Source organism: Cibotium barometz, chromosome 14, assembly GCF_041138505.1.
Source record: "Cibotium barometz isolate CiBa-2024 chromosome 14, ASM4113850v1, whole genome shotgun sequence".
NCBI classification, from domain to species: Eukaryota; Viridiplantae; Streptophyta; class Polypodiopsida; order Cyatheales; family Cibotiaceae; genus Cibotium; species Cibotium barometz.
The window spans coordinates 16,066,199-16,137,097 of NC_141059.1; the positions used below are offsets into that span (position 1 = coordinate 16,066,199).

The 70,899-nt window shown below is 42.2% G+C and overlaps 1 protein-coding gene across 1 annotated transcript; it reads left to right on the forward strand.

Moving 5' to 3' along the window:
- The first annotated feature begins 37,786 nt into the window (after positions 1-37,786).
- On the forward strand, positions 37,787-41,737 carry LOC147631710 (uncharacterized). The gene is made up of 3 exons (XM_086808221.1): positions 37,787-38,875; positions 39,012-39,104; positions 39,753-41,737. The coding sequence occupies exons 1-3, from the start codon at positions 38,270-38,272 to the stop codon at positions 41,487-41,489; spliced, it is 2,436 nt and encodes an 811-aa protein (XP_086664347.1). The 5' UTR covers positions 37,787-38,269; the 3' UTR covers positions 41,490-41,737.
- Positions 41,738-70,899: the final 29,162 nt, after the last annotated feature.

Consider the following 70,899-nt stretch of genomic DNA (forward strand, 5'->3'; position numbering starts at 1 on the left):
CCACATGCTCTTGAAGAAAGAATCACCATAAATACTCTGTCATACCATTATGGGCGCTCGTCCAAGTTGTAGCTTTGGACACTATTGCTTCATATCATGAATGTATGACCCTTTGGTGTATCTACCGTGACTCCTTGATGTAAGATAATGGTGGTAGCTCTTGTTAATCCTAGAATTGGATTAACATTCCCCCCTTCCTGATATGGCGATCGCGTTGAAGACCTTTGTGTGGGGAGAATGAACAAACTTGTCGATGGCTTAAATGTTGAATGACATTCAATGGTCTTTGTTCCTCCAGAGGAAATAAGAAAAGCTAGTTAATGAATGTTAATTGTGTATTCGGAATTCCTAATGGGTTGGGGGGTTTTTGCGAATGATTGCATTTTTATATTTGTGTGAGCCCTTTTTTTCTTTTTTCTTTTTTTTTTGGCTCACTTTGTTTTTGGCAAATCATCGGCAAGGTTACATGTGATTTTTGTTAGTGGAGACACTAAGAGATGTTAATAATGGGAGAGAAGAGAGAGAAGGATCCGGAGGAACGTAGACTTAATCATCAGAATGAGATGGTGATTCTCAGTTCCTCATTTGATTCATTGAAGCGACATTCATCATTTGAAGTTATTGGCTTATGATGATGATGTCCCTTTGTGTGGTAGGATTCTTATCAAATGTTGTTGAGAGAATCTGATCCTATTATGGCTCACCCTAACCCTCCCTGGAACACATCGAAAAATAGAATACCTGGTGAACCGCAACTATCGTCATCGTGAGGATCTTTCCAATGGCCGAGCTCATAACCCTTGAGGTCTCCAAGCTCCACAACTCCTTGAGAAGCAATTCCACTACGTCTCCCACGAGCGTTGTCACACCGTCGCATTGCACTACGGGTCCTCGTCTCCCTTCTCTCACCTCACTTCACTCACACACACTCATTAGCATACATTAGGGAGAGAGATTAGCAAGGGGATTAGCAAGAGCAAGACTCTATTGCACAATGGGAGAGTATGTTGTATTATGAGAGAAATTCACTTATATACATGGCCATAAGTGTTCACACTCACTTAAACTTTGGCTAGCTGGGCACTTTAGGCTCATAAGAGGCCTAATTCTATTACAATGACTACTCTCATAATATATCCATGAAGTACATCACTTAGGACTTCATCCTAACTTGCTACCACATGCTCTTGAAGTGGGAATCGCCATAAATACTCTGTCACACCATTATGGGCGCCCGTCCAAGTTGTAGCTTTGGACACTATTGCGTCATATCATGAATGTATGACCCTTTGGTGTATCTACCGTGACTCTTTGATGTAAGATAATGGTGGTAGCTCTTGTTAATATCCTAGAATTGGATTAACATTCCCCCCTTCCTGATATGGCGATCGTGTTGAAGACCTTTTATGGGGAGAATGAACAAGCTTGTCGATGGCTTTGATGTTGAATGACATTCAGTGGTCTTTGTTCCTCGAGAGGAAATAAGAAAAGCTAGTTATTAATGAATGAAGAGGTTAGTTGTGTATTGGGAATTCCTAATGGGCTGGGGGGTTTTTTGCAAATGATTGCATTTTTATATTTGTGTGAGCCCTTTTTTTTCTTTCTTTCTTTCTTTCTTTTTGGCTCACTTTGTTTTTAGCAATCATCGACAAGGTTATATGTGATTTTTGTTAGTGGAGACACTAAAAGAGATGTTAATAATGGGAGAGAAGAGAGAGAAGGATCCGGAGGAACGTAGACTTAATCATCAAATTGAGATGGTGATTCTCAGTTCCTCATTTGATTCATTGAAGCGACATTCATCATTTGAAGTTATTGGCTTGTGATGATGTCCCTTTGTGTGGTAGGATTCTTATCAAATGTTTTTGAGAGGATCTGATCCTATTATGGCTCACCTTAACCCTCCTTGAAACACATCCAAAAAGAGATTACCTGGTGATGATGTCCCTTTGTGTGGTAGGATTCTTATCAAATGTTTTTGAGAGGATCTGATCCTATTATGGCTCACCCTAACCCTCCTTGAAACACTTTCAAAAAGAGATTACCTGGTGAACCGCAACTATCATGAGGATCTTTCCAATGGCCGAGCTCATAACCCTTGAGGTCTCCAAGCTCCACAACTCCTTGAGAAGCAATTCCACCGCGTCTCCCGCGAGCATTGTCACACCGTCGCATTGCACTATGGGTCCTCGTCCTTCCTCTCACCTCACTTCACTCACACACACTCATTAGCATACATTAGGGAGAGAGATTAGCAAGAGGATTAGCAAGAGCAAGATTCTATTGCACAATGGGAGAGTATGTTGTATTATGAGAGAAATTCGCTTATATACATGGCCATAAGTGTTCACACTCAAACTATGGCCAGCCGGGCACTTTAGGCTCATAAGAGGCCTAATTCTATTACAATGACTACTCTCATAATATATCCATGAAGTACATCACTTAGGACTTCATCCTAACTTGCCCACATGCTCTTGAGGCAGGAATCGCCATAAATACTCTGTCACACCATTATGGGTGCCCATCCAAGTTGTAGCTTTGGACACTATTGCTTTATATCATGAATGTATGACCCTTTGGTGTATCTACCGTGAATCCTTGATGTAAGATAATGGTGGTAGCTCTTGTTAATCCTAGAATTAGATTAACATTTTTCCCTTCTTGATGGCGATCGTGTCTGCGTGATTGCGTTGAAGACCTTTGAGTGCGGAGAATAAATAATCTTGTCGATGGCTTTGATGTTGGGATGACGTTCAATGGTATTTGTTCCTCCGGAGGAAATAAGAAAAGCTAATTAATGAATGAAAAGGTTAGTTGTGTATTGGGAATTCCTAATGGGGTGGGGGGTTTTTGCAAATGATTGCATTTTTATATTTGTGTAAGCCCTTTTCTTTCTTTCTTTCTTTCTTTTGGCTCACTTTTTTTTGGCAATCATCGGCAAGGTTACATGTGATTTTTGTTAGTGGGGACACTAAGAGATGTTAATAATGGGAGAGAAGAGAGAGAAGGATCCGGAGGAACGTAGACTTAATCATCAAAACAAGATGGTGATTCTCAGTTCCTCATTTGATTCATTGAAGTGACATTTATCATTTGAAGTTATTGGCTTGTGTGACAATGTCCCTTTGTATGGCAGGATTCTTATCAAATGTTGTTGAGTAGGATCTGATCATGTCTTCTTCTGCCCATGTGCTTTTTATGTTTTTATGCATATTTAAGTGCTCTTATGAAGCAAATTTTCATGAAGTACAAGAATTGAGTCATATAGACTCTTATTGAACTGCTCTGTGTGTTGAAGTAGCCACTTCTTAGTGAGGATTGAAAGAATTACGATGGCTTAAGAGGCTAATATAGAGACCTTCACTAGGGACTGAAAATCATTGAGTTATGAAGATTGTGGCATCATTTGGAGTGGTTTGTAATTTGAAGGTAAATTCCAGGCGCGATGGGTTGTACCATTGACCAGGCTGTCGCCCACCATGGCCCCCCCATCCAGAGATGTACCTGGAAGTTGTCGATGGTGAGGCTTTGGTGTAAATGTTCTCCAGTGCATGAGTATGGATATGTACTCAAAGAGCAGCTGCTACATTAATTTAGCCAAAAGAATAGTAAGCAATAAGCTTAACAAATATATAGTGACTATTGTGTGATATGGGTTAATCCGTGAGAGGAGGCTTAAATCATGAAAACTGTAGGTTCTTAAGACATGAGATGAAACTCCTTGAATTGTAATTATGTGAGATGGAATTGCGTGAATTTGCAAGTTTTGACCTCGAGGTTTTTTTTCTTAATGGGTCATCTAGGTCATGACTTGCACAAGCAACAGCTTCTTGTGCGCTCATTTCTCACTTCCAGAGGGGTGACAAGTGCATTGTTATTCTGTTCTTGACGTGCTCCTAAGTCTCTGTATTTCTTCTTGAATTTGTTTGCTGAAATGATGTCAAGGCAGTAGGAAAGACTGCTGACTGTTTGTTTGAACAGACAAGCTCTTGTGTTGGTGCGGAATGCACGAGAGTGATTGAGTGATTTGCTTGCTGTTTTTTGGGACTCCATTCTCGTCGAATTATAGGTGAAGTTGTTGGGGTTGAAGTCGGTGGTGAGGTTTTCTTCACATTGTTTGATTTTGGCAACCATATGATGGAATTACCATCATAGTATCCTTGTTGTTTAAGTACATGCACATGCACCCATCTTTGACGAACACTGTAATTTGGTCCAATATGCTTGGTGGTGTTGAGGCTTTCTTCTTTGCGCAACCTCAGGGGACTTTGTGATGCGTTTAGGGACCCAAACTTTGGTATTTCTTTGGTAGTACCCTTTGGTATTTCTTTGGTAGTACCCTTGTGCTTGCAGCATTGTTTTTGGTACCCACACTTGTTGCGTTGGTGGAGTTCTTTGAGGAACTCGCATCTTAGCTTTTTCAAGAGTACCCAATGCATACACTGGCACACTTGGCCCTCTGACAATTCTTAATGAGGGCTATTTGAAAACTTGTGAATCCTCATAGTCCTGTTTTATGTAGTTCATTATGTCTTTGTATAACTCAGGTTGAGCCATTAAAGGTGCAAGTGTTGATGTGATTCTAGATTTATCATGAGACAAGAGCATTCCTCCGAATGAGGTTTAGAGAGATTGTTTTAATCTTGTAAGGGAATTATCGAATTCCTCACATGCTTTCTCAAGCCTAAAGTTCGTACAGTCTGTTTCAAATGACTCTTCTGTGTAGAGAGTATGTCTTCCTCTTGAAAGGAAAAGCGGTACTCCTCTAGGTTTTGTATCTTGGTTGCTATTTTAGGATTGGCATTATGAGGTTCAATCATAACCGGTAACCCTATAAGACATTCAACCAAGCTAAGCATGCTCTCCTGAGCTTGCTTTTTATGTTTCGCATATGTCATGTGATCACTATTATCCCTTTGGGGTGGTTGGGTGGGTTCTAGTTTCTTGATTGGTCTATGTGGTGCACTGAGTGAAGAGTAAGAACATGTTTCATCCTCACTTAGTGATGTATTAGAACTTGTTTCAGTATCTGACTTTCCTTGGTTTATTAGTTTTTCATTATGTTTACCCATACGACGAGATCGAATTTTCTTTTGGGTTTTTGTATCCTATGTCGCACGTATGGGTGTTGTGGTTTGCATGGTGGTCTTTGAGGTGGCTGCTTTTGCATCATGTATAGCTCTTGACTCTTTCGTGTTTATGTCCCTTTTTGGGTTTATGTCCTCTACAGGCTCCTTTTCTCTATCTTTTAACTCGACCTTAAACAAAAGACATGTCTTTTGTTTTTCTTGGGTTTAGAAGGTTTTGTTTTCTCTTTTGGGTTCTATTAAAGCATGTTCTTCTACCCATGTTGAGGTATTGTCTTTTGTGTTCCTTTTTACTATTTCTCGTGCCTTGGCTTGTAAGCATGTAAGCACATTCAAGGGCACCGTGGACAATTGCCCGTTTTGTACACTTAAGATGTTAAGAGTTGTATTTTGTGAGACAAGTTGCATTGAAGCAACTCGTCTTGGGCAATCTTGGAACATGTGATCAATGCCACATCGTTCACACATTGGTCGCAAGGTGTCAGTGACTATGGGCATGGAAGTATTCCAAACTGTGCAGTCTGCCACCTTGTGAGGTCCACGACAATAAAAACATTGAAGTGTTTGATTAACTGCCTCCTGAGCAGTTTCTACCCTTTGGACTGTTTCTGTTTGGTGCACGGGAGGTTTTGAGTCCATTATGGATGAAGCGGGACACTTTTTAGTATCATGGTCAAAGGTTTTACAATATATGCAGTATAGAAGAATAGTTGCCTTGTATATGCGCAATGAGGATTGGGATGATCGTAGTGATTGCATTCAACACAAGGAATTTCGCTCCTCACTTTTAGAGGCATTAAGGATGTCTGGTTTTGAAGGTTTTCATCCTCTCTTAGAGATGTTGGTTGTAAGATTTTAAGAAAGGTTGCATAAAAATTCTGGGAATGTCAATTTCGAGATCGATCTTTCTTTTGTCATTGCTTCACTTGGTTTAGATGAACACCTCATAGCATGATCATCTTCTAGCATGTTGTCATGTAAACGTATTGCTTCTTTACAACATTGATCAAATGTTTCCGAATTGGATACAATGATCAAGTTGTGTAAGCTGTTATTCTTTAAGCCCATCATAAAACATCTCTTCAATTAAACATCGTTTAATTATTCCCATAACTCACAACGTGAGTCCAAGAGTTTTATTCGAAGGATAAAATTTTTAATGGATTCATTGGGTTGACGCTCAATTGAATAGAGTTCTGTTGCTACACTGCACCGATCACCTTGTCTGGAAAAGCCATGTATAAAGGCTGATTTCAAGGTTTTGAAGTTGGTCTTGATCGCTTAGCATCAATGCGATGAACCATCGACTAGCTTTTCCCTCTAAGCATAAGTTCAACGCATGTACCTTAGTGGGGCAGTTGGGATTTCCAAAGGCTTCACATCTCTGTTCAACGCATGTACCTTAGTGGGACAGTTGGGATTTCCAAAGGCTTCACATCTCTATTCAAACATTTGAATAAATTGAACAGGGTCTGTTGTTCCATCATATTTGCCCATAATTTTAGAAATTTGTATGGCCGAGGCCGTATGTGAGTGCTCTTGTTGGAAGAGACTCAGTGAGTCCGTGGGCCTCCCCCTTCCTAGACTAGTCAGTATGTCTAAGTTGTGGGCATCCAGGAAAGGGTTGGTACTTATTATAAGACTTGCAGGAATGTTAGGCAAGGGACCAAAGCCCGGTGGGATCGAAGTCATAGGGGGTGTAAAACCCGATGACATGCTTGTTATAGGCATGGCCAAAGGCATGGGGAGGTGAAATGGTGGCATAGATCTCAATGGCTCGAAGATGACAGCCATTGGGTTTAGTCCTTGTGTGATCCTTGGCACTCCCTCTATCATGGCCATAGATCTCAATGGCTCGAAGATGACAGCCATTGGGTTTAGTCCTTGTGTGATCCTTGGCACTCCCTCTATCATGGCCATGTCGGAGTGCCTAAATGCCCCTTAATGAGCAATTATAATTTTTTTATATTCTTATTTTTTTACTTTTTATACTTTCCCACAGCCCTTTACCTCAAGAGGCTTGGCGTACTCCTCGTTGGATCAAACGGGTGTCCGTTTACCCTAATTAGCTTAGGTGCTATACGCACGTGAACGACCTTAATTTTTTCGAAAAAAGAGTATGCTAGGAACTTCCCAGATGGAAGAGGAGGTCCTAAAACCTATTTTCCATCACTGTCTTAAGACAAAAAAAAAATCGAGAATTTTTTCCCTGTTTCGCAACACGTTTTTTAGGGTGTTTTCCAAAAGGAATTTTGAAAAACTCTATATGAGGGAGTTGTAGTATTTTTGGAGTACTATACTTTGTTTCCCTAAGTCGTCCGTGATTTTGTCGTTTAGACCCTCAAAAAGTAGCCCGAATATGGTTCGACATCGTTTTTACGCTATTTTTTACGATTTTTCGTGGTTTTTGGTTGTTTTTTTGCCTTGATTTTTGGCTCGAATTTTGAGGCTACTGGTCAGAGGCCAAAATGGTCGATTTTGACTTCGGATGAGCGAGTCCAAAGTCAAAGAGCGCGATGTCAGCTTTTCGATGAGCCCTAGAGCGCCTTCATCGGATATACGATTTAGGAAATACAGGTTTCCAAACAAGGGTATTGTTTTTTTCCAAAAAGAATAAATTTGGCCGCGTGAAACGGTTTTCACACAATGAACCGGACTTCATGAAAAAATAAATTTTGATTATATATATATATATATATATATATATATATATATATATATATATATTTGCCGTGTGAAACTAGTATTTCACGCCGTGAAACGGTTTTCACGTCGTGAACGCTTCACAGAAAATTAAATTTTTATTTTTTATTTTTTTATTTTTTTACCGCATGAAACTAGTGTTTCATGCCGTGAACCGGATGGACTTCATGAAAAATTAAATTTTAATTTTTTTAATTTTTTATTTTTTTGTCGCATGAAACTAGTGTTTCACGCCATGAAACGGTTTTCATGCAGCGAACCGAACCTCACGAAAAAATAAATTTTGATTTTTTTTTAAATTTTTTTACCGCGTGAAACTAGTGTTTCTAGCCATGAACCGAACTTCATGGAAAATTAAATTTTGAATTTTTTTTTTTTTTTTTATTTTTGACGCGTGAAACTAGTGTTTTAGCCATGAAATGGTTTTCACGCCGTGAACCGGACTTCACGAAAAATTAAATTTTGATTTTTTTTTGTCGCGTGAAACTAGTGTTTCACGTCGTGAACCGGACTTCACGGAAAATTAAATTTTGATTTTTTTTTGTCTGGTGGGAGATACGAATTTCCCTTTTTGGGGGGGAATATTTTTTGAATTTAAAATGAAAAGGATATAGGCATTTTCCCAAAAAAGGTAAGTGGAATAAAAAAAGTCAACCTTTTAAATGACACCCATTTACACCCTTCATAAATGACTCCCAAAATGGACAAACTAACAACTCATGAGCATCTTTTCATTGAATGCTCATTAGCCTTAATGAGTTATGTAAAAAAGTGATTAAGGATTAACCCAAAATTAATTCTTTCACTAATCTTTTTTTCTTTTATACTAATTAAGGACTCTAATTAACCACTAATCTCTCATTAATTCACACAATTGAGCACATTATTGGATAGAGCAAGGGAATGCTAATCTTTGTGCATCAAGAATTGTGTAAATTAATCTAAAACAGGGGATTAATTAGACTCTTAATTATGGTCTCCTCTTTTAAGGTAAAATTAAGCAAAGAGAGTCAAATTTCTCCAATTGATGAAAAATTTGATGTGATAATTGATGCATCTAGATGCTTTCAAAACACTCAAAAACCCCAATTTTAACTACTCATATGATCAATTAAGACCCCAATTAACACATTTTCTAAATTTTTAGCCTCTTGAACAAGATTAATCACCCTAAATGATAACAACCAGTCCATGAAGAGAAATTAGTCAAATTCAAGGGTTTTTATGGTTTCAAGAAATTTTTTGAAAGATTAAGCTACTCCTAATGCTTTCTAACACTCTAATCCAAACAATTTAACAAAAAACACACAATTAGACTAAAATTAATGATCTTAGTTCTATGTTTAAACTAAAAAGAACTAACATCTAAGAAATGCATTTTATTGCATTATTTGATGCATTGGATGCAAACTAAGCCTAATACCAACTATGTGCAAGCCCTAAGTACATGAAAAACCATAAAAACAACAAATTAATCTAAAAATTAAGCAAAAAAATATTTTTTTAAAAAAACAAAAAATAAAGCTATTCTACACCAAATCTCACACAAATCACCATCAAATCCACATCTTTTTCATGGGAAACCATTAATCAAGATAATGGGCAATGGGTTATGTATAGATTAGAGACAAAACGATGAAAAAAGCCAAGGGATGGCTCCCCGGCCAGCAGCGCCAAAAATGTTATAGGTAACCATAACCCTCCTTGAAACACATCTAAAAAGAGATTACCTACCTGGTGAACCGAATTGTCGTGAGGATCTTTCCAATGGCCGAGCTTGTAACCCTTGAGGTCTCCAATCTCCACAACTCCTTGAGAAGCAATTCCACCGCATCTCCCGCCGCCGCGAGCGTTGTCACACCGCCGCGTTGCACTACAGATCCTCGTCCCTCCTCTCACCTCACTTCACTCACACACACTCACTAGCATGCATTAGGGAGAGAGATTAGCAAGAGGATTAGCAAGAGCAAGACTCTATTGCACAATGCAAGAGTATGTTGTATTATGAGAGAAATTCACTTATATACATGGCCATAAGTGTTCACACTCACTTAAACTGTGGCTGGCCAGGCACTTTAGTCTCATAAGAGGCCTAATGCTATAACAATGACTACTCTCATAATATATCCATGAAGTATATCACTTAGGACTTCATCCTAACTTGCTACCACATGCTCTTGAGGAAGGAATCGCCACCATAAATACTCTGTCACACCATTATACGCTCCCGTCCAAGTTGTAGCTTTGGACACTATTGCTTCATATCATGAATGTATGACCCTTTGGTGTATCTACCGTGACTCCTTGATGTAAGATAATGGCGGTAGCTCTTGTTAATCCTAGAATTGGGATAACAACTGTCCTTCCATGGGGTGTGTCTTCCACGTATAGAGATCGATCTTCAGAATTTACAAATCGTTTTGTATATATACTTGGTCTAATGCCCAATCATGCAGCATAACTTTGGCTTCTCTCATGAAGGGTCTGCCCAAGATAATATCATATGAATCTGGTTGGCACGAAAAGTCCATTACAATAAATGCATGATGGTAACAAAATAAAAATACCTTAAGCTTAACATTTTTCAATAATCCCATTGGCCTTAAGGAAGTTCCATATGCCATCTTAACGATTAGGTCGACTCTTTCTAACTCCGATTTTTTCCAATTTTCCCAACATTGCTTAGTGACTCCTTAGTGATAATGCTCACACTCACACCCCCATCTAGGATAGCAAGTTCTTGGTACCCGTTATGGTGAATTGGAATTATGGCATTTGTGTCATCGCCCTCATAATAACTTCCCAACTAGCTGACATGTATTTGGATGAATCTAGGTGCTTCCCTTTCCTTAGGCACTAGGGTTTTCTCAATTAGAGGTGTCTGGATCTCCTTTGTAGTGCTCATTGGGTTCATTCTTCCTTCTACCCAATCCTTAACGTCTGCCCACAATGCTGACATGTTACATAGCAATGGTCCAAGTGGCTTTTTGACAACAAATGCATGATGGTAACAAAGCGAAAATACCTTAAGCTTAACATTTTTCAATAATCCCATTGGCCTTGAGGAGGTTCCATCTGACATCTTAACGATTAGGTCCACTCTTTCTAACTCCGGTTTTTCCCAATTTTCCCAGCATTGCTTGGTGATAATGCTCACACTCACACCCCCATCTAGGATAGCAAGTTCTTGGTACCCGTTATGGTGAATTGGAATTATGGCATTTGTGTCATCGCCCTCATAATAACTTTCCTTAGGCACTAGGGTTTTCTCAATTAGAGGTGTCTGGATCTCCTTTTTAGTGCTCATTGGGTTCATTCTTCCTTCTACCCAATCCTTAACGTCTGCCCACAATGCCGGCATGTTACATAACGATGGTCCAAGTGGCTTTTTGACAATTGTGGACAATATTGCTGAGAGGCTGTCTATATCTCTGGGTTCTCTGGCAAACGTGAAGTCTCCTTCCATGTATTTGTTTCATACTCAATCCTAGGGAATGAACGGGATGATAGTTCTTGATTTGCTTCTGCACAAACACATTTACCATCAGATCACTATTAGTCCCTTCCTCGGAATCTTCTGGAATTGGAGTTGGCACATCTAACTTCCTTTCTCTTAGCAACTCATTATGTGGATACAATGTATCCCTAGCCTTGTTAGCCCTCAATTTGGCTTTGTGGTTGCGTTGACACTCCTCTCCAAGGGCCTTGGCTTCTTTGAGCTTTCTTATTTCCTCTCCAAGGGCCTTGGCTTCGTGGTTGCGTTGACACTCCTCTCCAAGGGCCTTGGCTTCTTTGAGCTTTCTTATTTCCTCCTCCACATTCGGATATTCTCCAACACCCTTGGGGGTCATTGGCCTCTGTTTTGGTTCTCTGTGCCTACTCATCTAGTCTCTGTTTTGGTTCTCTGTGCCTACTCATCTAGTCTCGACAATAGATCGTCTCCTTCCTCTGACTGGATGGAGCCTATGTCAATGGTATCTTCCTCGAATCCATCCTAAATTATGACCAAGGTGTCACCTTTGCCCACCTTTTTTGCTCCTCCTTCTCCCAGCCTTAGAAGTTGTAATACCTTTTGTGTTTCTGTGCGCTTTTGCCGCACAGGTCGTAGCTGGGGACTTGCCAGACACCGTATGCGAGCCACGAATGGCTACAAGCATACAACCAGGGAAGGAAGCTCAAACAGAATGCCAAGGGTGTGTCACTCACCGCTTAACTGCTGCCTTGAAGGATTCCCGCGTCGCAGCCGTGAAGGAGGAGCCGCCGTCGCCGCTCTACCGCCTCTCCGCCGTCTCGCCGTGCCGCTACACAGTGCGCTCGATCGCTCTCTCTCTCTCTCTCTCTCTCTCTCTCACACACACACACACACACGCAGGAGAAGGAAACCAAGGAGATAAGGCAAGAGCACTCTTCTATTCACAACACATGAGAATGAGGATTTTAGGGTTACATTTGACTCATATAGGTGACTTGGCCGTTCACACTTGGGCGCCCATACATGGCCGGCCGACCCTAACCCTTATCCTACTGATATCCAAGGTGCGCCTCTCATCGGCGATCACCCAATCCCTTCATCCTTAACATATGGTGCCGACAAGCCCGGCCCATGACTCAGAATATTTAAATTAATGACGTAAAATATAGTATGTCGCAATGTCCGCCATGGGTTAACATGCCCCCCTTCCTGATGTAGATTCCGTCCTCGAAAGCTATGGTATGGTAAGCTCGAGAGGGTTGTTGTGGTAGACCGTCTGCAAAACAGGGAAGTAGAGTGAAGGTATGCTGGAATTCAAAAGATATAAAGTGTATAAATTCAAGCGTGTGAGACCACAATGGATTAGCTATTAGAACTTAGTTTAAGGGTACATGAGTGAGCTAGTGTAGCAAATTAATAGGAGTTTAAAATTATTGAAAGGAATTCAAGAGTTAGCAAGGTGTCAAAGGTTAATCAAGGTTTATAACTGGCCTAAGTCAGGGAAAATAACCAAGCTTAATAAATAAACAGATGACCATACTATGTCTACTCTAAGAACAAGTAGTTACCACGAGCCTAGGGACACAAGAAACATCAGAGTTACAGGAGCCTTTTGCCTTTATTTTTTTTTTTTTGCACATGACAATTTTTATACACAATGGCGACCTTCCTAAGGCAAAACTAACATCGATCCTGGTACCATGTTTAACACAAGGCATTATCCAGGAATCTATTAGCTCACTTTAGGCAAGGCTACCCCCTACCAACCAAGGCATCGGTCTGGAGTAGAATACTCCTCGCCTACCAAGTATCAATAAGGCGATAGGCCAACATTAAAGCACATCATAGACTTGTATTGCCATTTATTGTAGGCTTTTTTTTTTTTTAAGTTTGTTTTGATCTTCGCTCCTGAACTAAAATGTGTTCTTACATCTTTTCGACAAGGGGTAAAATCTATGTCCTAGAGGTCAACACACACACAGCCAGGTGTTCAAACATTAAGATGGTTTGACCCTAGACCTAAGACAATCGTATTCCAAGGTTAACTAAAGACGTCATGCTGCCTAGGAATATTTCCAATAAAGTTAAGCTCATTAATGATTTACACTAGCATGCAAGCAACTTCAAAAACTAAGTAGTACATTGATAATTTCCATGTGGTCATGCATTATAGTTTATGCAATTGATTGAACAGTAAAAACGAAAGAGAGTGGGTATGGAAGAATTACACCTGTAATTGGAGATCTCCTTGATTTGACGAGACAGCTTGCAATTTGATGTAGATATATTTTGATGAACGTTGCGGCAGTCTCTGGACTTGGAAGCGAACCCACCTCAAACTTTTTAACCTGTACAATCAACTAACAAGCACTATACCTCGAGAGGCACATCAGTGTGAAAATTCAAGACTCGTTTAAAGAATCTAAACTAGAAAAAACTTGAAAACACTAACCTACCTACCAGTCACCACACTACTACTGAGGATACGGTAAGAGGATGTTGTAGAGTCCTGGCTCTAGCCCTAAGGCTAAGCCTCTATCCGCATCATCCAAATAAATAAAATCAACCTCAGTAGTGCCATGAGTTTCATCCGTCCATTCATCATTGTCAGATATTTCCTTTTCATTTTCCCATCCACATAGACTCATCAAGAATGTAACCATGCGAGGATAGTCATCTTGTGGAAAAGGAAAGCATTGGGCTATCGGGGATATGTCCTCTACGGAGTAGGGGTCAGTCATGGTTAATAGGCGAATTAGCCATTCTAATTCCTCAACATTTTCCTCTCTGGCTAATACATCTATATGATCCCATTCAGTTTCAATTACAGGATAGCACATGTGAAATATCTGAGAAAGGTACAGATGATACCTCTCATCAAAGGCGGGAGTGGATGAAGTGTATGATGATCGTGCATCTGCCATATCTGCAAACACAGATATAGCATCAGTAGGTTTGTGAGACAGGTCAATCTAGTTCTTGATTGTACACGGATATTTATCCTCTTTTTGTGCTCTTGCTCTTTTTACTATTTTTTATTTTTCTTTTCTTTGTTTTGTTTTTTTTTTGTTTTTTATAATGTATGAAGCTATATATATACATCCCCTTGAATTTGGCAATTACATGGTCAGGGGAGAAGGTTAAGGAGGAAGCATTAGAATGTCGAGCGTGAGTACATGCTCCCCCTTTCCTTGGGTAGATCATATTATTTGCAATGATGTTGCAGCCTCTTGGAACCAATTTGTCCAGCGGGTCATAGGTTGTGATGTGGGCAGATAGCTTTTTATGACCCTTGTGGCCACATCCAATTGCAAAGATGGTAGTGTACGCTCCCATTGACGAATGGAGGAAATGGTTTCCATCGATACTATTACAAGGGGAGATGTAGGCTCATCGGTTTTTTGTTGGGTGTTGACAAGAGTAGGTGTAGAGCATGTAGAAACTTCTATATGAGTGTGTGCCTGGCATGAGGAGCTAGAAGCTTCATGTGGATCCCCCCTTCCTGAGCTAGGTGGTAATGATCGATATCGTTTGGGAATCCAAACTAACTCTGGAAGTGGTGCGGAGCACTCTGTTACCTTTCCCTTACCACGGTCTTGAATTGTCATTGGGGTGGCAACAATTGGTTTGCAAGGTTTTACAGGTGATGTAGAGGGATTCACCTTATGTTTAGGGACCCAAATCTGGTCATTCCCCTCGTAGTACCCTTGGGCTACTAATAATTTTTTAGGGATCCATCGCGATGTTACATTGCCCTTTCTCGGGTGGGTAGCTGCTTTCCTTTTACGAGGCTTCTTGGTGGCTGAACGAGATTGAGCAGGGGAAGTAGCTGTTAACGAAGCTTTGGGGACCCATTTGTATGTACTCTTTGGCATAGTAAGTGAAGCTTTAGGGACCACCTTGCCTGTTTCCACTCTTGGCATTGAAGCGTTAGAGGGGTGGCCAACAATCAAAGATGGTTTTGCCACTGGACTTTGTGATTTTTCGTTATCTAATATTTGAGTGGATGACTTAGGTGCGGGATTTTGAGCGGTCAGACCTAGTGTTGGTTCTTGCGTTGTGACTTGTCTGGTTGCCCAATCGATATTGCACTTGGTGGCCATCATCCATTTGCGCCCTAAGATTACAGTCCCTCCCATGGTACCAGTAGGCATAACCAAAAAGCTTTGAATTATGGTTCCCTTGTCATAGGCAACCGGAGTGTGCAGAATTCCTGATACAGGGGTTTTCTTCTTGTTGATTCCTTGAACTTGGATAGAACTCTTGGTTAAAGGTGGTTTTCCCAGTTGACACCACACGCCATATGATAGCAAATTATGTTGAGCTCCTGTATCCAATAATGCATTATACAGCACCTCCCCGTAAGGACTCTATAACTCAATTGGGTATCTTAGAGGTGGGTCAGATTCCAGTGCATCCTCCTCTGCTTCCTCGAAAAACACTTGCGTAATTCCCAAGTTGGCTTCTCGTTGTCGCCTAGCACGCTGTTGACGTTCTTTGGCTTCGACTTTCGCTTGTATCTTTTTAAGCTCAGCTTGTTCTTTAGCTGACTTCTTTTGATGGATTGCATGTAACTCCTCCTGGCTTAGGGGGTCATAGTATCTTTTGAATTTACTCCCATTAAGGAATCCAATGGTTTCAACTCCGTCGAGAGTCTCCACTCTGATGGTACCTTGCGGGGTAATTTCACATACTCTATATGGTCCCTTACCAGCATATTTGAGCTTCTTCTTTTCGTTTCGCACTCCATACATGAGGACTTTATCCCCAACCTTGATGTCCTTGTCCTTTAGGTGGCGATCAAACCATTTTTTCCTTCTATCCTTCTCCACAAGGGCATTGTACACAGCCAATTGTCTTTCTTCATTTAGCCGCTCAAGGATATATAGACGCTCTACTAAGGGATTACCATCCCAACCCTCTTGAGTAGCAACACGAAGACTAGGAATGACAAATTCCCATGGCATGACTGCTTCTTGGCCATATACCATTTTGAATGGTGTGCAATTAATAGCCACTTTGTACGCAGTACGATAGGCCCATAAAGCTGTCGTAAGCTTTAGATCCCAATCCGTGCGATGAGCTTCAACTGTCTTTGTCAAAATAGAGATTAAAGTCTTGTTGGTACTCTCGGCTTGGCCATTCGCTTGCGGATAGTAAGGAGTAGATTTATGATGCGATATCATGAAATTTGTTATGAGCTCCTTAATCACTTCATTTATAAAATGCGTACCATTGTCGCTCACAAGTTCAAAAGGACAACCGAATCGTGTGATTATATTTTCAAAGAGGAACTTGGCTGTTGTCCTCGCATCTGCCTTACGTGTCGCTTTCGCTTCAGCCCATTTGGTCATATAGTCAGTGGCCACAATAATATAGCGAGATTGTGTGTTTCGGGCCGCTCGACTAATTGGACCTACAAAGTCTAAACCCCACTTTTCAAATGGTTGGTTTACTTTGATCGGATGTAGGGGCATCTGATCTTTCCTCTGGGGTTTCTTGTATCGTTGGCATTCATCGCAACCCTTCACAAAGAGTGATGCATCTTGGAACATAGTGGGCCACCAATACCCTGATTGTAAGATCTTTCGCGCAGTTAAGTCTCCAGAGAAGTGACCACCGGCTACGCCCATATGTGCCTCTTGCAAAATGTATAGATACTCATCCTCTCGGGCACAACGCCTAAGAACGTCATCCTTTCCTCTTTTATAAAGAGTCCCGGCTATCAGGCAATAGGGTTCGCATTCTTTGATCAGCTTCCGAGCTAGATCTTTACGAAGCTCCTTGGGTGGAAAGCCATAACCAAAAAGTTAACAATTTTCTCACTCCATTCAGGCATTGTCTCCACCATGAACAGGGAAGTGTCAGGTAAGTCATCATCAACCCCCGTAGGAGCCTCACCATTAGGTATGCGAGACAAATGATCAGCCATAACATGTTTCTTGCCAGGTCTCACAACAACCGTGAAATCAAACTCAAGAAGAATCAATAGCCATCGTGTGATTCTTCCTGTGGAGCATGGTTTGTTTACCAGATACAACAATGCTTGATGATCCACATAGAAAACAAACTTGGTGGCAAGGAGGTAATAACGAAATTTCCTTACTGCATATATCATTGCCAACCCTTCTCGCTCCGTAGTGGTGTAGTTCATCTCAGCATCGTTCAACTGGCGACTGGCAAAGCTAATGGGGTAGTCTAGCTTGTGTTCTCCAGGTTGAGTTAACACACACCCAATAGCAAAGTTTGATGCATCAATATGCACATGGAAGAGTAAATCCCAGTTAGGCATTCTCAAGATTGGAGCACTCGCCAAGGCCTTCTTTAATAGCTCATAGGCACGGTCACATTCTTCGGTCCAAATAAACTCGATGAGAAGCTTATACAATGGTCGAGCTATCTCGGCGAAGAAGAGAATAAACCTTCGATAATAACCAACGTGGCCCATAAAGCGTTGGACTCCCTTGTAGTTGGTGGGTGGGGGTAATTCCAGAATGACCTTGATTTTACTCTCATCAGTGGAAATCCCATTTTTGGACACTATATGCCCTAAGATAACTCCGTGTTTAACCCAGAATTGGCATTTGAAAGGATTCAAGGAGATGCGATATAATCTACACCTTTCAAATATTTTTCGTAAACACATCAAGTGCTCGTCCCAAGAGGAATGAACACAAAGATCATCTAAGAAAGCTTCACAGAAGTCCCTTAGATATTCCTTAAAGGCCGTGTTTATCAATCGTTGGAATGTTGCAGGTGCATTGGTCAGGCCAAAAGCCATGACGCGAAAGGCAAACACTCCAAACTCCGTGATAAATGCTGTTTTAGCTTGGTCCTCGTCTGCAATTGTGATCTGATTGTAACCCGAGTACCCATCTAAAAAGCTATATGCCTCCTTGCCTGCCACTCTTTCAAGCACATGTTCAGAATATGGCAAGGGGTAATGATCCCTTCTGGTGGCTGCATTAACCTTTTTGAGATCAACGCACACTCTGAGTTTCCCATTCTTCTTTGGTACGATGACTATCGGAGAAACCCATTCTGAGTGCTCAATAGGGTATATGAATCCACATTTTACAAGCTTTTCAATTTCCTCTTGTACAATCTTTGCGTACTTAGGATTCATTGGGTAGGGACGTTGCTGGACTGGTTTAGCAGTGCTAATCATTGGAATCGTGTGTTGCACCACCGAGGGTGGAACACCCTTCATATCATGATATGTCCAAGCAAATATGTCCTTGAATTCTTTAAGAAGCTTCGTAAGTGCAGCTTCTTCCGCCTTGGTGAGGTCTTGAGCAATATAAACTGGTTTAGACTCCTCACCCGGATCTGCTAAGTCTATCTCCTTAACTACCACAGGGCCATCGTAGACACCGCTACTCCCATTGGTAGGCATTCGTTGGGCTTTTGTGTAGACTACTTTACGTTCCCCTGTGGTGAATGATTTGAAATGCTCGGGTGCGGGGTGTAAGTCTACTGGTTCTTGTTGTGCCAGACTTTTTTCTTTCAATTCCGCTTCCTTTTGTTGTTGAGCCAACTCTTGGTTTTGCCGCCTTCTTGCAGTACGACTTAGTTTCGGCTTCTCTTCGATTTCTAATTGGGCGACGTCATGAGGTTGCGGAATACACCACATGACACTTTGGAGGTATTGTCCCCAATTATCCGCTATCTTCCAATGAGCATCAATGGCTCCTACATAACTAAGCCATTCTGCAGTGGATCTTTCCTTGTTTATTGCAGTTCGTACATTAGCTCGATAGCGTTGGCGCTTATGTCTCGTTTTCTTCTTACCAAGTTTTTGATTTTTGTTTCTATCCGATTCGGACTCACTTGGTCGATCTTCACTTTCGGATGAACTGCAGGAGGCCACTGTCCTAGGCCTTGAGCACCTTGCTTCCACATTTGGGTGAATATTTGATTCATTTTCTCCATCAAGCTCAGGGTCAGTTTCTTCTTGAGATTCATACTCAGAGTTGCATTGGTCAGAGTCTTCGCTACTTTTAGTGTCGGTGGAGTTTGCCACGTTCTCGCCATCAGGAGTCAAGTGCATAACACCTATCATGTTTATTGGCACTAACGGTGGCATATCTTGCCCCTCAGGTGTTACCCAACTTGTGCCTCTATTTCCCCATGTGTCTATGGTTGCCGCTAGGTGTACCCAATCCATGTTATCCGACTCAGTCATACCCGGTAGGACATCCATGTAAGGAGAATCTTTCCCATCATCAGTCTCTTTTTTGCATGTATAGCAATACCTTAATGGGGCGGAATGAACAGTGGTATCCGATCGATTATCGATGATAACCTTGCTTCCTAAAGGATGTGCACGACCATTCTCAAGATCAACTCGAATGACAGAGTCCTGGAATTGTAGGTAGACATGGTTTTTTGACCAGTCATGTACCATTTGTGCTTCCCTCATGAAAGGACGTCCTAAGATCATTTGATATGACATAGGATGCTTGGAGAAATCCATTACAATGAAGGTATGTTTTACCTTGTATCCCAGGACCTTGATCTTGAGGTCCCTTAACATTCCAATAGATTTAGCTATGGTTCCGTTTGCCATCTTAACCACTATGTTTGTGACTTCGAGGTGAGGCCTTCCCATAGATTCCCAACAGTTTTTAGTCACAATGCTCACTCCAGCACCACCATCAAGGATTCCCTTTAGAGTTAATCCCTTGGTAGTAATGGGGAGGGTGGCATTAGATTCGTCACCTTCAAAGTACTGTCCCAACTTGTTCACAGGTATTTCCACGACCGAATCTTCATCAAAGTTGGGTTGTAGATCCCAATGCTCCCCTTCATCTTGAAGCGTGTCGGGTCTATCCATATTTGCAAATTGTGGTAGCCCCGCCTTTAGTTCTCCATTGAGAAATGCCCGAAGAGCTAAGAATAGCTCAGGATCTCCGTATAATTTGGATATGATCGTGGTTCTGATCTCGGAGGACATGAAATCCATTAGCTTGGACACATTCAGCGGTACTTTTCGAGACATCGCCCCTTGACTAGGGACTGGTGAAGATGGAATCACTTCCTCCTCGATGGGGTCAGGCATTCCCTCACTAAACATTCGTTCAAGCAAAAAGGGTGTTTGCCCACTTCCTGATGTCCTATCCTCACTTTCTTCCCGAATGATACTAGGTATCGCTAACGGTTTATGGTTCCTGTGAGGTTGAACTTGCGTAGGAAACACTGTGTCTGGAATTTTGATTTTTCTCGGGTTTGGCTCCAGTTCTCTTTGTGTTTCTTCCACCAAACCCCTTAAGTGTTGCACTTGTTCAATCTCCTCAACTGGATTTGGGTAAGTACCAATCTTTTTCTTGAGGGTTTTTGGCCCACGTGGCTTGTCTTGGGAAGTCTCAGTCAGTTTAGGTGGACGAGAGGGCATTAACTGACTTGGTTGTGGGGCCGAGGAAGTTTCCTTCTGTTTCCCTTTATTTATGTACTCGCTTGATTCTCTGTCATTGAGCTCCCGAGTGGGTTCCTCCCTTAAGGTAGTGGCTTTGGTCCCCATGGTTTCTATTGAATCGGAATCATCTTCAGGATCATTCATATACACGGGGTCGTCTCCCGTCCCTATGTTAGTCTTTGAACTGGGCTTGGAGCTCGTGGCATTAAGCGATCTCTTTCGTCGTGTTTTCTTTTTCTTTGCCTGAGCGATTGATGCAGTATCCCTCTCTTCAAGAATGTAGTTTTGATTTTGAAGCATTGACCGTGTAACTACATTCGCGGGTACAATGGGTGTGGTTCCTCGTGCTTGGTTGGTGACCTCAACCAAATTCAATGGCGTAATCTTGGGTGCATTAGGATTATGTGGACATTGAGCGATCAAATGATCTATGCCACAACGATTACATGTAAGTACCGGCATTCCTGATGTGCTCCCTTGATTTGGTTGCATTTGAGTAGCGATCTTCTGTAGCCTATTAGGGCACTCCGCTACACGATGCGGTCCACCACACTCATAGCATTGAAGAGGTGGTCTCCTCGCCAAGGTATTAAGGTTTTGCCCTCTTGTGGCGAGAGCAGCCGCTTGATATACAGGCTTAACTTGCCCGAAATGATCCTCCATGTAGTACTGGGGAATCATTTCCAACGTATCAATCCCGTATGGAGCAGTAGGGTCTATCTCCTCTTCATAATCCCCACATGCACTATGTGACTCACAACCCATCTGGTTTATTGGGGTAATCCTTGGATGTGGAGGTTGTGGTCCTAGCACTGGCGGTGGTAACGGCACAGACTGGACTACATTCGGATTCCTTGGAACTATGTGCTGTGACGGTTGCTCGATAGGTTGTGCAGGCATTAGCGCGGGTACTTGAGGTGTGTTTGACCAAGCTAGTGGTGCCTGGTTTGCCAACATTCGCTTAAGTGTTAGGCAATCTTTAGATTGATGGCCATACTTACCACATGCATTGCAATTCCCATTGAATTTGACTCTGAATGTGGGACATTCACTCGTGCTATGTGGTCCTAAGCACACCGAACACCATTGTTGCTCTCTCCTTGGGTACATATGGCTATTCTGAGGAGCTCGATTACCCCTAAAGTATTCTTGGAGAGCCTTAGTAAGGTCGGTCACAGACATTTCAGATATCTTGGGCTCCTTGGCAATAGGTTTTACCGTCATTGGCTCGTGCCCAGATACTTGCGAACTAACGGATTTTGTTTTTGAAGACACCTTTTTACCTGCAATCATCAAGTTGTCTTCTAACTGGATTGCATTGGCAGTGACTGCTTCCCACGTTGTAAGACCTCTAATGACTAGGCCATTGTAAATGTCCTCGTGGCGCAATCCTCGGATGAATCTATCGAGGAGTTGGTTGTTATTGAAGCGTTCATCGGGAGTGCAGCGAGAATTTAGATGCTTCAATCGACTTATAAAGTCTCTCACTGACTCCCCTTCCTCGCGTTCAGCTTTTTGGAGTTGAGATGCTACTCCCCAAAGCACACCCTCACGTATGTATTCTTTCAAGAACAATCTCTTGAGAGTGGGGTAGTGAGTGCGCTCTTCAACCCTTAAGGTTCGATACCAATCTCCGGCCTTCCCACTCAAGGTTAAGCCTAAGGCTTTACACTTATGCAGCTCATTGTGTTCTTCCAAGGAATCACACACGTGCTCAAAGACTTCAATGTGCTTCCTAACATCCTCGTTACCACTGAAGTTTTGAGTGAGCTTAGCCACTTGTACTGCCTTGCTTCTAGGTTCTCTCTCAGGCATACCCCGCATGTTTTCCGCAATAGATCGTCCGATCGTCTGAGCAAACGCTGCGAGATCACCTAGGTGAGCATGCATAGTTGGTGGAGGCACTTCTGGGATAGCCTGGCTGATAGGAGTTGGCGTTGGTCTGAGTAGGTTGGCAAATGACGTAGGATATGATATGTGACTAGGCCTAGCTCCCCTTGGATAATGGTTATGATAAGGCGGTCTTGGAGCATACGCCATTGGCATACTAGGAGGCGTAGGAGCTACATGAGCATGAGTAACAATAGGTACATAAGGCCGATAGGCACTGGCACGCACTGTTGTAGGTACTGTTCCACTAGGTAGCGGTGTCGTACTAACTACAGCGGCAACAGGTGCACTTTCAGCTATGCTCATCATTGGGGTAGGCATTGCAGATTCCCTAATGGAAAGTTGAGCCAAGGTTGGAAAGCTAAAGTTACTGCTCGTGGGCTCAACCTGCATTGAGACTCCAGGCGAAACAACATATGAAGGGTCTATGGGACTCACCGAGGGAGTCTCCAATTGTGATAGGGTTGGTTGTTTTGCCTTGCCCGTATCCAAAAATCTCATAGGGCCAGTGGAAACTAAGTTCACTCCCCTATTTTGCCTCTCAATTTGGATAATTCTATGAATCACCTCACATATCATGTGTTGTTGCTCCTCTAGATTAGTGGCGCTAGATGTAGATCGTAGGACTTCTAACCAACCTACATGATATGTGTAACCCGTGTATAGGTCCGTTAGAGTCTCTGTGTGTAGATCATATTCCCAATTTTCATTGAGAAATATCCCATCCAGACTTGGTGTGCCAAACGGTTCTCTTGAAGTGGACGCAATGTCACTTCTTATGGATTGGCTCCTAGGAACCTCTACTTTAGGAGGAGCATCGGAATGTGGTAGCTCAGTAGGGCCCTCATTGAACGAAGTGGGTAGAATATCCACATGGACACTCTTTGGGAGGGTAGGGTCCACATAAGATGTGAATGGCGAATCTACTACCCCTCCTTCCTCATTTACTTCGCTTGTCGCATGCTCAGAGCATGTAGCTCTACTAAAGGTCTCTATTAAACGACTAAACATGCTAGATCCGGGCTGTGGGGCCCACACTGGCATGTTTTGGCTTGTCTCCTCAGGGTTCTTGGTAGGGTGCCCTTCCATGGCTTCTGAGTCGGAGGATGAGTCACTATCCACTATTCGTGGATCTTGGGTTGCACTCCCTTGGGTTCCAGCCGAAGGCCAAGATGCCAACGTGGAGGGATGGTGTGAGCCTGCGTAGACTGAAACGCTTTCTAGTGGTTCAGGCTCTAGCACCCGACCAGAACGTAGATACATGTGACGTGGGTACCCTACGTGCGTTGGTAACTACCCTTGAAACCCACACAAGTGGTTTCTTAGGTGTTTCGCACCCCGTTTTTACTTGTTTTTGTGTTGTTTTTAACCCGTTTTTGACCCCCTTACTTACGGTCGAACTTGGACTAGGGCGTGTGATAGCTCGAAACGAGCGTATCGTTTAAAGGGTCCTAGTGTGCTTTACAGCACCGTGTTCGCCTATCTAGAGCTCCTGTAATCCTCAAAATAGTCCGTTTCCTTTGGGGGGAAAGGGCAAAAGCTTATTTGTTTGTGGAGGAAAGGGTGAGGGCTTTATCCCACATGCTCACTTTGCTCCTTGGGGAGTGGGCTACATATAGGGCACGACTTCCCATAAGCTCTCACTTGAGAGAAAGCTATGGAGGCTCACTCTCCTATATATATATATCAAAAGACCGAGACCGAGGCCGGGGCCGGGGTCGTGGTCGTGGTCGTGGGTCAATTGGGGTTCTTTCTTTTCAAAATTTTTTTCTCCAATTAGAAAATCTTTCCTCTCCACATGTTTGGTTCTTTCTTTGAAAATAAATTTTTTTTCTTTTTTATTTTTTAAAATTTTTTTGTTTTTTATTTTCTGTTTTTTTTTTGTGAGATAAGTTTCCTAGGGTTTCCTCAGGGTTCAGCCTTGGCCGCGGTGCAGTTCGCACACACAGCACAGATCTGGGGATTCAGAAATCCCTCTCACACGCAGAAACCAGATAACAGAACGTACGCCCACACGCGGAGCGAAAATATAACAAAAGAAACAGGAATGCAGAAGAAAACTTGCAGAAACAGAGATTGAAAACCACAGAAACACCACAACAGCAACACAGACGCCTTTCCTACAGTAGTGTAAATTAAACTTCACGCAGCAGCAGCCGAGCTGCAAACTGGAGCTTGGTGCAGGGCAACTCCCCGGCAGCGGCGCCAAAAATGTGCGCTTTTGCCGCACAGGTCGTAGCTGGGGACTTGCCAGACACCGTATGCGAGCCACGAATGGCTACAAGCATACAACCAGGGAAGGAAGCTCAAACAGAATGCTAAGGGTGTGTCACTCACCGCTTAACTGCTGCCTTGAAGGATTCCCGCGTCGCAGCCGTGAAGGAGGAGCCGCCGTCGCCGCTCTACCGCCTCTCCGCCGTCTCGCCGTGCCGCTACACAGTGCGCTCGATCGCTCTCTCTCTCTCTCTCTCTCTCACACACACACACACACACGCAGGAGAAGGAAACCAAGGAGATAAGGCAAGAGCACTCTTCTATTCACAACACATGAGAATGAGGATTTTAGGGTTACATTTGACTCATATAGGTGACTTGGCCGTTCACACTTGGGCGCCCATACATGGCCGGCCGACCCTAACCCTTATCCTACTGATATCCAAGGTGCGCCTCTCATCGGCGATCACCCAATCCCTTCATCCTTAACATATGGTGCCGACAAGCCCGGCCCATGACTCAGAATATTTAAATTAATGACGTAAAATATAGTATGTCGCAATGTCCGCCATGGGTTAACAGTTTCTCCCTTTGTCCACCTATATGGCTTGTGCATGCATCAGGATATTTACTGGCGTGATATTTTTGGGCTGCACACTTATAGTCTTAATGGTGGCATAGTTAGATGTAGAAGCGTTACCATTGGCACAATAAGGGCAATCCTTGATCAGATGATCAACACCATAATTGACACATGAAAGAGTTGGCATGGTGTGGGTATGTGCCACTATCGGCTGAGGTTGACCAGCATTAGCTACATTTTTCAAAGGATACTCCACTACTCAATGAGGTCCATTACAATGGAAACACTATATGGGTCACCTTCTCATAGTCAAATTTATATCTTTTCCTTTCCACTGTACTGTGGTCTGAAACACTAGTACTAGCGTGCTATTTTGTAGGACATAATACTCTGGTGTGATCTCAGTTGGTTCCTCACAGTAGTCATTATTCACTTCTACTTCGCGCATATCTTCCTCATCTTCCAAGGGTTCTTCAATCAACACCTAGTTGATCTTGGCCTATGGTGGCTATGGTGGTAGAGCAAGTGGCAGTAATGGCATCATATCCTACACCCTAAACATTCCTCTCAGGCAATAGGATGCATTCGACTCCCCTGCACAGCCACACTGGGTTGCATTGGTGGTGCTGGTAAAGCTACTAACACTGGGTGTTGGAAATTGTGCTAAGGGTTGGATCCTCATCGCGGTACCTACACATGGCAGTATCATGGTTCCTTAGTCTTTGACAATGAGCACAATAGAGCAACTATCCTCGTCTTAGGTGAGGACATTCTGTGCTCATATGATTTTGTCTTATAAATTGAGCACAAAATTAACTCTCTCTAGGGGTAGAGATGGGCATTCCTTGAATTGTGCTAAGGGTTGGATCCTCCGTACCTACACATGGCAGTATCATGGTTCCCTAGTCTTTGGCAATGAGCACAATAGAGCAACTATCCTGGTCTTAGGTGAGAACATTCAGTGCTCATATGATTTTGTCTATAAATTGAGCACAAAATTAACTCTCTCTAGGGGTAGAGATGGGCATTCCTTGATGCTTACCTCCCATCCTTGGTTTTTAGCTTCTCCAAGATGGTAGTATTGAGTTCTTCAACTGTCATGTTGCCAACTTGCCTGTTTCTAGGTCATGTGTCTTGATGACTAGAAACTCGTGATGTTGCTACCATCGAAGCTTCCTTGGCATCTTCTAGTTGCGGCAACTCAAGCATGTTATCTTCATACTCAATAGCCAACTTACAGAAAGTATCCAGAGTAGTCGATCGAGCTAATACCAGACTAACGTTTCACATTGTGAAATGGGTTTCACGCCGTGAACTGGGTCTCACGTCGTGAATAACTTGTGTTTCATGCCTTGTAATTTCAGGCTAAAATTGCATTAATATGAGTCGAGGAGATTACTATTGTGCACTTTTGACTGACTCTTGCTCCTAATCTGACAATCCTTCACATCGTGAAATGGGTTTCACGCCATGAGCTGGGTCTCACGTCGTGAGATGTACTTCACGTTGTGAACAGCTTGTGTTTCACGCCTTGGCTAGAATTGCATTAATATGAGTTGAGGAGATTACTACTATGCAATTATGACTCACTCTTGCCCCTAATCTGACAATCCTTCACATCGTGAAATGGGTTTCATGCTTTGAATTGGGTCTCATGTCATGAGATGTACTTCACGTCGTGAACAACTTGTATTTCACGTCTTGTAATTTCAAACTAGAATTGCATTAATATGAGTCGGTGAGATTACTATTGTGCACTTATAACTCACTCTTGCCCCTAATCTGACAATCCTTCAATCCGTGAACTTGACCTATCTCACATCATGAACTGGCATTCTATCTCACGTCGCGAGATGCGAATGCATTTCACGTTGTGAGCTGCACCCATTTCACGAGATAAGATATTTTCAGTTTCCTTGTGTCAATCGTGCTAGGATAGGATGTGCTATCTTTAGTAAGATAATCCTGAGATTTCCAGCGCTAAGGTAGATAGATCTCATGCCATGAAATGCAATTACATCTCATGCCGTGAAATGCAATTACATCTCATGCCGTGAAATGCTTTCCTGCACTTTCACGCATTTGTTAGTCGAGCTAACAGAATGATTTTTTGAGTGGTTTAAAGTTTGATTTCCCTGCCCAATGAAATGCTTTCCTGCACTTTCACGCATTTGTTAGTCGAGCTAACAGAATGATTTTTTGAGTGGTTTAAAGTTTGATTTCCCTGCCCAATGAATCTAGAATGGTTGTGCCTAGCAAAAGGAATATAATGCAAGTAACAAACACAACTAATGGCTCCTTATTTTTGTGATTTTTTGAAAGAACGAAAAAAAAAAGAGTATCCCAACTACTAACTCATGATATCAAAATTCCTAATAAGAACAACAAAATCCTAAGAAAACCCAAGTGTTGCTTACCTTGAAGCATTACCAAGTACTCACACACACTTCAACACACACAAAATTTCACAACTAATCTAGTTCCTTCACTTCTCCTTCACTTCCACACAAACCTTATCCACACAGTACTTCATAATGCACTTCCATAATGCAAAGGCAACAATGAAACTTGCATAGTGGGAGCTGGAGCTCTAGGAAGATGGAAGAAACAATGGTGGTTTCCCCAGCAGCAGTGCCAAAAATGTTATGGCCTACTGCACCTCCCAAGAGAGATAAGACAAGAGCTCTCATAGCACAAAAGGGGGATTGTGTCTTTCCATTATGAGAAATTGCCTTATATACAACTGGCCCTTATTCAGACTTGGGCGCCCAAAACTTACTAACTAAAGCCTTGGCTGGCCCAGTATCTTATAATGTACAACATGTATAGTGCCGTTACATAACACTTATTAGTGTCCTCAATGAGAGAAGCATCTTTGTTAATCCAAAATGGGATTAATAGGTGGAGGTGTTTCTCAGGATAATCAAAGATCTCTATAGCTGCAACAATCGATATGAGTGTGCTCTCCCCGGATCTCACTTGCAGTCTTGTTTCTAAGGGTATTGCCACCTAAAATGCTTAAATATGATAGTTTTGTTACATCTTTGAATGTTGGTTTTAAGCCTCCTCTCACATTTGAGAAGTTTAGCTCATTACTTTGGGATAATAAGGAGATGTAGATGCAAAGTTACAATGGGATAAGGAGATGTAGATGCAGAATTACAAAGTTGCAATGGAATAAGGAGATGCAGATGCCAAGTTCAATGGTGGCTCCACTATCACAAAGAAGAGAAGGAAAAGGATTCTAACTCTTCAAATCAAAAGAAAAAGGTAGTCTAGAGAGTTAGTGGACAACATATATAGTGCAAAAAAGATGGACATTATGGGTAGATATAAACACAAAGTTCATAATTTTTGAAGAGGAAGATCTAGTGCTCTCATCCTCTTGTTGAACTCAAGGATGGATCCACACCTGGGGGAAGCTAAAATTTGATGGGAGAGACCATACATCATCTCAAAGAAATTTGGTACTTGAACCTTTGAGCTAACAACCTTGGATGGGTTGAAGCTGCCAAAGTCAGGAAATGGATTATGTCTCTAGCCCTACTTCTGAAAACATCGAAATCCATGCCATGGCCAAAACAGATAAGTATGCACACTAACCCTACAACTCCCATAAATTGATTTCCTTGTTCACTTACATGCCGATGTCAACCCTTACATAAGATAAAAGGAAAATTTTTAACTTTGGGGTAGCAAAAACCACGACTCCTATAATAAGAATCATTGGAGGCTACTGCTGTATACAATCGATTCAACCAAATAGAGTGAATATGCCTTCAACATGAATGACTTACTAAGATGAGCTATCCTCACATATGTCACCCCATTTGTTGTTACTAAATGAGTAGTCTCCATTGTTGCAAAAAAGCACAAGTTGGGGACAATATGTTCAAGCATTATGTATGTGTGAAGCAACAACAGTTATGGACTACATTACACCAAAAAAGATTTTTTGAAATCAATGCAATCGTAGAGATTATAAAATCAATGGTCATCTTACATTTATCAATGTTATTCTTGTCTTCTTCACATGATAATATTTTTCTCTGAATTCATGCATGATCTATTAGTTAAGTGACCTAACAATATCAAGATCTAATAACAAATTTATGAGGCATCAATTATCCTATTCAAATATCAACAATCGACTATATACCTTTGAGATTTTTGCAACTATTTTTCTAAGAAAAAAACACCAAAATTTTTGCGTAGCTTTTAGTGTCTTTTTTGGGGATAAATACCAGCCAATGAGAACTCATAAAAATATAAACACAATGATGATTTTTTCTTCTAAAGTAATTCACTTCCAAAGTTGAAATAAATTCACATTGGGGGTTTCGCTAACGAAATCCTCTTTATAAAAAATTTAACATTTTAAATTTAGATTTTTTTAATTATAAAATATTGAGAGCTCTAGCGAGAGAGAGGGAATGCAAAAACATAAAACAAATGAGGAATGCAAAGGCTTGATTTAAGGTGAACATTAAACTAAAAAATCAAAGTATCTCAAAAATAATGTCCAAAAATTTGTACAAGGGTTTCGCCAGCAAAACCCCTTGTGCTTTGTTTTTGTCATGCTCTAATGCTTCTTGCCTCTTTACTTGCTTACACTGGGTGGTGTTCAGAATTTGGAAACAGAGGGTCATCAAGTTTGGCAATCAATCATAGATCATTAAATGGCCATCAATCAATGCGCATAACTTTCAAATCTAATAATCTAATAATCAAATAATATCCACAGCTTAAAGTGCTTTCAAATCATATCCACGGTTTTAGAGATGGGGTTGTGATCATGCAAATGATGGGAAGCACATCCATGGCTTGGGTGGATCATGCAAAGCATATCTACAATATCTAACCTACATTTTCCTATTTGCATTTTATTTAAAAATACTTTCCTTTTTATTCCTATGTCTTAGGCTAGTTCCTTAGCCATGGTTTCCTTGACTTACCATCTATATTATATTTAGCCAAAAAAAACAAAAAAAATCACAACCTTGCTTATCATTATTGTTTGAACTAGCACACTAACATAAATACCCAAATGTACATTTAGTTAATGAGTGATTAAGGGCTTAAATAGCTTATCTCAGCCATAACCAAAAATAAATTTAAAAATTGCACTAGGGGTTCCGGAGCACTTTTTTTATTTTTCTCTTTTCAATATTTTTTTTCTCTGCTTCCCACACATGCCATAATGCTTCAATCCGAAGATACAATAGCAAGTCTCTCACAAATATCATGACCATGAGTTATAATGAGAGTTAGAGAGCTTCCTAATTCCATGGAAACCCTACAAAGTTTCAAGAAATGCCAAAATGGAGAGCACAAAAACAAGAGGAAAAGAAGGAGATAAGATTTTAATGTATGTTTAAGCATATAAAAGCCCAATGTAGAGATTTCAACTTGTACATAAGTTGATATAAGATAGGGACCCTTCACTTGTGTCCTTAGATCATAACTCAATTATATCTTATTTTATTCTCTAATTTTATTGTTCTCCAGTTATATCCTATTGTATTCTTCAATTTTATTATTCACAAACTTAATTTTCTTATACCCTTGAGGCCCTCTTGCCCACCCTCTTGCCCACCCTCTTTCCCATGATACACCTTGGAGACAAGCAAGAAGTTAATAAAATATAAAGTAACTTAAAATGGCTAAGACTACAAGTCTCATTACGAAAGGAAAATAAAGAGCTAATAATATTTAATCACTTGGAAGTGCAGCACCATTGATATAGTAAACATTACAATAAGGCTTTGAAAAATTTATTACATTAGTAAGAGGAACAAGCACATAACAAATTTCTAGATACTCAACATGGAGTCAACGCTATTGGCTTGGTCATACAAACTTGTTTATCCAATATTCCTATCACACTTTAAAAAATGCAATGGTTAACCAAAAGCAATTCATATGCTATTAATGACTCATCCTTGTCAAATGTTGGTGCCATAACTTATACAATGTCTCTTATATAGAGTCAATTAAAAAAACCTCAATTCTAACTCAATTGTCATTACAACTAGTACTAGTGGGGTGATCCTTGTTAGCATATTATTTCATATTACTATAAGGATTGATAACTATATAATGCATTCCCTAATTTGGTGGTGGCATGCCCTTGGGCTTGTCAATCCAAATTTAGTGAGTCATCCTTGGTGGCACTACTTTGGCTCCTTGCTTTCTTTGATCTTTAGCACTTGGAAAGCTTTATCATGCACCCAATCCCCCCACTCCACCTCTTCAGTGTTTTTTGTTTGTCTTACTACCTAGGTTCTACTAAGATTAGCCTTGAGCTCCATTGCGTGTTGTTGGTACCTAAGGTTCTAACCACCTTCAAGTAGGTCATGGAAATAAATCATCTTGACTTATTTCCATGACTTTATTGCTGCCTAAGGTTCTAACCACTTTCAAGTAGGTCATGGAAATAAGTCATCTTGACTTTATTGAAGTTCTTGAAGATGTCCAATGTTTTTTCATAGAGTGTGTTTGCTGTGCCTCCTAGGCAGTTTTTTTTTATTGTAACATTTTTAATAAAAAAATATGTGCATGTGTGTGCTCATACACATATGTGTACATGCATACATGCACTTATGGTCTCTCATGCATATATGTGTGTACATGCATATAGGCACTTATGGTCTCTCATTAATATTATGCTATTAAGTTTCACTTAATATGAAGATAAGCAAGTAAACCCCTTCCAATAAACCTAAACTAACTTGTATGCATGTACACATGCTTGTTGCGCACTTGGATCGATAAATGTGCACATGAGATAAACATGTTCGATTCTTGAATTTCACACATTCAAAATTTTTAAATACACTATAATTATTGATGTATGACATCTAAGAACTCATGGATGATAATACAATACCTATAGAAGTTGACCTAATACCATCATAATAAATTTGTAATAGAAATGTTCACCTAATTCCATCACAATAAATTTGGGAGTCGTTGCATGATGTGAACTCTAAAAAAGATGATTGAAATCAAAACACAATAAACTGTGGGCCCAAGGTATGTGTCAAATTTGTTTTTCCATAGAATCACTTCATTTAAAAAACCAGTTCTACAAGTTGAGTCCATGTGTAAATATATGGATGTGAAAATAGGGAGAAAAGAAAAGGCATTAGTAAGCATAGAAAGGTCATTACTAGTTCTATAGGTTGAGTCCATGTGTAAATATATGGGTGTGAAAATAGAGAGAAAAGAAAAAGCATTATTAAGCACAATAAGCTGAAGGACATGCATTATCATGATAGCACAGAGTTATAGGTACATAATCTAGACAAAAATTAAATTAAGATAGTGTAGAGAATATGGAAACACACCACAAAAGAGTATCACTTAAGTATTGAGGTATACAACACATGCTTACATGGTTTACTTTAAAAGATAAGAAATAAATGAAGTTCATGCTCTAAAGGCAACTTGCAACATTCTCCTTCCTCCATATTTTCTCTTCATAACACCATTGATTGTAGTTTGGGAAGAGTGTGACACCCTTGAAAGATAAGAGATAGACACCCTTGAAAGATGAGAGATAGACACCCTCAAAAAAGCAAGAAATGCACGGATGAACATCAAAATCCAATTTTCACTTTTTACATCTCCTTGGAAACACCTTATGAACTAATTTCTAAATTCAAAAATTTTTAATTCTTATTATTGAAAGTGTCAGTAGTAGAGACAAAGGGATGGCGCAACACACTGCAAAAAAAGGCAAACATATTTTTAACGAATCCTGTTATGTCATGATGTATAAACTAAAAATGTGCTAATGCTTTTTATTCTAGGTTGAAGGTATTCTTCCATTGGAGTTTTCTTCCTTGTTTTTTGGAGGATGGGTGTTGGGTTTGGTGAACATCCCCTCATTGGCTTACGTACTTTATATTGCATGAGATCTAACATGACAAAAGAAAGCATGCTTTGAAAATACTGCCAAATGAAAGAAATGGGAGCCCTTCACATGTTCAATTTGCAATAATTGAAAAGAAAATAAAATATATGTGGGCACACAAATTTATACTTGGAGTTTATAAAAAATGTCTTTGTCAAGAAGGTTAGGATTTTTTTATAGATATACCTACAAGACCATAAATTGATGACCTTAGGGATGGTTAGGCTTTGGTCATTCACATAGTCCATATGTAAAACTCACACTCTATGAAACAAAAAAGGGTCATAGGCCAGACAACCTTTGTTATGTGTCTCTTTATTCGAGTGGTGACATTGTGTAGGAAACATACAACTTTGTTAGTTGTGTTGTGTTTAAGTGGTGACACTCTATACAAAACATACAACTTTGATGTTTCTTCATAGGGAGAAAAAGAGGCTGTTTGATGTAACAAATATTATTCTTGTTTCTAAGACAATGACAAATTCATGTACACATGATTTGAAGCTTTGGACAATTACCACAAAACAAGAAATGGCACCACCTAGCCATTATTGGACAATCCTACCAACCATCAATGGGACATCTCTAGTATTTAGTGTGTAAAGAAATTTGGGGATGGACACTTAGGAATAATTAGGTTACAATGCCTTATGGCCCATATTAATAAAGAGGGGAAGCTAGAACTAGAAATCTAGTAGTACCTAAACAAGATGTTAGGAAGAAGTTCAACCCAATTTATAGTGTACAATAAAAGATAAGGTATCAAGTTAAAAAGGTAATGAAAGAAAATAAACAAATTGAGTGTTTTGTGTATGTGTCTCGCATGCTGGGGCTTTCTCTCTCTTTCTCAAACACGTGACCTCTCACAGTTATCCTCGAACAGGAAAAATCGAGACACATAGTCCATTCTCTCTCTCTCTCTCTCTCTCTCTCTCTCTCTCTCTCTCTCTCTCTTGCTTATTACAGTATGCATATCTATCCTTCATGTTGGGAATCCTACATGCAGGCAGAGGCACACACGCAACCATACATAGCCAACCTGCTCTCAGTGGTATTTAGACGGAGTATTGCATGACTTCGAACTCGATCACACACTTTATTGATTGAGACAGGTGCATGGAGTGGACAGGCACGAGAGACGAGGTTATGCAAGCTGTGTGGACTACAGAGTGTAGAATCAGAGGAGCACATGATTATGACATGCCCAGCATATGCACACATACGGGCTGACTTTGATATCCCTTTACAGGGGCCACTTCACCAGTTTCTGACCACTACTCCTATATTGAAGTTAGGGGCTCGCATCACCCGCATGTTACGCTTTCGGGAGAACCACGCTGCATAGATCGTTCTTTCACCGTAGCTACCCTTTCCTACCATGGGGGAGGAGACTCATTGTATAACTGGAAAGGTCCCATGGGTCATAATTTGGCCTTCCGCCGTGGACGATAATAAACTACTCTACTCTACTCTACTCTCTCTCTCTCTCTCTCTCTCTCTCTCTCTCTCTCTCTCTCAAACATCGTTGGAAAAGCATGGGAGAGCGGAGGCTAGCCTAGCCAACGGGATGGAGGGGAGGGAGAGTATCATGTTGGGAAATGGAGAAGAGGGGCACTTAGCATACAAGTGGTAGAGGAGGAGGCGGGAGGATACAAGAGGTCGAGGAAGAGGTGATAAGGGGCCATGGAGCACTAACATTGAGCCTTAGTAATAAATGGAGGGCAATAGCCCACATTCATTATGCAGTCTCACAACTTTCTTCATATGGCAAAATTCTCTTTCTTCCCTATTTTGCTTCAATAATACAATTTGGGATTTTAGGGTAAAACCCTCAAGAGTGTGACACCCTTTAAAAAACACGAGATCAACACCCTTCAAAAAGCAAGAGATGGGCATCGCTGAACATCAAAATTCAATCTAATTTTCACATTTGTATATTAATCTCCTCGAAAACACCTTGCGAATTAATATCTAGATTCCAAAGTTTTCTTGTTATTGAAGAAATCAGTAGAGAGATAGGGATGGGGGGAACTAGCACACCGCCAAAAAGTGAACATTTTAAGCCACAATACAAGAATTACATCTAAAAATGTGATTTTGCTTTTTGTAGTGGGCTGAAGGTGTTCTCATTGGAGTTTTTTTTTTGTGGGGACAAGGGGGGGGGGTGGGTGTGTGGAGATGAGCAGCATCCCTTCATTGGCTTACATACCATATAATGCATGAGATCTACCATGACAAAGAAAGCATGCTTTAAAAATTTGCCAAATGAAAGGTAAGAAATTATTTGCAATAATATTGACAAAAAAAGATAATGTGTGTGGGCACACATATCTACTCTTGGAGTCTATAAAAAATGTCTTTGTCATCATCAAGAAGGTTAGGATTTTTTTTATATTATTGAGATATACCTGGGTACAAGATACTGATGATCATAGCCTATAGGGATGGTTAGGCTTTGGTCATTCACATAGTTTAGATGCAGACCTAACACACTAAGAAACAAAAAAGGGTCATATGCTAGAGAGCTTTTGTTATGTGTCTTTTGTTCAAGTGGTGACACTATATAGGAAACATACAACTTTGTTAGATGTATTTTGTTACAGTGGTGAGACTTTATATGAAACATACAACTTTGATGTCTCTTCATATCGAGATGCAACAAATATTATTCTTCTTAAGACAATGAAAAATTCATATACACATGATTTGAAGCCTTGGACACTTACCACGAAACAAGAAATGGCAACGATCTCATCCATGCCCCTTAGCCATTATTCAATAACCTTGATAACCATCAATGAGCCATCTGTAGCAAAGACACTTGGGAGGAATAATTAGGTTGGATAGTGCCTTATGGACCTAGAACGAGAAATTTAGTGCCTTATGGCTATAGTGGGGGAGCTAGAACTAGCAATTTAGGCGTACCTACACAAGATGTTAAGAAGAATCTTAGGGTCTTCACAAACATATTCCTTGCCCATTAGATGAGCGATGGGTTGTGGGGAAGGAGGCTTCACACCTCATTTGCTATGGGTCACCTCTTGTGATAGGCTAGCATTGATAAATTTTTATGGTATGCTTGCATGTTAAAATCACTTAAATCCCAAGAAAATTATAGGTTTGAGTGTGTCATTTTTACCTTTAAAAATGTCCCACAACTAAAAAAACATGTCAATATGTTGGGCCTAATAGTTTTGAGAGGTGCATAAAATAGTGCACACAACAAAAGATAAGGTCTCAAGTTAAAATGTAAGGTTTGAAGGATCAGCTGATTGTGCACGTGTCTCACATGCCGGGGGTCTCTCTATTTCTCAACAAAGCACGTGATCTCATAGTTATCCTTGAAAAGGCAAACCTAGGGAGCACAATTCATTCTCTCTCTCTCTCTCTCTCTCTCTCTCTCTCTCTCTCTCTCTCTAAGAGTACCCCCTATAATCTATCGTAATAACAAGTAACACTTCACCACAAGGAAGGCCATCTCCTCTATCTCTCTTATAGCTAGGGGGAGGGTGAGTGATGTAAGCACACACACACACTCTCTCTCTCAAGGTCACTAGGAGTGTAGGGGGAGGGGGAGTTGAGGAAGGAGATGTTGGCTAGCCTAGTTGATGTGATAGGGAGTGAGTAACATGTTGGGCAATGGAGGATTTGAGGGCCTCAGTACATTGGGTGAGTGGTACAGGAAGCGGCGGCACAAGAGACAAGGGTAAGGAGGAGGCAACATGAGCTTGGAGTGCTAACCTTAGCATAATTAATATACATTCTCATAATTTTCTGAATATGCAAGAGCTACAACCCACACCGATTTGCTTGACTTGTAATTTTTTTTTTTGCTCTTGCTAAGTGTAACGGTGTCCCACATGAGAGCTTGTGGGACAAAAAAGAATCCTTCTAACCAAAAAGTTGCTGTTGTGATTAGAAGAAGTAAGAAAATCTCATTTAAAAGATATTAAAAAACAATTCATTTGTTTCATGTGAGCCCATGCCAGTCTTGCCTATAAATACTCACTTACAAACAGTTGCATTGAGCATGCTAGACTAGCTAACAAAACTTTTGCTGACTATAAATCAGCATGGGATGCACCTCTAAACAGTGTTCAGGAAATACATTTTATTGAGCTGGATTGAAAACCTTCTCATTGTAATTTGAAGAGGAAATTGAGCTGGATTGAAAACCTTCTCATTGTAATTTGAAGAGGAAATTGAGCATTTTGAGAAGGCATTTCTCTGTAAATTTGGAAAAATATAACTAAAACTTGAAAATTCTGAAGAGGATGCATCTTCTCCTCCCACAAATTTGAGCAAGCTTTGCACGAATTTGAACAAGTTGAGGGCTAAGTGCCACCTATCTTTTCCAAAACCCTGCCTCTAAGGGTGCAGGCCGGGGGTTGTGTGTAAAGGTGCTAACATTATAATTCTTGTAATATTGGTTTGCCTAAAACTGTTTTTATGAATTTAAAACTCGAAAAGTATATATATAGGTGCATGAGCCAAGCAGTATGCCATAGCCGGTCACATGGTTTCTAGTAAATGTCAGGGCCAAAAATGTGAAAGGTATCTTCTGTGCGGTGTTCTTGGGGTTGGTACAAAACGCGATCTCTTGCATTTTTTTTCGTTACCCCCAAAGCAAAAAGCTTGCCGAGGCGTGGCTATGGCGGATGGAGCGCACGTGCGCGACATTGCATTTGGTTCTCTGCGAGGTTGCGCCCGCATATGCGTGAACTTTCGCTGTTTCCCACCTTTGAAAACGGGAGCGATGGTGGCTGCTTTTCCAGCAGGCTTCCAGTCGGGAGAAAGTGCAGTGCTAGCCGCCTGGTGAGCATTTTTCTGTGTTGGAGATCCGGGAAATGGCCGACAATGCTTTGTTGTAGCACTAGCACAGAGGAAGCTGTGAAATGCGCCACCGCCACTCTGTCTATCAGGCCTGCTGCAGACGGGACAACACCGTAGCTATAAGATCGGTCGAAACATTGGTCTTTCCATCATGCGTCATAAGGAAAAAGAACGCATGCAAGAAGATGAAATGGAAGACGAAGACGAAGAAAGTGAAAATAATGATGCCCCTGCCCTCGCCATGGCCATGGCCATGGCACCAGGCAGCAACACTAAAACCCTAAAACGTTTGAGGAGAAAGACAGCGAGAGCCCCGTCTGTAGCTAGCTCTCCTATGGGGAGCGTTTCCATGCGCTCCTCTTCGGTCTTTCGCCTGAAGCGTGCCTTTCTTGTTGGCCGGAGAGGAGGCCCCAGCACCCCTGTGCCAAGCTGGAAGGTGTATGACAGTCCCATACCTGTTGCCATTGAAAAGCAGCAACAGCACCACCACCATCATCAGCATGCAGGCCAACGGCTCGCTGTCTCTGCCCGCAAACTGGCTGCCTCTCTGTGGGAGCTCCAGGAGCTGCCTTTCTCCAGAGGTGGACCTAACAGGTCCCGAGAGAGTAAGCAGCAACAGCAGCAGCAAGAGTTCCAACACAACAATAACAATGCTAGTCCCGCCAACAAGCGATCAATGCTGCATGGGCAGTTCCTTTCACCTGCATCCAGCCGTGTCAGCAAGGGATCGCATAGAAGGGCATCATTGCAGACCAAGGTATGGCCTTAGTATGCTTACGACTGGATTCTAGATCTAGGAGTCCCTGGCTGCATGGTTGGGGTATCATGTAATAGGTCATTGTTTGCCCTTCGTCTATCTTGTTCCCACTGTAGTTTCCCCATCTGTTTTGCAGTTTGAACAGGGAAAGCGACAAACTAATGCCAGACACCTGGAGCGACACAGAGTACCGCAAATTGTGCGAACCACAAATGCTCCCACAGCAGAGGTATCACAACTGCATTACAGCTATTTCTCATGCATTGCTGGAAAAATCTGTGTTAAGACTCTGAAATCACCTCCCTGCATTGCCTAGAGGCCCAACCCATTGGACTTCATGCTAGTGCAGATAAGTGATTGGGAAGGTGTTAGTCATATGCACTTAATGTCTACGTGCACTGCCCCTAGAGACATAGTTTGAACTTTGAATTCAAATAGCTGCACCAGCTCTTGTGGTGGCTAATCGCACCCCAGGACAAACTGAGGGGGAATGGTTAAGAATCAATCACTCATGAACTTGGGGTTCTTACAACAACAAGGCTCTGGAGGTGAGTGCTTCAAGCAAGAGGTCAGAGAATCAGTTAGACATTTATGCTAGCCTTAGTTATCTTTGGGTTTTGTCCTTCAAGCCATAGAAACCAAGCATACAGGTATAACTGTGATATGGACATGGCATTACTTATCATGTTGGAAGTGTGTGACTGGATTCATGAGATGTATGAAATCAAGTAGGTGTTTTTTTTTTTTTGCATATCTTCATCTGCTGCACAGGTTTTTTAGTGGAGTCTTGGTTGAAATCTTTTAGTGTTATCTGCTATTGTGTCACATTATTTTTACTCTTCTTCCTGACTCTAGGAACTGTTCATTGCATGTGCAGATCGAGGCTGCTGGCAGAGCCACTGCTACTCCAATAAATTCGGTGCTTGGCATCAAGGCTATTTCAAGTAACCTGGGATGTGGACCAGCAACTACGAGTGAACTTTTGAAGGTGCTTAATCACGTGTGGACTTTAGAGGAGCAGCATGCATCTAGCATGTCTTTAGTGGGTGCACTGCAAGCTGAGCTTGATCAAGCCCGCTCTCAGTTGCAAGAGCTCTTCCTGAATGAAAAGGCCCATTGCAAGGAAGTAGAGAACATAACCAAAAGAATAGTTGAAGAGAGGGATTTGTGGCGGCAACAACAGGAGGAAAGTGTCAGGGTAGCTGTTCAGTCCATTGCACAGGAACTCGAAGGTGAAAGAAAGTCTAAACAGAAGCTTGAAGTGCTTCACAAGAGGGTAGCAAAAGATCTTCGGGATGTTAAGAGAAGATTGGGCAAAGCTTTGCAAGACCTTGAGAGGGAAAGAAAAGCTCGAGAACTAATGGAAGATGTGTGTGATGAACTTGCTAGAGAGATAGGCGAGGACAAAGCCAAAGTAGAGGAGTTAAAACGTGAGTCTGTAAAAGTAAGGGAAGAAGTGGAAGAAGAACGGAAGATGCTTCAGATGGCTGAGATTTGGAGAGAGGAAAGGGTCCAGATGAAGCTGATGGAGGCAAAGTTAGAATTGGAAGAAAAGAATACAGCACTTGATAAGCTAAGAAGTGAGCTGGAGGCTTTTCTCAAAGCCAAAAGAGCAGGTGATTCTAAGGATGAGGCAAATTTTGCATCAGGTGACGCAAGGCAGGATCTACGCAGACGCTCACTAGATGCAATTATTTGTCGGAACTTGACTGACTCTTTTCATCCACAGGAACACGGAGTTCTAGTTCCAGGTAGAAATTCTGTAGATTCAGTTCGTGACAATCTAGTGAAGCAAAGTGCTTTGAGGGAGAGTCCAGATGGGGATGGTTCAGATGATGATGATGATCTGCACTCAATTGAACTGAACAATGAATCTTTTGTGAGACCTGGAAGCAGTCAATGGGGACATCATTCTTTCCAACAGCATGAAGTTGATTACAAGGGAAGGAGGTCCATAGATCAAAGAGTTTCATCTGGGGACAAATCACAGCAACAGCTAGCCGGAAGATTTCAAGGAATTGAACGACTAAGGAACAGCCAAATTGACTTAGAAGGAAGAGGGGAAGTCGGGGCAGAGAGGGATGGGAATTGGGATTACTTACAGGACTCCCAATGGATAGAACGCAGCATTGAAGGAGGTGAAATGAGGGAGAGGAGTCGAGAGCAGCAACGAATTTTGAAAGAAGGAAGAGAGGAAAGCAAGAAGTCATGGCAAAGGAACCATGTAAACTCACAAGGCCTTATCTCTTTCAGTCCAAAAGTGATGGGAAGGAATGTCCAAGGCCAGCCTGAAAGCATGACCAGAGCAGGTGGAAGTTCTGATCCTCTCTATGAAGAGAGTGCAAAATCTGGGGGTAATTCCGACTGGCGGCATCAAATCTCTGAAAGTACTAATTTTCATGCAAATTCAGTGCTTGGCCCTATGCATCAGCATTCAAACATGATGTCCAGTCCAACTCGGCAGTGGAACCATTACTGGTCCTCTCCAGACCTGGGGAGTAGAGTTTTGAGTGAGATATCAAGAGGTTTAAGGGATAACAGTCTGCAAGCTAAGCTTTTAGAAGCTAAGTTAGAGGGTCAGCAGGCTCGACTTAAAGGTGGCAAGGGTTTTTAACCCAAACATCTGCCTTCTGATCTGCCTGAAGAGAAGTTAATGCCTTTAGTTCAAAGCAGTCTGGCACGCATTGGAGCTTTGATTCTTTTGTTTTTTGTACAGCTGAGTTTGCAGGAGATACCACCAGATAGAGGTGTTCATCCCTGCTATTACTGAGCACTTTTGCCTGGTAAACATTCACTTTATGAATCGGCATTGTTTCTCCAAGAGCCTCAAAATCTTGAATACGTAAGCTTCACTTTATGCATCTGCATTGTTTCTCAAAGAGCCTCAAAATTTTGATTACCTAAAACTCAGGCAATGTAGCCTGCAGGTGATTCATTTGGGCTACTAGTGGTTTGAAATAATTAGTATGGCAGGTCCAGCATGGTTTGCTTGTTTGATATGTTACAGAGCTAACATTGTGAACATTTTATTGTGGTGGCTCAGTTTGTCTTCTTAAGGTATGGCAGGTCCAGCATGGTTTGCTTGTTTGATATGTTTTATGCTTAGCATTCTACTGTGGCATATCAAAATTTTATTTTTAAGGTGGCGGCATTTTATATCCAAAGTGACCTTTAACCTTCCATGACTGCTGGCTTGGAGGTGCTTTATGGCAACACGAGTGTGCATTGGGTAATAAAGGCCAAGTTGCTTGTGATTGTTTTGCTGTGCTACAAGGGCTGCCTTTGCATGGTCGATGCAAGTTGTTCATAATTAGACTTAATGGGCTGGGCCATATTAGGTTGTCAGGTACAATACTGTATGGGAAAATACGGTATGATATTTTTTTTAAAAATCTTATCATACGATAAAATATGGTGTTTTAAAAATAATACTCACAAACTTAGGTATTTCCAATTTCGAGATATGGAGTATTTTAAAAAGGAGGGAAGCATCATAGTACAGAGGAAGCTCAAACAGCCATAAGACAAGCAAAAACAAGACCATTACCCACAAAAAAGGAAAAAAAAACTCCTTTTTTTTTGAAAAATTTGTATGAGTCTGCATGGTATTGTTACGTACGGTGTTCCGTATGATATGGCGTTGTGTAACGTATGGAAACAACTATGGCTATATAGAGAGGGTTGACCTCAGTACTACCTGTGAATCAGTGCTTGAATTCAGTTCTTCCATTTTCCATTTGCAACATATGTAGTGTTTGATTAGTTTAATAATATAGTGTTTCTTTTAAAGGTGATTATAAAAGAAAAGCAGTGCAAGTTTATAATCTTCTTTCACGAAACCCAAGAATCTTTTCAAGTTCGTGCGGAACAAATGTCATGTCCTCGACATCTATAATTACTTGAGGAGTAACTAACTGATCTGTTCCACCTAGTACTTCCTTAAGTCTACTGACATGAAATACAGGATGAACTTTCACATTTGAAGGCAAATCCAATTCATATGCAGCTACCAATCCTTCGTGTAATACGAAATGGTCCACAGTATCTAGGGGATAATTTCGGAGATCGACCTGTCCGTAAAGAATCGGAATCTTTCGGAACTCGCAAATACACTATCGTTCCTTCAGAAAACTCTCTGGGTGAACGATGTCTATTAGAATAAAATCTGTCTCGGTCTTGAGCACTTCTAATAGATTCCTTCGCAACTTGTAACATTTTCTGCATCTTGCAAAAAATTACGTACTGCCTGAGAATCCTACTGTAACAGGTGATCTAGGTTGAAAACCATACATAAGCATGAAAGGACTAAAACCTATACTCGTATGCTTAGTACTCTTATATGCAAATTCTAACATAGGAAGATAATCCTCCCATGAACTCTGTCTTTTGGATACATATGCTCGAAGCATATCCTCCAAAATTTGATTCACTCTTTCAGTCTGGCCATCATGATCAGAGGAACTCAAATTCAAAGTTGTTTCCAACTTCTCAAAAACAAGTTTCCAAAAATCACTCATAAACTCAGAGTCCCTATCACTGACTATGTCCTCTGGTAACCCGTACAGTCTAAACAATTGCTCGATAAACTGCCATGCTAATTGCGTAGCTGTAATAGTCTTCTGGGTCGGTAAAAATCTAGCCATTTTTGTCAAGCGATCTACCACAACCCAAATAGAATCGTGGCCTTGATGTGTTCTTGGTGGCAATCCGGTAATAAAATCCATGGAAATACTTTTCCATTTATTACCTGGGATTTGCAAAGGATGCAACAACCCAGCCTGTCTAAAGCGTTCAGCTTTGTTTGCCTGACAAATTTGACACTTGAGAACATAATCTTCTACATACCCTTTCATCTTTGGCCAATAAAAAGTGTGTTTCACCAACGATAGTGTCTTGTGTACTCCAGGGTGTCCAGCAGAAGGGGCGTCGTGACACTCCTTAAGAATCTTAGACCTAATGTCCGGGATCTGTGGTACACAAATTTTGTCATTACGGAATAGTACACCATTCCGAATCATCCACTGGCCTCCTGCAGCCTGAATGGTAAACTGCTCAGTCATTGAGTCTTGGTCAATCAATGAGCTCCCGTCCTTGATCTTCTGCCAAAATGGACCAAAATAACTATCAGTCCTGCAAAGCCCTCTCAATGACTAAAATAAGTCAGTAGAAATCTCGGTGAATGACAAAGAATTCACCTCTCTAATTCGACTAAGCGCATTTGCAACACTATTCGTGGACCCTTTCCGATAACGGATCTCAAAATCAAAATCTTGCATTAACTTAGCCCAACGAGCTTTCCTTTCTCTCAAATCATCCGCATCACACACATACTTGATTGACTGATGATCAGTCAATACCACAAACTTGGAGCCATATAAATAATGTCTCCGAACCTTGAGAGCATGAATCATAGCATAAAGCTCCTTCTCAAGGGTTGGCCAACGAGATTGAGTGTCGTCTAGCTTTTTACTTTCAAAAGCAACCGGTCTATCATCTTGAAATAGAGCAGCCCCGATAGCATAGTCACTGGCATCAGTTTCAAGAACATAAGGCCGACTAGGATCAGGTAATGCTAAGATAGGTGCTTCCTTGACTTTATCTTTCAAAAGTCTGAAGGCCATATCCAAATCGTTATTCCAAGTGATAGGCTGATTTGACTTACGTCCACGACCTTTCAAAAAGTCGGTCATCGGTAGTGTGAGCTGAGAGTACTCCCGCACAGATTTCCGAAGAAAAACAACAAAACCGAGAAAAGAACGAAGTTGTTTCACTGTTTGCGGTATAGGCCAGTCCAAAACCTTCTGAACTCGATCATAGTCAATGCTCAATCCATCTCTAGTGATCTTAATGATGTTGGTCATAAAGAACTCACATTTACTTAACTTAGCATATAGTCGATTCTGTCTTAAAATAGATAAGACAATCGTGAGGTGTCTGACATGATCCTCAAGAGTACGACTATATATCAAAATATCATCCAGGAATACCACCACAAATTTTTCCAAATGTTCACGAAAAAGATCGTTCATCATTTGCTGGAAAGTGGCTGAGCATTAGTTAACCCAAAAGGTAATACGAGAAACTCGTAATGGCCATACCTAGTCCGAAAGGCGGTTCTTTCAACATGCCTTTCATGAATACGTATCTAGTGATAGCCAGTACTACGTAAATCGATCTTCGTGAAATATTTCGCTCCTGCTAATAACCGGTCAATCAGGTCATCTGATCTAGGGAGAGGATAACGGTTCTTAATGGTCAGCTTGTTCAATCTCTTGTAATCTATACACATTCTTCAGGTATTGTCCTTCTTTCTCCTAAGCAACACAGATGCACCCCAAGGTGATTTACTTGGACAGATCTGGCCATCCTCAAATAATCTTCAAGTTGTTTAGCCAACTCATCTTCCTCAGCTTGGCTCATCCTGTAAGGTGAAATGCTGACAAGATGAGCACCAGGGATCAATTCAATACGATGATCTACGGCCCGTTCAGGTGGTAAACCCGATGGCAGTTCCTTAGGAAATACGTCCTGAAATAAATCAAGTATCTTCTGTAATTCTTTGCTTTCAAACACACTTAATTCATTTACATCCAAGGAAGGAATGAGAAAGGAAGAAAGTGGAATCAATACACAATGGAAAGCGGTATACAAAGAAGAATCCATTATATTTTCAAAATCAATTGTATATAAGAGGTCCCTGAGAGGGATGAATACAATCACCTAAAATACTATACTTGGTGTCCCTATGCTGAAAAGAAAAAATATAACTAGACTAATCTATCTGGACTTGAAGAGTCTTAAACCACTCAATCCCTAATAACAAGTCTACATTTTCTAGGTACATAACATAGCATTCTAGAGTATCTTTGTAGTCCTGAATCTGGATTGGAAGCATCTCCACCTTTTGATCCCATACTTGCCTTCCCGCAAGTAGGCGTACCTCATAGGTATGATCGCTGGGTGTCGTATCAAGACTCAATTTCTGCACAAGTTTGTAGTTAACAAAGTTGTGTGAGCTGCCAGGGTCTACAAGAATGTGAATCTTATGGCCATTCACTTCTCCATAAACGCGGAGAAGATCATGCAAGCCAAATACTTTAGAATCGAACAGATAATCAGAACAAGTACTAGAGTGAGAAAGTATAGTAATTGACGTACCTGTCAAAGACAACTGGTTAGCTGCCTTTGGCTTGGGTCCTGCGTTGGTCTTGGCACCCTTTTGCTTTGGGCACTCGTTACGCATGTGTCCTTTTTCTTCGCAGATAAAACAACGTCCTTCCTTCTTGAGCTTTAAAGCCCGGAAGGAGTCGTTTCTTCTTTGCTGGTGTCGAACTTGAATTCTTCGAAGGTTGGTCCGAAGACTTTCCTTCAGTCATGTTAGCCATAGGTGTGGAGAACTTTCTTTTATGCTTGTTCCCCTGCTCGGTAACGGGTTTTGACTTGGAAGAGACTAGTGTGGAGAACTTTCTTTTATGCTTGTTCCCCTGCTCGGTAACGGGTTTTGACTTGGAAGAGACTAGTGTATCATCATAGATACGAGCTGAATGAATGGCCTCGTCCAATGTTTTGCATTTGTTATTTTTAACCTGTAAACGGTATGAGTTTGGTAAGCTACGAAGAACCCCAAAAGAGTAGTGGGATCCATCTTTGTAGCTTTCATCTGCAAGTCTCTAAACTTCTGGAGGTAGACCTCATAAGTGAGGTGCAGCGAGGTCATGGTGGTCAAAGCTGAAAACCGAGCAACAACATCATAATCATCCTCTTTCTTGAGGAATTCCTTCTTGAAGACGTCTTCGAATTGTGCCCAAGTTGTTGGCTTAGGGTTGAGTTCCTTCCACCAAAGCAAAGCTTTGCCAGATAGGAAACCTGCTGCTAAAACTGGATCTTTTTTCCATCATCATATGGATGAAACTGAAAGTGAACTTGCCACTTAGCCAAGTGTCCACGATCTCCTTGGTGCGCTGCTTTTGCTCGCCCCCGAACGGTTCCGGAGTAATGTTGGGGCCTAAAGCAGAATCCAAGGTATCCATACCCGATAGAGTAGAGAGGGTAGTGGTCAAAAGAGCGATGGAGTTTTGCAAAGCTTGCATCTGGGCTGCGATTTATGCCTGACGTTCCAACGAAGAAGCTTCGAGAGCTACCTTGAACTCTTGGAAATCTGATTTTGACACATAATCAGCAAAAAGATCGGCATCGGTATCTTCCGTAGAGCCGGCAAGCCTTTGCGTTCAACAAGGGGCTCCAACTCTGATTCTTGGGTCGACATCGTGAAGAGGGCAAGTGGAGAGAAAATTCAATCTTTGCACAATGAAAGTGCAAGGGAACTTGAGAGCTTGAGAGCTTGAAAGCTTGAGAGATGTGTGGCAAGAAGCCCACTTAAGGGGTTTATATAGCTAGCCCCAAAAGCTTCTTGAGCTTTTGCTTTTGTGTTATATCTATATATATATATATATGTATTCTGTTCTCTTTTAAAAAAATAAAACACCTTTAACCTTGGAGGGGGGATTTTTAAAATTTTAAAAAAAAAATTCATCAAAAAAACAAAAGCGCCTCAAATCGGCGAAGGCTTTCTTTGTTTTTTTTCCTCATCCCTCCTGAATTAAGAGCTGCTGGCGTCACCCACCGGCTAGAGGCGTGTGCTTTTCCTGCCGTCAACCACCTCGCCTGTTGTGTTGGCTGTTGCTGTCATCACCTGCGCTTCTGCCGGTGCCTTCGTGCCAGCTTGCGCCTGTGCCAGCCTTGCGTAGGCTTGGCCACAAGGCGGCCTGGGCCTAGTTGTCTGCCCGCCTAACCTAGTGTTATATGTACATTATGTGTGCTATGTTATATGCACATTATGTGTGCATATACTAGGAGGCTAACCCACATTAGGCTTGTGAGCATGGGAGCATGGGAACAAGCTCTAGTAGAGCATGGGTTAGGACTAACCTTAAGGGTTAAGGTTAGGTTCAGGCATCCAAGGGTCACACATGGGAAATAGAAAGTCAAGAGTCACTTGAGGACCCTCCTGTATAATAGGGGCATGGGGCACACTCAAGGGAGGGCTTGGAGGCTTGGGGGCTTGGGGACTTGGAGGCTTATGCTATGGTCTCTTGTGTAGAGGTCCATATCTACTCACCTACCATTTCACACTATAGCTACATGCTATTGGATTGTGTTATACCTCTTGATGGTATGGGACATGAAGGTAGAGGTATGATGTATTTCATTTATGATTCATGTGTGCATCCCTTGGGCTCGGGGGTGGTTGGGTGGTTGAGTTTATGCCTGATTTATGCATGTGTTATGCATAACAATTATCTAGAGAGATCTTAGGGTTTTAACACCTAGGCGCCTACGTAGGCCTGGCCTGGGCACCAGCCCTCCTGGCCTAGGCGCTACGTAAGCTTGGCTATCTAGCTGCGTAGGCCTAGGCGCCTGGCTGCCTGGCTACGCAGACCTATGCGCGCAGGGCTGCCTACATAGGCCTGGCCGCCTGCATAGGCATGGCTGCCTACACCCTTTGCCTACACGTTCGGATAGCCCTTGACCAGCACGAGTATGCGATCCAGCAAAGCCGATCCATCACTTCTCTCGCGTTCAACCAAAAAGCATCGTGCTTCTTGTTTTTTTTCTGTTTTCTCTCAACATTTCATGTGACTGCACAAACGAATCTTTACCTCTTCTTTGCTAAGCAAACAACCCTTCTTAGACTACCATCCCCATCAACATGGGTTTCTTTGATGAAAAAAAACACATACTGAATTTGAAAACAGCAGTATATGCACAGAAAAACAGCAAGCTTTTTTGAACACATACCTTTCTTCGACCTCATCTTCTCTACCTACCGACTTGCTCGTTCACGAGGCATGCTCTGATACCACTGTCAAATCCCCATAGATCTCCTCGTGATCGTTCCTGGTGTACAAGACTCGAATCCTGCAAACAAACAAACAAACAACAAGGGGGTGCAGGCCTGACTCACCTCCCAACCATGACAGCCGTGGACAAGCCCACAAACTTGGCTGTCCCCACCACCGAGCCACGAGCTGAGCTAACTAGGTTGACGTACCGACCAATCTCCATCCTCGTGACGTCCCATACCACCACGAAGCTGCCATCGCGGGCCTTGAGATTGCTGCCGGCCTCGACTGTGTAAAGCCGCTGTACGTCAGCACTAGATCCAGGCTTCAAGACCATAGAGCTCTCACAAACTCGCGAGACTCTCTATATCCCAATAACTAACCTTGGCCACCCTTTTATAGGCTCTTGGTCGAATCGGGCGTCCACACTTGGGTGCTCGCCGTCCATACTTGGGTGCCTGCCCGTTAGTTTATCCCTAACTCAGCTCGTCACAATCAGCCTACCTAGTTCCAAGCTTCCCCAAGCCTCGAAGATAGTCTTGCGTGCGTGTAGTACACGGTAGATACACACTGTGCACATGACACCGGTGTTCAAGCTACCCTGGAGCATGTGGGTAGGAAAATGGCCTGGTGTTTTTGCATAGCCTCCAAGTCACGTGCCAATTGCTCCACGTGAGATGAGGTCTGTTCTTATCAAATAGATGGTGTCTGTCGCGACGGCGGGGTGACTTTCTTTTGATTACCTCATTGCACCATGCCTGCTAGATGTGGCAGGTTGTGATGCTATTGATGAGCTCCCACCACTGGTAGGTGTGGTCTAGGTGCCACCCCACCGGTAGTGGTACTCATGGTCATGGTTATAAGAAAATGAGTGAATTGAAGGGTGAGACCCTTGCTTCTCTCCCCATAGAGGAGTGCAGATCCCACCACTGTTGCCCACATGATGGGCCCTTGAAAGAGAAGAGGAAGAGAAAGAGGAGGAGAGGGTGGGGGGCTTAATTCCAAAAACTATATGCTTGCAACCCCTCATGGTCCCCCAGGCTTCACATGCATAGGAAAATGGCTTGGCGTTGTTGCATATGCCTTGTGGTGCTTAAAAAGACTGAAAGAAACCATGTATGAAGGCCTCACACCGATGCAAATTCAATGTAGATAAGAGAGAAAAACAAACATAGCTAGGATCTGTGGCTTGTCAAATCATTGTAACACTCTCCATTTCACTGTGGAACTATAATGGCACACTTTGGTCTAGCAAAGCAATTTCATGGGACCCTTTATAAGGGCTACAATGTTGCCTTCTACATAGAGACTCACAGAAGCCTAGAGCAAGGATCACCTCATGTATAAGATTACACTTGGCAATCAAGTTATAGACAAGAGACAGGTATGCCAAGAGGGGTAAAAGGCTTAAGAGGGATAGCCATAGTCAGAGAACATGAAAATCAAGTCTCAAGAATCGATGCGGGGGACCCAATGAGAGCCACAATGCTCCTCCTATCATTTTTTTAATGGATGTCACATGCAGCAAGAGGATGTAAGCCAACATGTTATACCGTTTAACATAAGCAAGTTGTGTGTTGTACCCATCTCAATCAACTATTTTCCATTAAGTTGTAGACTTTTGAGTATGCGCATGTGTCCATCTCATATATAATCATTTTAGGGAGAATCAATGCATCCTCTTGAGAGTATGATATTTCCATTCTATCTCTTTTATCGTGCATGCATTGTAATTTCCTGCAAGTAGTATATCTCACTTGCAGGAGGAAAACTGTATGTTGTTATAGAAGGCATGATAGGACTTGAAAATCAAAGAGATTAGGCTGGATCCAAGAAAAACCTAAGGCGTGTCATTTACGAAGATAAACACGTTTAATTGTAACTAAAGTACTCAATACTAATCATAAATAAAATTTTAAATTTCACTCAAAATGTGCTTGGGATTACATTAAATTATAGCTCTCCAATAAGCATCTAGATCCACAAATCTCCATGCTTGTATCCATCACTCCCCACACGCATCAATGCACATGATTATGGTGTTCGGTGCTTGCATACAGTAGACTGCCTCTCTCTTCTTCTTCTCCTTCTCTCTTTCTCTGAGCCCACAAGTTTCTCTCTCTTTTTAAACTATACAGAGAACCGTAAACCTATTATTCAGATATAAGCAACTAACAAGAAGAAAACGTAATCTCTTTCTAATCCTAGCTTAGATCTAGCCCTAATGGCTCTAATACCAATTCAAAAACTAAATTAGTTAAGAAGATCAACACACTTAATTACAATTAAATGGACTCGATGCTAATCATAAACAAAGTTTTAATTCCACCTCAAAATGAGCACATCACGATAATCTCCATGAATATATCCATCAAAATCTCCTACCCACGATTCTCTCAATCACATGAAGAATAGCTCATTCACCTTGGAAGCTACCACCTTTTACACTTTATCTTCACCTTTTATTTGAGAGCATCTTGCTTAGCTGTAATTTGTGAAGCCATGCCAAGGTTTAACTACTATCACCTCAATGTGTGAGCCTCAAAATCTCAAATAGCCCATCACCACCAATCTTATCCAACACTATCACATACCACCTCTGTGATTTCTCCCATGAGCATGACATAAACTATAACATCAACTTGTCTGCTCTACTCACCCCTAACTTCTCCAAAGCTTTTCCCTTTAGAGTCAAGTCAACCAAGACAGCCCAAGGAGGCACCCCCTTGTAAAATGGATGGTGCAATGGAATGCAAAGTGTTACACAAAAAATGAAATGAGGAACGTTGTAGTAACCACATCCACATGCTAGCCATATGAAAGGAGGAGTACCACAAAAGTCATTGGAGTTCCTCCTAAAAAGGTTATCATCCTCCTGCTCACTAAATGCTGCTATTTGGCAAGCATAGGCAGACACACTACTCAATGTGGCCAACTTACCACCCATAACAACTCACATACACACCTACAAAATTCGGGTTTGCATCATCATTGTGTGTGTAAGGGAAGTGGGGTTGTTCTTCTCAAGTCGATAATTATAAGGTAGGGGTTCTTCGAAAATTAATGCATTTGAATGGTCTATTTGGTAGGAGTTGTTCTTATCAAGTTGATGATTCTGAGGAGGTAGGGGAGGGGGGGTTGTTCTTCTTTAGTTGATGATTATGAGGAGGTAGGGGTTTTTTAAAAAATCAATACATTTCAAAATCAAGGTAGGGGAGGTGGGGTTGTTCTTCTTTAGTTGATGATTATGAGGAGGCAGGGGTTCTTCAAAAAATCAATGCATTCAAATGGTCTATTTGGTACAAAATTTATCTGGAGAGGTAGGTGAGTGTAAGTTGGGTAAAAGAAGGTGAAAACACACCTAATAGATCATTAAGAGAATTAAGAGGTGAATTGTGGATGTAGAAGCCTCCATAGTAATGTATGCACTTTGTTGTGTATGTGAATTGCAAGGCTCAACATTATTCTAGTACTGCGAGACTAAAAGAGGCATTTTCTATGGGTACTCTCACAACATGTTAAAAATGGATATATATGAGAGTGTGAGTTGGAAGTGTGTATGTGTACCAACTCGTCAGCCATTTTCTAAAGCAAATCCAATGTAAAAAGACCCAAAAAATGTATTTAATCCATCAAGAAGAGAGTGAATACCTATTTTAAGCCATGATTGGGGACTTCCATCTTTGGTGTAACATCACCTCTAGCCACTATATATAAAAGATTTCTAATCTCACGTAAACAATATGGTCTTCCACAAGACAAAGAACTTAATGCATCAGACATAGAGTAATACTGAATAATTATTAAACCAAATTACAAACTGATGGTGTTTGCAACCTGTTCATGGCAAGGAGCATTGATGGCAATATAGGTAGAATTTGAAATTGAGAAAGGGTGCACAATACAGTGAAGATAGAATTTGAAACTGAGAAAGAGTGCAAAATACAGTGAAGATAAATCTTTGATGGTCTCAATATATAGGAGGCTTCAAAACCTGTATATATGTAGTTCCCAAGGTTGGTTGTATCCTAGGTCATAAGACTAGTCCTCCATATGACCGAGCTGACCACATCACCCCATTGGAATAATGATAGACCAAATAAGTAACAGTAGGACCTGCGGCACAAATTTAAAGCCCATCCGGGTCATTTGGGTGCTCGTTCAGGCCTCGTAACACAAGGGTAAGGTGCCTCAAGAAGATACCAAGAGTACAATCTTTCAACTTGTACTTACATGCATCCCACTTGGCAAGTCCTCATAAGTAGTCTCACAACCTTCCAACCACACCTATGTCCAACCCCAATGTCTAAATTAGCACTTACATGTATCCCACTTGGCAAGTACTCATAAGTAGTCTCACAACCATCCAGCCACACCTATGGCCAACCCCAATACTTAAACTAGCACTATTGAGAGCGCTCACGTATGCTCAACACATAATGGCTACTCCTATTTTGTAAGGGGGGCTTACAAAATAGAACAACCTATCGCCTACATAGTCACAATGCTGAGGCCCCATCATTGATTTCCAATAGTCACTACTACAAGAGATTAGAATAGCTCCAATTTAAATAAGAGTTTGGATGATTGGAAAGGTCTCAAACAATAGATTCCAAATGTCCAAACTCCGCTCCTTCTGAGTTGATTTGTAAAATTTTTACCATGACCCCATTTTTGTAGAGAGAGAATGTGTAAAAATCCTTAAGGGCTCAATTTAAGTCCAAATTTTCCCTAATGTTTGTCCAAAGATTTGATGAATGTAAAGCTGGGTAAAAGAGTAGGGATTTCATAAACAATTACAAGATGATGTCATGATCCATGTAGATGGTTGGTGGCTATCTTATAGTTAAGATATATGGAACAATAAAACAGGCACATTGTTTGAGTGACTGGGCAAAGAGAAAAAAGATCCAAGCCATGAGCCAAAAAGGATTTTGACAAACTCATTCTACACTAAGACCGTATATTCACACTGAGAGCAAAGCGGTTTCTATGGAAGCAACCTACCAAGATCTCCTCCTCCACAAAGAAACCTTGATAGATGAGGCAAAAGCCAAAATTCATAACAATGGAGACCGTTTCCCTCGGGAATGATGCTTCATTGGAAGGGCAAGACCAAAAGAAACTAGACATGCTTCTCTCATGGGCTACAGACCTTGACACTTTGCTTACTATGAGCCAGTCTCTTGTGGATACCCTCAAACCCTTTCCTCAGATCATACTCCATATCGTACTCCATTGGAAGGGCAAGACCAAAAGAACCTAGAGGAAGAGCTCACCCATGCCACCATCGCACTTCAGAGATCTAAAGCCATGGCCCCACCCACTGCCAATAGCTCATGGAGGACGAATCCACAAGCAGTATCTGAGCATCGCAAGGACTTCTAGAGGGCACTAGCCAAGGACACCACAGTTTGAGTAACTTTTATCTGAGCTCAAGGCTAGGATGAGCAGATTATAATGGCCATCACCAAAACGATGGTGGACTACTTGATGGTGAATTCAGCCACACCAACCTCCCAAACCTCACCATCCCTCCCCACCAACCACCCTCAGCCTCCTTGAGCTGCAACGTAACACCCTCCATCTCAACCTCCTCCATTGCCTATTGCCATCTCACCCTCCTCCGTTGCCTATTGCCATCTCACCATTGAGGTAACGTTGAGGTAAGCACTACATATACCCACCTTGGAATCCTTATATTGTACCATCGCATTTTCTAGAAGCAGCTATGCATCTGCTTATGCACCTCCAAACACCACCTATTTGACACAGTCCATGTGGCATACCTATAGGACATCTCTGACGAGGAATCCCAAGAGGCCCTAGAATTTTATCAATCCATGAAGCCTGCACTTAAAAGTCAAGGATGAAGAGGAGGACAACACAGACACTTCTAGGGACAACAACGATGATGATGCATCGGTAGCAAAAACCTCTCTCAATAAGGCCCCCAATAGGTGAAGTAGGTGGTCCCAATAGGCTCTTAATTCTTGAAGTCAAGGATGAAGAGGAGGGCACCATAGACACTGCCAGGGACAATGAGGATGATGATGTGTCGGTAGCAAAGACCTCTCCGAAGAAGAAGGCCCCCCAATAGGTGGTCCCAATGTACCTTCCCAAGGCCCTTCACCCTCATGCAACCCCTCTTCCTCTGAACCTACCTTCTCTTTGCCAAAGGCAAAGAGAAGGTACCAGCCTCGATGCCTTTCCCCCTCGACCAACCCTCTACCTCCACTACACCTTTCCTCACCTTCACTTCACCACCTGCCACCCCTCCCTGGAAATCCCCACCTGCCTCTCCATCACCCTCTCATCTCCCAAGCTAGCTACACCACCAACCTCTCTTGGTGACATCCTCAATGGACTATTTCAGCCCTTGTGGCTCAAGCCCCTTCGACCTCTTTGTGAAGGACTTCTAGTTTGCGCTTGCAAGTGGGTGATTCTAGAGTCAACTTTGAGGGCTTAGACTCGTAATATATTGTTGAGGGCATTGTGCCTTCTAGGTATCCAACTAGGTGAGGTTAGGAGGAGGGCTCGAGGAGGGCTTATTGTGCCACATCTATCCATATAAGCTATCATGTTTCCTACAAGAGAAGGGAGGAAAAGGCTATAGGGAAATTTGGTAGGTGGCCCTGTGGAACGGGCCTATGAAAAAGCTTTTGAGCCAAGGCTAGGTTACCTTGTTGGATCCAGCAGTGTGCCTCTATGATGTTTTGTGTTTCATGGGAGGTAAAAAAGGGCTGGCTTTTAAAGTTGACGACTCTTTTGGCACCTCCGTGTGATGGGTCATTGAACGGGGCTATCCCAACATGGGCCAGGGCTTACGGGCTACCAACCTAGTGGGGGTACACATGAGGTTTGTCTCTATAAAATCGGCAAATGTTTCACTTGCCATGGCCTCCTAGTCCAACTTCTGCTTCTTGTGGGCCGGACAATCGACGAGGAAAGGAGCCACTGGGGTGGAGTGTGGAGGGAGTCTGCTTGGGGTGGCAATGCTTTGGTAACTGTAAGGTTTGGGGATCTCTTCCCAGCTTGGCGACATAATAGAGTACTTTGGTGAGGATCATTAACAACTACCCCAAACTTACCGATGGGGTTGGCACAAATACTATGGAGCTCATGATGAAAGTGGTTGGCCTAGTTGATGGCCTGACCCACCTTGAGAGGCGGGAAAGAAGGGAGAGGTTGGAGTTGGTTGTACCTATCCATCTCGTGGAGGCTGGTCAACATGGTAAGGGCGCAAGTAGGGTGCGTAAATCCTAGCGACGGGCAATATCTTCCCAATTGACACCATCCTTGTTTATTGAGCCCTTGATGATGTCGTGGACCATGCTTTATATGCCACTAAGCTTCTGGTATGGTTCAGTGCGCCCAGGGCAAGTGCAAGGCCTCGCAGACCACATTGATGGTGGTGAGGAAGGTTAGCACATATGGTGTCTCACAAATGGTTCCGATATTGAGATGGGTATCATAGGAAGAGATAAATCAGAAATAGGTGGTGAGGTCAAGGCCCCAAGCTAGTCCTATGAGTCCGAGCCTAGTAAGGTGCTCCATGACCTCTAGGGTTCTTGTGACATGGTAGCTCTCATGGGTATGGTAAGTGAGCTTGTGCTTGATCTTCCTATCCAACTAGATCTGGTTGTGGATCATGTGGCCGCAGACTTCTTGAAGCAACTCTATGCCAAGTGGGGAGAAGTCTGTGGCAACTACCTGATACTCTAGGAGCTTGGTGACTTTGGTGGCCTTCCTCTTCTTGGTGTGAGTAAGGATTATTGTGTCCGCAAAGGAGGTCTCAGATGCCCTAGCAGTTAAAAGGTAGAGAGAAGGTAGGAAAAAACTTGTAATAGTTTGGCTAGATGCAAAGGAAATAGTGAATGTACATATGCACTAGGTACGTATGTTTGTAGGCCATTCTTGAAAATGTGTGTAACATGCATGCACATCTTGCATTGGTTTTCTTTTTGAGGAATGCCTAAGGTAATGGTATTTTAATCAATGGCAATCAAGGTGATGGGCTATACCATGGGCCAGTAGCCTCCCATTTGGAGATGTATCGAGAAGGCCAGTGATTAGAGAACCAAATGTGGGCATCTAGGTTGACCCTCCATCCTACATCAACCTTTTGTTTTTGGTTACTTCACACTTCTTTCTTTGACTCTTTTTCTGCTTTCTTCAAGATTTTCTGATGAGTGCCATTCTTCATGTAGTAAGGGTGAGAAACCTAACTTTGGCTCACATGGCGAGGCTTGCGAGGGAGTCTAGTGGCACTAGGGGATTTTGTGGTATATGGCTCTCTACTGCATGAGAGGTGGCTAAGTGCAAGGTGGAAGGAGTATCATGTAGTAAGGGTGAGAAACCTAACTTTGGCTCACATGGTGAGGCTTGCGAGGGAGTCTAGTGGCACTAGGGGATTTTGTGGTATATGGCTCTCTACTGCATGAGAGGTGGCTAAGTGCAAGGTGGAAGGAGTATCATGCCACAAGTATGTTTCAAGATGGTCCTAGGGTTCCATTTTTTTCCTTGCCTTTTGTGAGGTTTGTGTCGAGGGTTTCTGTGTTGTTGGGAACCTTGCGTTGCCATTGCCATCACTCCTTGGTGCTTTTTTTGTGACTGAAGAGGTTGGGGTAGCCGATGGTGCAACCTTAGGGAACCAAATGTTTATGTTACCTATATAATACCCTTGGGCCGCTAGAAGTGTGTCAAGAACCCACCATCTTTGTGGAGGTCGGCTTGCTTGATGGGGCATCGTGAAGTGTGTTGCTTTGGGTCTCCAGAGTTGTATCTGCCCGGCGTAGTAACCCTGGGCCTCCAACAACTCCCTTTCGAACCATGTTTTTGGTTCGGGGTTGAGGTTCGGTGTTTGGGTATGTGGGTTAGTCGATGGCATGGCTTTGACTATTGGACTAGCGAATGCTTGACCTTCCACGTGGGTACCCAGATTTTCAATTTCCCTCGTAGTAACCATGTGCTTGGAGTAATACTTTTGGTACCCACCTCTTCTCGAGCCCTTCTCATGGAAACATTGGTGCTGGTAGGGACGGACTGGTGGTTTGGATTCTACAAGGTTTGATGTGTTAGTGGTAGTGATCTTAGTTGGGTTAGTTTTTTGGAGAGACCACTTGCCTCAACAAGGGGGATGGCAAAGGTTGATCTTACGTAGGTGAGGATTTAATTGGAGCTTGGTTACTACTCACCTTGCAGTCAAGGATAGGAGAGGCCTTTTTTAAGCAGCTTGTCTGGGGTGTGGAGCACCTTTGGATGCGAGCACTTCTTTGATGGGAGAATGGTTCTCTGGTGTTGAAGTTTGACAAGAACTGGTCTCCTCACCTATCAATAAGGATGGTTACCTATTCGTCGAGAAGTTAGTTACAAGGTGCAATTTGGGATTCCCATTCTATTTGGAATCGATTGTGTCCCATCCATCTTCATCCAAGAAGCACTTCTTCATGCATGGTACCTGCATGCATGTCATAGGACTTCCCTTCCAATGGGTTGCTCCCAATGTGAATGATCCTATGCATGGGGTTTTGACTGTGTCTACTCCTTCATTAGTAAAAATCGGAACTCATTTTGCGTCAGCTTGCTTAGAGGCTCTGGCTTCTGCCCATTTTGTGAAATAGTATGTGGCTATGATTACATATCAGGCTTGTGGATGGATGCACCTTTGGACTAATAGGTCCAACAAAACCAATCCCCCATTTCTCGAAAGGTTTTCTTACACAATAACAAGGGTGAGTGGCATCCTGTCCCTTTGTTGTTGTGAGGATAGCAAATCGTTGACATTCTTCGCACCTTTTGACAAACTCTATGGCATCCCTGAACAACGTAGGCCACCATAGTCGTGCTTGAAGCACCTTGCAAGCCATAATTTCTCTAGCAAAATGTCCTCCGCCGGCTATCCCTGAATGTGCTTCATCCAATGATGAACTCATCTTCTCTCGCGCATCTTCTTAGGACATTATCCTTACCTAGCTTGTATAGTTCTTCTACAATTAATTGATAAGGTGCAACAAGCTTAACAAGCTACCACATTTTATCTTTGTTCAAGGTTCGTTCTTTTGCCAGAAAACTATAAGCTAGATAATCGGATATTTTCTCGCTCCATTCGGGAACCATGTCTAGTTTGAACAAACAAGCATTGGGGAGGTCATCATCAACACCAGTTTGCCAGTTCCACATTTGGAATTCTTGACATATGATTGGCCAACACATGTTCTGTCCCCTTTCTCACCATAACCATGAAGTCAAATTCCAATAGTAATAGTAACCAGCGTGTGATTCTTCCCATGGTGCAAGGCTTGTTCACCAAATATAATAAGACATGATGGTCCACGAAGAACAATTTGTTGGCCAATAAGTAATGTCGATATTTCTTGACTGCATAAACCATGGCCAACCCTTCTCACTCTATCGTAGTATAATTCACCCCTACATCATTCGACTAGCGAAGCACATTGGGTAGTCCAATTTGAACTCACCAGGCTGTGCCAATATGCATCCAATAGCAAAGTTTGATGCATCGATATGCACATGAAATATAAGGTCCCAATTAGGTGGTCTTAGAATTGGCATGTTAGCCAATGCTTGCTTTGATCTATCATATGCTTCCTGGCATTCCTCAATCCATTCAAAGACAATGAGCAGCTTATATAACGGCCTAGCAATTTCAACATAGAAGATTATGAAGTGGCGGTAATTCCCAACGTGGCCCATAAATCTTTGCACACCTTTTGTAATTAGTGGGTGGTAGCAGTTCCAAGATCAACTTGACCTTGCTATCATCTATGGATATACTGTTCTTAGAGACAATGTGTCCCAATATCACACCGTGTTTAACCCAAAATTGGCACTTTAAAGGGTTTAAGGATATCCGCTCTGATACAATCGACATCGTTCAAACACATTCCTTAAGCATGCCAGATGGTCTCTCCCCATCGAGAGTGTGCACACAGATCATCAATGAATACCTCCAACCACCACAGGCTATGCACATTAATACTTGGAATATTGGTGGGGCATTGGTGAGACCGAAAGGCATGACTTTGTAAGCAAACATTTCCCACATTATATTGAAGGTTGTCTTATGCTGGTCTTCTCGTGCTATAGACACTTGATTGTAGCCTGCAAATCTATCCAAGAAGCTGTAAGCTTCTTCACCAGCTACTCTCTTCAAAACGTGTTCCGTATTAGGGCAATGGATAGTGGTCCTTCCTAGTAGCTGCGTTGACCTTTTTAAGATCGACACATACCCTAAGTTTTCCATTCTTCTTTGGCACTATTACGATTGGTGACAACCAATCCGTATGTTCTATCTCATAGATGAAATCCACAACAATGAGTTTATCGATTTCCTCCTCCATTGCCGTATATTTAGGATTCATCTGGTATGCTTTTTGCCTGGTTGGTCTTGATCCTTCCATGATTGGGATCGTAATGTTGCACCACCTCAAGTGGTATGAAAAGATGCAAGGGAGAAGAGAGCTTGAGCTCTTGCAAAAGCACACACACACTCACAAAACCCTAAAAGAGGACACACAAGGTGAGAGGCTGAAAATCTTCTTCTTCTTCACACAACACTCAACACACCATATACAAAGATAAGAGTACACACAATATGAAAAGGTACTCAACCAAATACATACTAGGGTTCTTTATAGTGTGAACCCAACTAAATGAGCTGGCACTATAACTATGATAGTCTCTAGAATGGCTGTCACACAGCCTGTCATCCCACTGGCCACATATCACCCATGATCTCACCACCCATGCCAGTGGTGTAAGTGTGGGGCCTATCCCCTAGGCGGGTCATCAGTGTCCACCGACTCACTAGATGAGCTCGATATCTCAACACTCCCCCTCGAGCTCAACTCCATCTCATGTACACCAAACGAAGCCCTGAATCTACGGAGCTTCTCTATACCCAATGCTTTGGTGAAGATGTCAGCGACTTGATCCTGTGTGCTGATATAAACAAGGTCAACGTCTCCTGCCAAAACCTTCTCTTTGACAAAATGGTAGTGGACCTCTATATGCTTCATGCGAGCATGAAAAACTGGGTTTCTGGCCAACTATATACTGCTAATGTTGTCACAGAAAATGACAACTTGTCTATCCACTCATAGACCCAAATCTGCAAGTAGCTTTCTCAACCAAGCTACCTCACATGCTGCCATAGCAGCACCTCTGTATACTCGGCCTCTGTATTGGATAGAGCAACCGTACTGGATAGAGCAATCGTAGGCTGCTTCTTACTGCTCCAAGTCATAGAGCAGCACTCCCCAAAGAAAACATGAAGCCACTAGTGGATCTTCTATTTGAGATACTACCAGTCCAATCAGCATCTGTGTACCCATGTACACATATCTCTGTCCCAGTTCCATAAAATAGTCCACAATGCAAAGTAGACCTCACACAGCTCAGTATGTGTCTTAATGCATCCAAAAAGGCTTTCGAGGAACCTGCATAAACTGACTCACCAACCCAATAGCATAGCTCAAATCTAGCCTGGTGATCGTCATGTAGATCAAGCTTCCTACTATGCACCTATACATAGTAGGATCCTCCAAAATCTCTCCTAAATCTGCACTCAACTTGCCATTCTGATCCAATGGCACAGAGATAGGCTTATAGCCTATCATACCATACTTGGAAAACATGTCCAAGCCATACTGTCTCTACAGCAATCCAATAACATGTGGTGACCTAATCACCTCAATGCCCAAGAAATATCTGAGCTTCCCCAGATCCTTCATCTCAAACTTCTATCTAAGCAAGATCTTTACATCAAAGATCTCTGCATCATGGTCCCCTGTAATGATCAATTCATCTACATAGATGACAAGAAGTACAACCCCTCTATCACTGTGTCTCACATACAGCGAGAAATCTGCATTGGCTACATGAAAGCCAATAGTGACAAGATATTCAAAAATCTTGTCAGACCATGCTCTTGGTGCTTGTTTTAAGCCATACAAGGCTTTCTTCAACCTGCAAGCATGCTCGGGGTGACTCACATCCTCATAACTAGGTGGCTGCAACATATACACATCTTCCTGTAAATCCCCATGCAAGAATGCATTCTTTACATCCATCTGATGTAAAGACCATTGCTTTGACATAGCCACTGCTATATCACAACTCTCATTGTTGCCATCTTGGCAACTAGGCTGAAAGTTTTCTCATAATCAATGCCATATGTCTGTGCATATCCTTTGGCTACCAATCTAGCCTTGTACCTACTTATGCTTCCATCACTGTTATGTTTTACTTTGTACACCCACTTGCATCCAATGGCTTTCTTGCCTTCAGGCAATTGCACTAAATCCCAAGTCTCATTTTCATATTGTGCATCCATCTCCTCATCCATAGCTTTCTCCCAACACACATTTCCAATAGCCTCATCAATGCATGTGGGCTCTACAACCTGCACAACTTTTGCCATGTATGCATAGTGATGTGTCACATAACCATCATAGGTAAACCTCTGCACAGGATTCTTCACTCTCCCATATCTTTGCAGCTTTGCATTCATGGCTTCCATAGCCTTCTTTACACCAGGTGTTCTCATAGCTGGTATCCCAAGATCCTCATTAAGGCTCATCTCTGAGCCACTAGACTCTCCATCAACACATGAGAATGCCCTGCAGAAATGTCAGGCATACTAAGGGGCTCAGCCACTTTCTCTTTGCCTTTATGTGATGTACTAATCACATTTGCACGACTGGTATTATGACGTAAACTGCCACTCCATGGTCTATCAATTGAACCACTAGATAAGGACTCTCCTGGTCCACTCAAAGACTGTGATTGCTGACTTGCATTCTGTGCAACCACATTTCCACTCACATCAGCCCCAATAGCTTCTTTTTCAGTAGCATACCAGCTGCTCATCTCATCAAAAACAACATCTCTGTTTACCCTCAACTCACGTGTAGCAAGGTTATAACACCTGTACCCCTTTTGCTCAAGGGAATACCCAATAAACACACATTTTTCAGCTTTTGGATCCATCTTAGTTCTCAGCTCATCTGGCACATGCACATATGCAATGCATCCAAAGACTTTCAGATGAGACAAATCAGGTTTTCTGCCAGTAAACCCCTCCTCTGGAGCTACATCATGTATGGCTGCAGCAGTTGGAGTCCTGTTCATGATGTAAACTGCTCTAGAAACAGCCTCAGCCTAATAGCCATGCGGCATATTCTTCTGTCCCATCAATGCTCGCGCAATCTTAACAATGTGCCTATTTTTTCGCTCAGCAACTCCATTTTGCTATGCGGAGTGTATCTGCATGTAAACTGTCTCCGAATACCATTCTTCTGCAAAAATTTAGAGAACTCATTGGAGAAGTACTCTCTGCCTCCATCTGACCTTAGGCACTTTAATCTTTATGTGCTGCTTCAATATTTTCAGACATGGCATTAATGACATGCTGCATAACAAACAACCTTTCATTATCCTCATTGTTTTTGCTCGAGGATGCATAGTTTTTTTGCTGCAATTTTTCATTTTGCATGTCAGCCTGATTCTTATAACAATCTGCCTGCACATGTCTAGGCTTACCATAATAAAAGCATCCACGTGTATCATTATACTGCTTTTTTCAATTTCCACGACCTCTTTGACTTCCCCTACCTCTAAATTGGCCTCTTCCACCTACGTGTTATTGTTGTTGTTGTGAATTCTAGGATTGTTGTTGTTGTTGCTGCTGCTGGCCATAATTCTGATTACCTATTCGGCCACCTCCTTGGCCGCGTCCACGGCCTCCGCTACCTCATCCTCTTCCTAAACTTGTGTAGAAGGCCTATTGCTCTGAACTGTTTTTGTTTTGGGTGAAGACTGTTAGTCTTCACCCAAGCTCTTCTCTTCTATAATCAACATAGACACCAAATCTGTGAAATTGGGAATGTTTTCCCGAGTTTGAGTAGACGTCTTGAACGCCTTGTATTGTGGCCCGAGACCACATAGACAGACTTCCACCTTATCATCATCATCTACTTAAACACCAATAGATGCAAGGGATTCCACAATACCCTTGATCTTCAATGCATAGTCATTCATAGACATACTCTTTTTCTCCATAGTATGAAGTTCATTCTTCAACTGTATCTTTCGTGCCTTGGTATTCATTTCATAGAGTTTTACCAAAGTGTCCCACGTCTCCTTGGGGAACTTGGCATCCTGTATGTGCCCAATCATGGTGTCTTATATACTAATAGAGCCAATACATAAGTTTTTTGGCTCCTTGGTTTCAATCCTTGAACTCTTTCACATCTGCAAAAGCAGTCGGATTGATCTTTGGTGCCTCTTCATGCTGCTCACCTTCTATGTAGTCCCAGTACACTTTTCCATCAGGAAATTTGTCAACTTGAACCTCCAAGCATGGAAGTTGTTCTTGTCAAGCTTCTCAGCAACAATCTGGTTTATGCCATCATTTGACATCTTACCAGACACACAAATTTACCAAAAACAGCACTTTGGTTTGTCTTGCACAAATTGCTGTATTTTCTACAGCGGTACTGTACTACACTCAAATGTCACAAACCAGTGACCTCAATGTGCATACATACACCCAATGGCAACTGTTTGACCTCCTTGTTGCAGAGAGCAGACACAATGTCTGCATAACCAATCTGTCTTCCTGCAACTCTTAAAACAGAGTTCTGCATAGAATCGATGACTTACCTGGGCAGTGCTGCTCGAAATCGCCTGCTTTCCAAAAAACGAAGGTCATAACGCGCCCCCCAAACACGTTTTCGGCCCGAAAAATGTTATCCAATAGGATGGTATAGTTGCCCTATAGCTCTACTCCCGCGAAGAAAGCTCCTCAATCAGATATTGTTTGCCAGTGCCTCCCGTAGTAGAGCTCCTGACAAGGGTGTAGTCGCCAACACAAATAGGGAAGAGTAGGTGAAGCTCTTACCCTCGTACCACTTGCTGTGCTTCTCTTGCTTGCAGCTCAGCCCTTAGCAAGAACCATGCTCTGATACCATGAAAAGATTCAGGCTTTGATACCATGAAAAGATTCAGGGGAGAAGAGAGCTTGAGCTCTTGCAAGCACACACACACTCACAAAACCCTAAAAGAGAACACACAAGGTGAGAGGTTGAAAATCTTCTTCTTCTTCACACGACACTCAACACACCATATACAAAGATAAGAGTACACACAATATAAAAAGGTACTCAACCAAATACATACTAGGGTTCTCTATAGTGTGAACCCAACTAAATGAGCTGGTGCTATAACTATGCTAGGCTATCACACACAGCCTGTCATCCCACTGGCCGCATATCACCCATGATCTCACCAACCATGCCAGTGGTGTAAGTGTGGGGCCTATCCCTCAGGCGGGTCATCAGTGTCCACCGCCTCACTAGATGAGCTCGATATCTCAACATGGTACACCCTTCTCTTTGTAGTTCCAGGCAAAGCAATCCTTAAGGAGAGTAACAAGCTCATTTTCTTAAACCAAAGTCAAGTCCTTAGCGATATAAATAGTTTTGGCTTCCTCCCTTAGTCCCACAATATCAACTTCCTTGACTTTAGGTGGGGGCCATCCAGTTTTGTCACTGAAATCCGGAGGAGGAAGTGATGCATACATTTCCGTTTCCTCTTCCTCTTTTGAATTTCCCACCGTGGGCTGGCATATTTGTATGGATGTGGTCCACTCAGTTGTGACCAAATCATTACCGTGGGCTGGCATATTTGTATGGATGTGGTCCACTCAGTTGTGGACAATTGCCCTTCCATGGGGTGTGCCACATTCTCAGATCTATCTTTAGAATTTGTGAATCCCTAAGCACATACACATGGTCTAATGCACAATCATGCACCAATTTGGATTCTCTCATGAAGGGTGTCCCGAATATTATGTCATATGAGTTTGATTGGCACAGAAAGTCCATTACTACAAATGTATGATGGTAGCAAAATGTAAAGAGTTTGAGTGTCACATATGTAAAGAGTTTGAGTCTCATATTCTCTAAAAGACCAATGGGCCTTGAAGATGTTCTGTTTACCATTTTAACGATTAGATCTACTCTTTTTAAATCAGGTTTTTCCCAGTTTTCCCAAAATCGTTTTGTGATGATGCTAACCCCTGCCCCACCATCCAGGATAGCCAATGCCTGGTATCCGTTATGATGAATTGGGATCATATCATTAGCATTATCGCTTTCGTAATATCTCCCCAATTGATTAACTGGTATCTTGAAAAATCTGGTTGTTCTTTACCTTGTGTGTTTTAAGGTTCTTTCTCTGCTAGAGGTGACAGAACATCCTCTATAGTGTCGGCTAGCCTTGCTGCCTTCTACCCATTCCTTTATGTTTACCCATAATGTTGGTGAACTGCGTAGCAATTGTCCCAATGGAATTTTACACAGAAGTGGACAGTACGGCCGTGAGGCTGCCTATGTCTTTGGGTTCTCTATTTGGCAATTGAGGGTTCCTCCCATGTGTGTGTCCCATATCCATCCCTAGGGAATGAATGGATGGACTCATCCTGCACATCTTCCTCAAACATTCTTGACATTGTGTTTCCTTGAGATCACTCTTCTGTCTCTTCTGGAATTGGAGTAGGTATGTCCAATTCCCTTTCCCTTGTTGATTCGTTTCTTGGATACATTGTATCCCTGACCCCATTAGCCCTTAACTTGGCTTCGTGAAGTCATTGACACTCTTCTACTATGGCCCTGGCTTCTTCAAGCTTCCTTATCTCCTCTTCAGCATTTAGGTATTCACCGACTCCTTCAGGGGTTGATGGTCTTTCCCCTTGCATCTCTTGGTCAGGCTCTTTTTGTTTGACTGCTTGATCCCTTTCTTCTCTTGATTGGGTGGATCCGGTGTCGATCTTATATTCTTCAGATCCATCTTGGACATTGCGACCCTAGTGTCACCCTTACCCACTGTTTTCACCCTCCTTCTCTTGGCGGTTCTGGAAGTGGTTGCATCTGCTGGGTTCTTTCCTTTGTCCCCCAATTGAGCTTAGGCTCGTGTCAAGACATTGAGTGGCATGATGTTTCTAGGCTGCACACTAATGGTCCAGACGGTGGCTTGGTTTTAGAAGTGGACGTCAAACCACTTTTTGCGCGGTATGGACAATCTTTGATCAAATGATCAATCCCACGTTTAGTACAAGTAAGTACTAGCATGTCATTGGGTGGAGCAGTCAATTGTTGGGGTTGGTGCGTATGAACCACATTCTTGTTTGGACATTCAGCGATTCGGTGCGGTCCACCGCAACCAAAACATTGTAGTAGTCCTCTCCTCATGTTTGAGTTTGTCCTTACCCTTCCATTGTACCGTGGTTTGAAACACAGGTACTGGCATGTTATTTTGTAGGACATAGAATTGTGGTACAATCTCCGCAGCTTCCTCGTAGTACTCACCCCACTGATTTCTACTTCACGCACCATATCCATATCTTCTAATGGCTCGTACTTGGTTGCTTTTAGCCTGTGGCAGTTGTGGTGGTAGAGCAAGTGGCACGGCAGAGGTGAAGTGCCCTCCTGTACCCGAAACATTCCCCTAGGTAAATAGGAAGAGTTTAGCTATCCTACAGCTATAGTGATTTACACAGGTGGTGCTGTTAAGGCCAATGGAGCTCTAGGTGCTGGCAACTGTGCTACTATTTGAAACCTTGGATATTTGCACATGGAGGTGTCATGATTCCCTAATTTTACACAGTGTGCATAATAGAGTAGTGGCCTTGCTCTTAAATGTGGGCATTCGGTGGTACTGTGATTCAATCTGCACATAGAGCACCACACCAATGCTCTATGGGGGGTAAAGTATACCCATGCCCAGATGTTTCTCTTCCATCCTTTACCTTCAATTTTTCTAGTATTGCATTACTGAGTTCATCCATAGTCATGTTTTCGACTTGCTTGCTTCGAGTTCCAATCTCTTGGTGACTCCAAACCCACGAAGTCGTTGCTGCCAAAGATATTTGACATCTTCTGGTTGTGGCAATTCCAACATATTGTCTTCATATTCAATTCCTAGTTTACAACATGCATCTAGAGTAGCCGGTCGGGCTAATACCAAATAATCATGCATCTTGTGGTCTCTAACTCCTCTCCGGAAGCAATGCAATAAGTGATCAAATCAGTTAGCCTTTCCCATAGTTTACACCTTGAATTTAAGTGCTTTAGCCGAGACACATAGTCTTGCATCATCTACTCCATTTCCTTTTGTTTGATGTTGTGCAGCTATGCCACAGGACTCCATCTGTCACCACTTCTAGCAAAGCTGGGCATAAACACATTCTTGAGTCATGTGAAATTAACCTTATCTTTGGGTTTGAGGGTTTGGAACCATTGATGCGCTTTTCCTTCTAGGGTCAATGAGAAAGCATGAATCATTGTTACATCACTAACTAGCCCGTAGGTTTTGCATGTGGACTCAAAGGTCTCTACATGTTGAATAGGATTCCCATCCCCATAGAATTTTTCAACAAGCTTTAAAATGATGTGTGGCTTCATTTAGGAGGGTCAAGATTCTAGAGTAGTGCCTAGTTTCCTGACCATTCCTCGGTCCATTTCTGGCCATATTCAACAAATCCCTCCATGTTGTCACATTAAGATCTATGGTTGGATCTACCCTTGGTCTTTGAGGAACTACTCCCCCCCACCTAGACCTCGCCCTCTTCCTATGTTGGCTCTTCTAGGCATTTCTAGTCTATGGGACAGTTCGGCCACTTCATTTTGGAAGGGCTCATCATTAGTCACCTCTGTACGCCTTTGTAGAATTAAGAGTTCCATGTCCTGTAAGAACGTGGGATGATTGATCATCTGCTTGATGTCCTTTTTGGTGTATAGGAGGTCTTCCACTTCATCCACTTCTCTTGGTAGATTATCCCCTTCATCTAGGGCTACAAACCCTTCCTCCACTCTGGGCTCTTCATTAATGGGTTCTAAGTTTGTAATTTCTCCCTCACTCTTACCCATGACTATTTTTGGCTCTTTACCCTGTGATTGAAGTGAGTTTACACTTCCCATCTCCTTTTGTTTGACTCTAGACTCTAGCCCTTCGAGTATCGAGCTCTTATTTCCTTAAGCTCAATTCTTGTAGAGCTGTCTTTCTACCTCAATCCTTTTCAGATCTAATTCTACTTCCTTTGAGGTTGGGAAGAATACCTGACCAGTCCTAGCTGCGCTTTCCATGTCTCTTCTCATTCGGGGGGTGCCAGTGTTTGACAACCTCGAATTTGAAGGTTGGATAGGTACTTCTTGCCTTGGACCAAGTCCAATGCTGGTTGATAGACACATGCCCGCAAATTGTGCCTCTTCATCATTGCTGGTTTGGAGACTAAAAAATCCCTGGGCTATATCAATAATACTGCTAGATCTGGTAGGGGAGGGTGGTTTCTCCTCTTCCCCAAACTCAAAGTATCACAGCCCTTCTTCCATGGATTCCTCACTACTAATTTTGAAGGTGGTCAGATTCCTTAAGACACTCAATTGAGACTGAGTGGCGTGAACCCACACTCTTTTGATATAGGAGGCTCCTGGGTGATTTGATGCACTATCGTCGGAGTGAGGTCGTCTCTCCAATGAGCTTTCCAGACCTCAAGTGCATGTGAATATGATTTGATAAGCTATTTGCTCATCCCAAGTAAATTTTGGTCAAATACTGTCGACTCATTTCTGAGGCTGCAAGATTGCGCAGAGAACAATTCACGGCATGAATTATCATAAAATTGTTCACGTCATGACAATTTTCTACACTTTCATGTGTTTAAAATTTTTGCTTTGGACTGAGAAATCCACATTACCTTGTTATAATTTTCACCGGTCGCAAGAACTTCCTTAACCTCAACAACTTGACAATACCAGGTTCATGAGTTGGATTTGATTAAGGCATGAAATTGCAGAAACAATTTACACCATGAAGGGAAAAGGTTTCACGTCATGAAATGCATATGGTTCACGTCATGAAGGACTCTGAAATGGTTCACGTCGTGAAATGAAAATGTTTCACGCCATGAAATGCAATCGGTTCACGTCGTGAAATGCTCTTAAATGGTTCACATCGTGAACGATTTTCTGCTAGTACGATTCTTAATTTTGTCAAACCCGTGGTGTCAGAGGTGTTAGGATAAGGCTACCTATTTTTGGCAAGGTAATCTCGTGAATTGCAGCGCTAATCGATGATGATGCCGGGAAAATTTCATGCCGTGAAGTTGCAAAAAACATTTCACATCATGAAACGGTTCCCTGCAGTTTCACGTGGAAAATTCCCGCGGCGTCGAGACTGAGGTGAATTTAGGTGCAAAGTCCTTATCCAAATTCTTCCAAGATGATTGTGCCACGCATAAGGAATGTAATATGAGTTCAAGGCAAAATCAATGGCTCCTTATTTTTACAATTTTTGTAAATTTTTGAAAAGAAAGAAAAACAAAACACCACCCTACTCATTCACGTTAACGATTCTGGTGATGCAAACATTAAAAGTGACTAGAACCAACAGTGGAGCCCTCTTCCGAGACCACTCCACCACACAAATACACAACAAAAACAACCAATTTCTCATAATTTTTCATTGCCACTCAAACTTATCCATTCATTTTCTATACAATGCACTACCAAAATGCAAATGCAGTGATGAATCTTATGTAATAGAAGCTGAAACTCAAACAAGATGGAAGAAACAAAGGTGTTTCCTCGGCAGTAGTAGTGCCAAAAACGTTACGGGCTACCACAACTCCAAGAGGGAACTCAATGCATTCACCTTAGAGAAGAGCAATAGAACACAACTGTCGTAGGGCACTTACCAATGCTTCAAACTTGTGTCCCTTGAGGTCTCCAAGCTCACTTGAGAAGTTCCAATCCTCCAAGCTCCACCTCCACGCTGTCATCATAGAGTCGCTCACACCACCATGTAAGGCAAGCACTCTCTCTCACTCCTCAACACAAGCATGCAACATACAAGTATAGAGGAGGCACAAGTGCTAGAATGCTCTCTCTCAAGACAAAAGCAAGAGCTCTCAAATAGCACAAAGGGGGATTGTGTCCGAGATAGGGTGCCATAGGGCAGGCCTACCGGACCGAGCGAGAAAGGGGAAATGTGTCACCTATTTCTCCCTAAATGAGAACCTAACTGCTATGAGAGGCCAAGTAAAGTCCAGAGCCAGCATGGATCCACTCCTCCAAAATACCCATCCAGCACATTGTGCCC

Bases quoted from the DNA above. Each gene is read 5' to 3' on its own strand.
- LOC147631710 (XM_086808221.1), top strand. From the start codon at position 38,270: ATGCGTCATAAGGAAAAAGAACGCATGCAAGAAGATGAAATGGAAGAC. The intron at 38,876-39,011 runs GTATGGCCTTAG...TCTGTTTTGCAG, and splicing joins GGGCATCATTGCAGACCAAG to TTTGAACAGGGAAAGCGACA. The intron at 39,105-39,752 runs GTATCACAACTG...TTGCATGTGCAG, and splicing joins CAAATGCTCCCACAGCAGAG to ATCGAGGCTGCTGGCAGAGC.